The sequence below is a fragment of the Balaenoptera acutorostrata genome, chromosome 17 (assembly GCF_949987535.1).
Source record: "Balaenoptera acutorostrata chromosome 17, mBalAcu1.1, whole genome shotgun sequence".
Classification (NCBI taxonomy): Eukaryota; Metazoa; Chordata; class Mammalia; order Artiodactyla; family Balaenopteridae; genus Balaenoptera; species Balaenoptera acutorostrata.
This window is the reverse complement of record NC_080080.1, coordinates 21,933,737-22,005,825: the sequence shown is the minus strand read 5'-3', so window position 1 is coordinate 22,005,825 and position 72,089 is coordinate 21,933,737. Positions and strand designations below refer to the sequence as shown.

Sequence of the window (72,089 nt, the reverse complement as noted above, 5' to 3'; positions counted from 1 at the left end):
CATGAGGGGGTGGGGTGCAAGGGACTAGGATCTGGCACTAACAACCCCACCAGAACCATCAACAGGCAGAAGAGTGGTTCTTGAAAGGATGCTAGGATGATAAAAACAGTGTATAAGCACTGAAGAATAAAAACAAAAAAATTTTTTTCCTGCATAATTACACAAGGACGAAATCTCTTCCTCTGTAGTTACCCTTACAGTTAAAAAATTAACTTTGAAGAGAAGAATTATAGTATTATAGTACAGGGGTTCCCAACTACAAGTTTGTTCATTTATTTTTTTTCCCTAAAACAACACCATGTTAGATTTTTTTTTAAAAAGTCTGATATAATCTCCCTCTCTCAATCCACACTAGTTGAGTAGTCCTCTCCCACACTGACTCTGGGCTTGGCGGTTTGACTTGTTTGGGCCAGTGGGACAATAATACACATGCTACAAAACAGAAGCTTGAAATGTGGGCGTTGGGGCATGCCCTCACCTGCTGCTCTTGAGAACCCTGTTAAGCCTGGGTTAGCCAGCTAGACTATGAATAGCACATGGCCTAGTTATACCCATCATTCCTACCAACAGACAACCAAATACTAGACATGGACCACCAGCTCACCGCAAAAACATGAGTGAGCAAAGATGACACCACATGGAGTAGAAGTGAGCCATCCTAACTGAATCAAGCCCAAATTTCTGAGGAAGGTGAGGGAGCGAACCATGTGGACATCTAAGGGAAGACCATTCCAGACAAAGGAAGTTACCAGTATAATAATCCTGAAGTATGATGGGCCTAGCTTGTTCCAGGCATAGCAAGGAAGCCAGTGCAATGAGCAAGGGGAAAAGAAGTAAAAAGAAGTAGGAAATGTGATCAAAGAGGTAGTGGAGGAGAGTGAATTTGCCCGGGGCCAATGCCATTGAAATGACTGGTGTTTACTCTGAGTGAGATGGGAAGCCTTTGGAAGATATTGAACAGAGGAGTCATGTGATCTGACAAAGGTTTGAACGTGATCACTCTGGCTTCTGTGTTGGGGAGAGTTTGAAGGAGGGAGTTGGCTAAAGTGAAAGGGAAACCAGTTGAGAGGCAGTGATCCAGGGAAAGAGATGATGGTAACTTGGATGGTACCAATAAAGGTAGTAAAAAGTGGTTGAATTCTGGCTATATTTTGAAGACAAAGCAGCAGGATTTGTTGGAGGGTATGAAGTAGGGTGTGTGAGAGAAATTGAGTCAAGGAGGGACTCCAAGGTTGTGGGTTTGAGGAAATGGTAGTTTCATTGACTATGATGGTGAAGTTACAGGAGGAGCTTGCTTGTAGGTGAAGATCAGGAGGTCAGCTCTGGACATGTTAAATTTGAGATGTTCAATACATATCCCAGGGGAGAGATCAAGCCGGCAACCAGAGTTCAAGATTAAAGTCAGCTGGAGGTATAGAGTTGAGTTATCAGCATGTGGATGCTATTTAAAGCCATGAGACTGGAAGAAATTACCAAGGGCATGTGCACATAGAAAAAAAACTTTCAAGCACTGAGCCTTGGGGCATTCCAATGTTAAGGATAGGGAGATGAGGAATCAACAAAGAAATCTGAGAATGAGCTGGTAGTGAGGTGGGAAAAACAAACAGCCGAGAGAGCAAATGTGAAATATACCAGAAGCCAGGTCAAGAATGTATTTCAAGGATGAACCCAGTGATCAAATGAGAGAAAGCACTAATTAGGACAACAAAATCATTATTGATCATGTGATAACCATGTTTGTGAGAACAAAATGACAAATTGGATTTCTGGTTTAAGTCTTCTGTGAGTTGGATACTCCAAGTTGGACTCAGAGCAGTGAATCTGCTTTGGGTCTGCTGACCAAATTGGGTAAGACTGAGGGCCAGGCCTTGGACTATAGTAAATTCATGTGACCTTGCGAGGTGATTTGGCAATCCCTCTGCTTGTATCTGCTTTTAGTGACTTTTTAGCTTTGTCACGTGCAGGGTCTGCCTGCGAATTCTGTCCTCACATCTGCCTCTAACCAGCCTGCCCTGTCAGAGCTACTCTATTAGCTGTCTTTAAGAGATGTCCCATATGGGCTGGGTCTTTCATGGATAGGTTTTTGGAGTCATTGCCACACACATGGTGAATGGTGCAGTAGAAACTATGGCCCTTATCTCAGTCAGAGTGGAATTTGTGCAGGAGAAAGACTTGCCTGGAAACCAGAAAATTTTGGTTCCAGTTCTAACTTAATCACTTAATTAGATCTATTATTTAAGGTAAGTTACTAAACTTCTTAGGGCCTCAGTGTACTATCAGGATAGGTTAGATTATGCAGGCGTTAATAAATTAACTTTGAAGTCTCAGTGGCTTAACACAACAAAGGCTTATGCCTTGCTCCTGGTATACGTTTATCCCAAGTTTATGAGCAGGCTCTGCTCCCCTTCGTTACTCAGGGACCAGCCTGATGGAGCTGATGGAGATCTACCAGCTAGGAGCTTCTGTGGCACTCCCACCCTCCTTAATCCCTGAGCTTGGGGGAAGAGAGGAAAGGGGAGAAAAGTTCGTATGGGCTTTTCACTGCCTCAGTTCTGAAGAACTGTGTTTTGTTTCTGCTTAGAGCCCGTTGGTCACAGCTAGTTACATGACCTCACCTAACGACCATCGGAGCCGTGAAATGTAGAGAAACAAATGAAATCTTCACTGACCATTGTAGTCTAGGTCACACTCATTTTCTACATCTGTTGATAAGGTTAATAATAATACTATTATTATTATCATAGAGATACTATTATTTATCTCATCATAATAATACTATTATTTATCTCACAGAGATGTTAGGAGGATTAAATGAGGTAATACAGGTGACATGCTTAATGTAGAGCCTGACTCCTAGCAAATGGTGGACAAATTCTAGCCATGATAAATGTATTATTATTATTATTAAGTGGGCAACAAATTGTACTATTATTATTATTATCATCGTCATTTTATGATTCTCCTAAAAGCAAAAGTGATTTTGCCGTAGCTCTTAACCATTTGTCACCTTTGGGCCATTACAAAGTCATTCTGCCCTGAACTTTGGCTCAGGATCAAGACAAGAGCCACTGACAAAAAAATGTCCAGGAAAACTGGAATTTGAGGAGGCTTCTCTTTACCCTCTACCCCTGGCCTACCCCTTTTGCCAATACTCCTGGCCACGAATGCCTCTGTCAGCAACCCAGGAAGAAGTCTGAAGACATTGGAAGCTTTCAGCTCTTTCTCCTCCTAAATGATTTTCCAGGGCCCAGAGTGATTCCTACACATCCAGGCTCTAAGAGTGTGAGACACGGGCGGCTGCTGGGACAGCTCAGTTTTCCTGGCAGTAAGGCTCCCATGTAAACAGTGGAACCAGAAGGACTTATAAAAATGGTCATACTCAACAAGCAGACTTGCTCTTGTCTGGAAATGTTTTTCAGCTTTCTATTCTCTATCTGGTTTGTCAAGGTATGAAGATCCTACGTGACCTGATTAAAAGCAGAAAGGTCTGTGGAGAGGCCCTATTTGTTGGTAAATATAGGAATGCGGATTAGGAAGGAAAAATGCCAGGTGATCCTTCAGCCTAAACTCTCTAGAAAGTCCAGCAAGACTGCTTAGCCTGAGAGTTAATCCTGTCCACTGCCTGCTACCTTGGCTTTGCTTCCTTACATTTGGCTCCCAGATCAACCCTGCTCCTTTTTACCTCCATGCCTTTGCCTGTGCTGTTCTTTCTTCCTGGAACACCCTGCCCTTCTAGCCTCTGTATTCCACCTGCCAAATGAAATCACACTCATTCTTCAAGGTCTGGTTCAAATGCCACTCACTACTTCCTTGACGTCTTTGAAGATGTAATTGCAAGGATTATGTTTTTATATGCTATTAGCAGTGTCTGATGTTCAATAAATGTGTCAAGTTGAAAATCTCCCTCTTCATTAATTTTATCCTTTAATGTATGTTTTTTTGAAGCCAGTGACTGTGTCAAAGTTTCAAAAAGTTTGTGGAAAGTTGTTTCTTCCCCAGAGTCTCATCAGGAAAAGCATTAAGTGCTGAAATTCCTCCGAACTATTACGTTTATAAAACTTGAAATAGTTGCCCAAGAACTCAACCTTAACTATGTGGTATCCTCTTACCTTCTGTGAAATTGACTTGTACATTAAGACCTAACCTTATCTTCACCTAATATGCTCTCTCTTCTTCCTGAGGAAGCTGTGTTATTATTTTAACTACGTTTGTGGAGCTCTCCAGATAGCAAAGTCTGTGCACATACGTAACCTCATTTAGTGCCCATCATGATGAGGGGGCTTGGTAAAGTAGGGGATAACATTTCATATGCAGCTTTTATAATCAAGCAAATATGGCCATCTCTGTTATTTCAGCAGAGTCAATCTAAACACATTTGGGATTGCTTGGGTAAGAAACTCAGGATTTACGACCTGCTATTGCATTTCAAACAGCATGTGAAGGAAGTGACACTGTTGTTTCCTGGAAAGCAAAGCTTCTTTTGTTTTTTTCATTACACAGCATCTTTATTTATGATGCAAAAAATATATATAAATCACTTTGTGGACTGTTTTGATGTCTGTAAAACAACTTGTAAAAAATGGAGTCAGTCTTTTTCAAGAAGTCTTTGTGTGTGCTGACCTCCTGGGCACCCATCTGCATGGCCCAAGGTGCTGGGAGTCTATGTGTGTCAAGAAGAAAGCCTCTCTCTGACACCCTGATGGCTGTCACTGTGACCCGGGGTTGGCAAGACTATGTAGGCATTAGAGGTCTGGTCTACTCAGTGGGGGGCCTGGGAAACATTGTTCTGGAAGCGGGCAAGGCTGATTCCTTGTTCATCTTGCCACCCCTCTTCTGGTTGAGCACCGGAATTGCTGTGTTTTCCCATCCAGTGTACTTAGCACATTTGTCCCCCCCAAAAAATTATTGTGGGGATTTAGAATCCCAAGTCAAGTATTCTTCTGTATCTGCCCACTTATTTAAACTCTGAAGGGCTCTCTTCTAAACTAGTAAAAGTATTACCTGAATCTAGGGCCTTTGGCTGTTTGCTGTGATCCAGCTACCTCTGCTAGGTGGGCTTTGCACCAACCTTACAGGCGCAAACCCTACCAGAGCCTCCAGCCTCCTGCCTTGGGGCTTTTTCCAGAAGGGGTGGGTAGTTAATGTCCCATGGAGCAAACCGTTGCCCACTGGGAGATGGAAGCTGGCAGATAAATTATTCTTCCCTCCTGTTAGTTTTTCTTCTTTCCTTACTTTTTAAGGCAAGATTATGAGCCTTTAAAAACCATAAGAATTCATATTCTGCTCTTAAGACCGATATCTACAGACATTGGCTTGATGAGTTACTTTATTTTCATCCTTTGCCACTGGTGATGCTGAATACAATAAAAACGATCACACCCCACTCAGAGTCCCTCACTGGGCTAGGGAGTTCTGCGATTACAGACAAGTCCTCCGGAAGTTCATGTCAAGTAGTCAGAAGAAGGACAAGTAAGCAGGTAAATTACAGTATATTGTGATGTTTCATAAAAGAGGTATAGGGACTTCCCTGGTGGCGCAGTGGTTAAGACTCCATGCTCCCAGTGCAGGGGGCCTGGGTTTGATCCCTGGTCAGGGAACTAGATCCCACATGCATGCCAAAACTAAGAGCCCACCTGCTGCAACTAAGGAGCCCATGAGCTGCAACTGAGGAGCCCGCCTGCTGCAACTAAGACCCGGTGCAACGAAAAAAAAAAAAGGTATAAGTAAAATATAGTGGAAACAAAGAAGACAGGGGAAATAATTCCTTTGGGGGAATCAAAGAAGGATTTATTTCTTTGGAGAAGCTATCCTGATTCCCTTGAACTTACCAGAAACGTAGCTCTGTGAGGCCAGGAACCATGTTTATCTTGTTCATGTCAGTATACCAGGCAACTAGAATCATGCCTTGCTCAGAGTAAAGCACTCAAACATTTGTAGCCTGAACAACAGCTAATAGATAAAGAGCAGTGACCACAGGCCAAGCACTATGATAAGTGCTTTGTTTGCATTATATTATTTAATCCTAATGGGATCCTTATGAGCTTTTGCAGTAGAGAAGCAAGATGTAGAGAAGTTAAGGCAGTCCCCATGGTTTCTAGTTAGAGACAGAGCTGTTATTCAACCCACCTTCTGCTTATTCCAATCCCATGCCCTCAGCTAGGCCAAACTCAATAAAGAGAATCTATCAATTTTTAAAAAATTTTATTGGTGTATAGTTGATTTACAATGTTGTATTAATTTCAGGTGTACAGTAAAGTGATTCAGTTATACATATACATATATTCATTCTTTTTCAGATTCTTTTTCCATATAGGCTATTACAGAATATTGAGTAGAGTTCTCTGTGCTATATAGTAGGTCCTTGTTGGTTATCTATTTTATGTATAGTAGTGTGTATCTGTTCATCCCAAGCTCCTAATTTATCCTCCTCCCCTACGTTTCCCCTTTGGTAACCATAAGTTTATTTTTGAAATCTGTCAGTCTGTTTCTGTTTTGTAATTAAATTCATTTGAATCATTTTTAAAAATTAGATTCCATATATGAGTGATATCATATGATATTTGTCTTTCTCTGACTTCACTTAGTATACCTATCGATGTTTTGATGATTGCCCTTGACATGATTATTATCCATCCACTGGCCCTCTTACTCATTCTCCTAGCATGTAGGAGACTGCCAGCAGCTGGGATAATTAGAGAGGGACTTGAGAACCCCTTTGACCAGATGCCCTCTGGAAATAACACTGTATCAGTTTGCCCAACTTGGGGAGCTTCATTCCATCTTTGAAATGTATGGGAATTTCCCACTGAACAGCTGTTGGCCAATTGAGAGCTAATTAGTCCTAGAGCATAAATAATAACTGATCACGGAGGGCTCCTCCTCTCTCCAGTTGGGGCTCCAGATGCTGGCCAAGTGTTTGAAACGGCAACTCTGAGGATAAAGCTAAATTGTGGCCTCTAAAAATGTCATCTGGGAATTGCCTGCCTCAGAACCACAGGAATGCTTGTTAAAAATGCAGATACCTGGGCCAAATTTCAAGCCTGCAGATTCAGTCTCCCACACGACTCCTTCATTCGTAACATCTGAGAATCACTGCATCGTTGGGCTTTGGGAAATTTGACAGGATGAGACTTTTGTCCCTAGGTTTAATTTTTTTCTAGCCCTGCTTCTGAGAAGAGGTTTCCGTTAGGTTATATGCTCGTATAATGGTTATACAATGGTTATCACACAAGGCAGTAGCAGGCCATAAGTTGAAGCATAAAGTCAAGTAAGAATTCTCCCTCTGGGCCTAGAGAATCAAATAAAGGCCTTGGGAAAAATGAAGACAGTGTACTTTAAAGAAGCAGCAGCCAACCTGTGGTCTTTGAAGCTGTGACAGAGAAAAGAGCCCTGGAAGCTTTGCTTTAGTGGCTCAAAATTGCTTTCCTAACAGCCTTCACACTCAGCTCAACAGAAGCCACAAACCTGAGGGTAATGGGCTGGGTCTGCGTGAGGTTGAAAACAATTTTGGATAATATATCACATTTAAAAATCAGGAGTATTCACATAAGAATCTGGATTCCTGGCCTCTCTCGATAAACCCCCAAATGTGGCAATGCTGGGTCTTTTCTGAACCAGCAGTTGGTGAGATTTTAGCAGACACCGCCCACCCCTCCCACCTCTGTTTATCCAATCCACCACTGTCCTTCCCCTCCCTCTATTGCTGCACACCCGGCCACTTCACTCATTTCCATTCCCTGCAGAGGCTAAGCATTTGCACTCCTGACAGAAGCACGGCTGGGAGAGAAGCAGGAGGAATACTGAACGGGAAGCAGACGCTCCTGGAAGCGTGTTCTTGATATAAGAGCCTCCCTCTCCTCCCACCATTTTAAATTCCTATGTTGATTTACTAGTTGACAATAACGTAAGAATGTTTAGAGGAAACAGCATGAAAGCAAGACTATAAGGCAGGAACAGAGTGACATCACTTACACGTGGAATCTAAAAAAAAGGGTACAAATGAACTTAACTACAAAACAGAAATAGAGTCACAGACGTAGAAACAAACTTACGGTTACTAGGGGGGAAAGGGAAGGGGAGGGATAAATTGGGAGATTGGGATTGACATATACACACTACTATATATAAAATAGATAACTTTAATAAGAACCTGCTGTATAGCACAGGGAACTCAATACTCTGTAATGGCCTATATGGGAAAAGAATCTAAAAAAGAGTGGATATATGTATATGTGTAACTGATTCACTTTGCTGTACACCTGAAACTAAGACAACATTGTAAATCAACTATACTCCAATAAAATTTTTTTAAAAGATAATATATAAAAAAAGAAGGTAGTCAAAATAAGTGGCTCCAGTTACCTACTAATGCCCCCCAACTCCCAGGGCCCCCAACTCCACCTGGGAGGTCATGTCCAGGGATTGCTTCCTGTTTTTATGGAACAGAGCTATTTGTCTGTGTATGCCCTTAGCCTCCAGGTTTTATAAGCGATAAATTCTTAAATTACTTTTCTAGGAGAAACTTAGAGACTTGTAGAAATTAATTGCTTTTTGTGATAATGTGTGTATAGTGACAAAAGAAAGAAATGGTTAGATGGGTGTAGCTACATACTTCCTGATACTTTCTAGGTACCAGCCTGGCTTGATGCCTGTTGCATTCATAGAGTATTTCATTTGATCCTCACAAACCCCATGAGGTAGATCTTGCTACCCAACCTTATGGATGAGGAAACTGAGGCTCAGGGAAGGGAAGAGCTTTGCCCAAGGCACACTAGTGGTAAGGGACAGAGCTGGGCTTTAAATCCAACTGGGCCTGATTGTGAAGTTAGCAAGTTTTCTACTAGGGGGTCTCACGTGATATTTTCTCTTTTTTAAAATATTTATTTATTTATTTATTTATTTTTGGCTGTGTTGGGTCTTCGTTTCTGTGCGAGGGCTTTCTCTAGTTGGGGCAAGCGGGGGCCACACTTCATCGCGGTGCGCGGGCCTCTCACTATCGCGGCCTCTCTTGTTGCGGAGCACAGGCTCCAGACGCGCAGGCTCAGCAGTTGTGGTTCACGGGCCCAGTTGCTCCGCGGCATGTGGGATCTTCCCAGACCAGGGTTCGAACCCGTGTCCCCTGCATTGGCAGGCAGATTCTCAACCACTGCGCCACCAGGGAAGCCCCTTTTCTCATTTTTTTACATGGTTTCAAGAGACATGTTATGACAGGAGACATATATAATGGTACTTATTGGATTGTATTTTACTAACCAGTAGGTCATGCCACCTTAGAAATTTAACAGCATTTTTCTAAATGGTGTGGGTGTTTATCTGCCTTTGGATTAGGACTATCACAGGTGACCCCTTCTGACTTCTAAAAAATTGTGATTATTTTTCAATTATTTAGCACTATATAGTTTAATTTTTTTGGAGAAAGATCCTTAAAAGAATGTATATTAAAGCCTGTAATTTCTTTAGAGGAAAGAGGGAAAGTTTTGCCAATTAACTATAACAATCATTCATTCCTTTCACTTCATTCATTTTTAGTTTTATTTTCCCCTAGCTTTATTGAGATAATATTGACATATAACATTGTATAATTTAAAGTGCACAGCACGTTGATTTGATACACTTATCTAGTACACAATTATTACGACCATAGTGTTAGCTAACACCTCCATCTCTTCACATAATTACCATTTCTTTTTTGTGGGGAGAACTTTTAATATCTATACTCAGCAACTTTCAAGAATATAATAAAATATTATTAACAATAACCACCATAGTATACATTAGATTCCCAGATTCATCTCATAACTGAAAGTTTATACTCTGACCAACATCTCCCCTTTTCCCCCACCTCTCAGCCCCTGGTCCTACCAGTCTACTCCCTGCTTCTGTGAGTTCACCTCTTTTAGATTCCACAGGTAAGTGATATCATACAGTATTTGTCTTTCTCTGACTTATTTCACTTAGTATAATGCCCTCAAGGTCCATCCACGTTATGGCAAACAGCAGGATTTCCTCCTTCTCATGACTGAATAATATTCCACTGTGTGTGTTGTGTATTTACCACATTTTCTTTACCCATTTATTTATTGATAAACACTTAAGTTGTTTTCATATCTTGGCTTATTCTTTGATGATAGCCATTCTAGCTGGTGTGAGGTGATATCTCGTCGTGGTTTTTTTTTTTTTTTTTTTTTTTCGTCGTGGTTTTGATTTACATTTCCCTGATAGTTATAGATGCTGAACACCTTTTTATGTACCTTTGGCCATTTGTATGTCTTTTTTGAAAAAAATTTCTATCCAGTTCCTCTGTCCTTTTTAAAACAATTTTTTTTTTGCCCTTGAGTTGTATGAGTGCTTTGTATAATTTGAATATTAACCTCTTATCAAATAGATGATTTACAAATATTTTCTCCCATTCTGTAGGTTGCCTTTTCATTTTTTTGAGGTTTCCTTTGTGCAGAAGGTTTTTTCTTTGATGTAGTCTCACTTACTTATTTTTGCTTTTGTTGCCTTTGCTTTTGGTGTCAAATCCAAAAAATCATTTCCAAGACCAGTGTCGAGGAGTTTATACTCTATGTTTTCTTCTAGGAGTTTTACAGTTTGAGGTCTTATATTCAAGTCTTTAATCCATTTTGAGTTAATTTTTGTGTATGGTAAAAGATAGGGGTCCATTTTCATTCTTTTGCAGGTGCTACCCAGTTATCCCAATGCCATTTATTGAGACTATCCTTTCCCTATTGAGTATTCTTGGCTCCTTTGTTGTAAATCAAATGATTGTATATGAGTGGGTTTATCTCTGAGCTCCCTATTCTAGTTCATTGATCTGTGTGTCTGTTTTCATGCCAACCCTGTGCTGTTTTAATTACTAGAGCTCTGTAATATAGTTTGAAATCAGGAAGTGTGATGCCTCCAGCTTTGCTCTTTCTCAAAACTGCTTTGGCTATTCAGGGTCTTTTGTCATTCCATACAAATTTTAGGACTGTTTTATTTCTGTTGGAATTTTGATAAGGATTACATTGAATCTGTATTTTGCATTGGGTAGTATGGATACTTAACAATATTAATTCTTCTAATTCATAAGCTCAGAGTATCTTTCCATTTTTCATGTCTTCTTCAATTTCTTTCATCAATATTGTATAGTTATCAATGTATAGGTCTTTCACCTCCTTGGTAAAATTTATTCCTAGGTATTTTATTCTTTTTGATGTAATTGTAAATCAGATTGTTTTCTTAATTTCTCATTCCAATAGTTCATTGTTAGTGTGTTGAAACACAGCTGATTTTGTATCCTGCAACTTTACTAAATTTGTTTATTCTAACAATTTTTTGGGGGGAGAATCTTTAGGGTTTTCTATATATAATATCATGTCACCTGTAAATAGATAAAACTTTACTTCTTATTTTCTGATTTGGATGCCTTTTCTTTCTTTTTCTTGCCTAAATGCCCTGGGTAGGACTTCTAGTACTATTTTTTTTTTACTTACTTAATTAATTAATTATTTTTGGCTGTGTTGGGTCTTCGTTTCTGTGCGAGGGCTTTCTCTAGTTGTGGCAAGTGGGGGCCACTCTTCATCACGGTGCGTGGGCCTCTCACTGTCATGGCTTCTCTTGTTGCAGAGCACAGGCTCCAGGCGCGCAGGCTCAGTAGTTGTGGCTCACGGGCCTAGTTGCTCCACGGCATGTAGGATCCTCCCAGACCAGGGCTCAAACCCACGTCCCCCACATTAGCAGGCAAACTCTCAACCACTGCACCACCAGGGAAGCCCTCTAGTACTATTTTTAATAAAAGTTTAAAGAGGGCTTCCCTGGGCTTCCCTCGTGGCACAGTGGTTAAGAATCCGCCTGCCAATGCGGGAGACACAGGTTCAAGCCCTGGTCCGGGAAGATCCCACATGCTGTGGAGCAACTAAGCCCATGCACCACAACTACTGAACCTGTGCTCTAGAGCCCGTGAGCCACAACTACTGAAGCCCGCATGCCACAACTACTGAAGCCCATGTGCCTAGAGCCCGTGCTCTGCAACAAGAGAAGCCACTGCAATGAGAAGCCTGGCCACTGCAACGAAGAGTAGCCCCTGCTCACCGCAACTAGAGAAAGCCCATGCATGGTAATGAAGACCCAATGCAGGAAGGAAGGAAGAAAGGAAGGAAGGAAGGGAGGGAGGGAGGGAGGGAAGGAGGGAGGAAGGAAGGAAGGAAAAAGGAAGGAAGGAAGGAAAAAGGAAGGAAGGGAAGTAAGTAAAGGAAGGAAGGAAAGAAGTAAAGTAAGTAAGTAAGCAAAGTAAGTAAGTAAAGTAAGTAAGTAAAGTAAGTAAGTCAGTCAAGTAAGTAAGTAAGTAAGTAAAGTAAGTAAGTAAAGTAAGTCAGTCAGTCAAGTAAGTAAGTAAGTAAGCAAAGTAAGTAAGTAAAATAAGTAAGTTAAGTAAGTAAAGTAAGTAAGTAATTAAAGTAAGGGCATTCTTGCCTTGTTCCTGATCTTAGAGAAAAAAATTTTCAGCCTTTCACCATTTAGTATGATGTTAGCTGTGGGCTTGTCATATATGGCCTTTATTATGTTGAGGTACATTGCCTCTATACCCATTTTGTTGAGAGTTTTTGTAATGAAAGATGTTGAATTTTGTCAAATGTTTTCTCTGCATCTATTGATTTTTATCCTTTTGTTAATGAAGTGTATCACATTCATTGATTTGCAGATGTGGATCCATCCTTACGTCCCTGGAATAAATCTCACTTGATTATGGCATATGATCCTTTTAATATGCTGTTATAATCAGTTTGCTAATATTTTATTGAGGATTTTTGTGTTTATGTTCCTCAGGGTTATTGGTCTATAATTTTCTTGTAGTATCCTTGTCTGTTTTTGGTATCAGGGTAATGCTGGCCTGGTAAGATGAATTTGCACGTGTTCCCTCCTCTTCTATTTTTTGGAAGGGTTGAGAAAGATTGGTTTTAATTCCTCTTCAGATGTTTGGTGGAATTCACCAGTGAATCCATTTGCTCCTGGTCTTTTTTTTGTTATTGGATGGTTTTTGATTACTGACTCAATCTTACCACTCATGATTTTTCTGTTCAGATTTTCTATTTATTCATAATTCAGTCTTGGTAGGTTGTAGAAATTTATCCACTATTCTAAGTTGGCATGTGTTTATTATTCATAATATTCTCTTATAATACTTTGTATTTCTGTGTTATCAATTGTAATATCTCCCCTTTCATTTCTAATATTATTTATATTATTTCTAATAAGTTCTTCTTTATGAGTTAGCCTACCTAAAGGTTTGTCTATTTTATTTATCTTTTCAAAAAAGCAGCTCTTAGGTTCATTGATTTTTTTCCTAATGTCTTTTTTAGTCTCTATTTCATTGATTTCCACTTGAAATTGTTATTTCCTTCCTTCTACTAACCTTAGACTTAGGTTTTTCTTTTTTATAGTTCCTTAACATGTAAAGTTAGGTTGGCTATTTGAGATCTTTCTTTTTTCTTTTTTTAATTAATTTATTTGTTTGTTTTTATTTTTGGCTGCATTGGGTCTTCGTTGCTGTGCGCAGGCTTTCTCTAGTTGCAGCGAGTGGAGGCTACTCTTTGTTGCGGTGCGTGGGATTCGCATTGTCGTGGCTTCTCTTGGTGCAGAGCATGGGCTCTAGGCACCTGGGCTTCAGTAGTTGTGGCACATGGGCTCAGTAGTTGTGGCGCACAGGCTTAGTTGCTCCGCAGCATGTGGGATCTTCCCGGGCCAGGGATCTAACCCGTGTCCCCTGCATTGGCAGGCAGATTCTCAACCACTGCGCCACCAGTGAAGCCCTTTCTTTTTTCTTTATGTAAGTGTTTACTGCTATAAACTTCCCTCTTATAACTGCTTCTGCTGCATCCCATAAGTTTTGGTATGTTGTATTTCCAATTTTTATTTGCCCCAGGATATTTTTGATTTCTCTTTCAATTTCTTTTTCAACCCATTGATCGCTTAGGAGCATTTTGTTTTATCTCCATGTATTTGTGCATATTGTAGTTTTCCTCTTGTAATGGATTTCTAGTTTCATACCACTGTGGTCAGAAAAGATGATTGATATGATTTCAGTCTTCTTATATTTATTGACTTAATGGCCTAATATATAGCTATCCTTGAAGAATGTTCCATGTGTATTTGAGAAGAATGTGTATTCTGCTGCTTTTGGATGGAATGTTCTGTAAATGTCTAAGTCCATCTGGTCTAATGTATAGCTTAAGTCTAATGTTTCATTTTTGAATTTTGGTCTAGATGATCTATCCAATGTTGAATGTGGGGTACTAAAGCTCCCTACTATTACTGTCTCTTTCTCCCTTCAGAGATGTTTATATTTGCTATATAGCAATATATATATTTGGGTGCTTTGATGTTGGGTATATGTGTATTTATGATTGCTATATCTTCTTGATGAATCAAGCCCCTTTATCCTTACATATTGACCTTCTTTGTCTCTTATTAATGTTTTCGGCTTAAAGTCTACTGTGTTTGATACAAGTGTAGCTACCTCCACATACTTTTTGTTTCCACTGGCAAGGAACATATTTTTCCATCCCTTCACTCTGAGCCTATGTGTGTCCTTAAACCTGAAATGAGTCTCTTGTAGGCAGCATATAGTTGGGTCTTGATTTTAATCCATCCAGCCATTCTGGGTCTTTTCATTGGTGAATTCAACCCACACATATTTAGAGTTATTACTGATATGTAAGGACTTAACTAATGCAATCTTATTAATAGTTCTCTGTTTGTTTTATATTTCCATTGTTTATTTTTAACCTCTGTTTCTGGCTACCTTTGTAAATTGGTGATTTTTTATGATAGTATATTCTGTTTCCCCTTTATCTTTTGTGCTTTTACTATAGGTTTTTGCCTTGTGGTTATTATGATGCTTACATAAGACATCTGATAGATAAAACAGTCTATTTTAAGCTGATAGCAACTTCAGTTTTCTACAAGAGCTTCACCCTTTTACTTTCCCTCTTTTAAGTTTTTGATGCATTATTTACTTTTTATATTGTGTATTCATTAACAAATTATAGTAGCTATAATTATTTTTAATACTCTTTTCTTTTGATGTTTATACTGTAGTTAAGTGGTTAACACACCATCCTACTACAGAATTAGTTTTTTAAGTTTGACTGAATATTTACTTTTACCCATATGCTGTATACTTTTGTACGCTTTCATGTTACTAATTGGCATCTTTAAATTTCAGCTTGAAAAACCCCTTTTAGCATGTCTTGCAAAGCAGGTCTAGTGGTGATGAACTCCTTCAGATTTTTTTTTCTGCTCTAGGAAAATCTTTATGTCTCCTTCATATCTGAAGGATAGCTTTCCTGGATGGAATATTTTGGGCTGGCAATTTTTTTCTTTCAACACTTTGAATATATCATTGCTTCTCTCCTGACCTAGAGTTTTAGCTGAGAAATCTGCTGAGAGCAGGCCTAATGGGACTTTCTTTATAGGTTACTATCTTTTTTTCCTTGGCTGCTGTTAGGATTATCTCTTTATTTTTGATTTTTGACAGGTTCATTATAATGTGTCTTGGATAAGGTTTTATTTGCACTGAGATAATAGTGTTATATTAGCTTTGTGAACTTGGATGTATAATTCTCTCCCCAGGTTTGGAAAGTTCTCAGCTATTATTTCCTTATTTTAAATTGAGGTATAATTGACATATATCATTGTATTAGTTTCAGGTGTACAACATAATGATTTGATATTTGTATATATTGCAAAATGATCACCACAAGTTAACATCCATCACCATATGCAGTTACAAAGTTTTTTCTTGTGATGAGAACTTTTAAGATATACTCTCTTAGCAACTTTCAATTATGCGATACAGTATTAACAACTATAGTCACCGTGACTTACGTATTTTATAAATAAAATAAATACATCCCCACGACTTATTTATTTTATAACTCAAAGTTTGTACATTTTGACCTCCTTCACCCATTTTACCAACCCCTCCCCCCCCCACCTACCCCTGGCAACCACTAATCTGTTCCCTATATCTGTGACTTTGGGAGTTTTTGTTTGCTTATCTGTTTAGATTTCACATATAAGTGATGTCACATGGTATTTGATTTTCTCTGACTTATTTCATTTAGCATAATGTCCTCGAGTTCCAACCGTGTTTTCACAAATGGCGAGATTTCATGTCATTTCTTTTTTTATGGCAGAATAATATTCCATTGTGTGTGTTTGTGTATAAAATATACACATACACACCATATCTTCTTTATTCATCCATCATAGACACTTAGGTTGTTTCCATATGTTGGCTATTGTAAATAATGCTGCAATGAATTTGGACGTGTGTGTATCTTCTTGAGTTAATGTTTTTGATTTCTTCACATAAATAAATACCCAGAGGCAGACTTGTTGGATCGTATGGAAACTCTATTTTTAATCTTCTTAGGAACCTCCATACTGTTTTTCATAGTGGCTGCACCAATTCACATTCTCACTAACAGTGTACAAAGTATTCCCTTTTCTCCACATCTTTGCCAACATTTGTTATTTCTTGTCTTTTTGATAATAGCCATTCTGACAGGTGTGAGGTGGTACCTCATTGTGGTTTTGATTTTCATTTCCCTGATCATTAGTGATGATGAGCATCTTTTCATGCACCTGTTGGCCATCTGTATTTCTTTTTTGGAAAAATGTTTATTCAGACACTTTGCCCATTTTTAAATTAGATTGTTTGTTTTGATATTCAGTTGTATGATTTCTTCATGTTTCAGATATTAATCCCTTATCAGATATATAATTTGCAAATATTTTCTCCCATTCTTTTTCTTTTCATTTTGTTGATGGTTTCCTTTGCTGTGCAGAAGGCTTTTGATTTGATGTAGTCCTCCTTGTTAGTATTATTTGTTGCCTTTGCTTTTAAGGTCAGATCTAAAAAATCTTAGCCAAGACTGATGTCAAGGAGCTTATCACCTATGTTTTCTTCCAGGAGTTTTATGGTTTCAGGTCTTACACTCAAACTTTAACCTATTTATAGTTAATTATCATGTAATTTCCAGCTTCATTCTTTTGCATGTGGTTGTCCAGTTTTCCCAATACCATTTTTTTTTTATAGTAATCTTTTATTTATTTATTTATTTATTTATTTATATTCATTTTTGGCTGTGTTGGGTCTTCGTTTCTGTGCAAGGGCTTTCTCTAGTTGTGGCAAGCGGGGGCCACTCTTCATTGCAGTGCGCGGGGCTCTCACCATCGCGGCCTCTCTCGTTGCGGAGCACAGGCTCCAGACGCGCAGGCTCAGCAGCCGTGGCTCACGGGCCCAGTTGCTCCGCGGCATGTGGGTTCTTCCCAGACCAGGGCTCGAACCCGTGTCCCCTGCATTAGCAGGCAGATTCTCAACCACTGCGCCACCAGGGAAGCCCCCAATACCACTTTTGAAGACACTGTCCTTTCCCAATTGTATATTCTTGGCTCCTTTGTCATAAGTTAATTGGCCATATATGCATGGGTTTAATTTTGGGCTCTCTATCCTGTTCCATTGATCTATGTGTCTGTTGCTATGACAGTACCATACTGCTTTGATTACTATAGCTTTGTTATATAGTTTGAAATCACGGCGTGTGATGCCTCCAGCTTTATTCTTTATCAAGATTGCTTTGGCTCTTCAGGGTTTTCATGGTTCCATGCAAATTTTAGGATTGTTTGTTCTATTTCTGTTAAAAAAAAAAAAGGCAGAATTTTGATAGGGATTGCATTGAATCTGTAGATTGCTTTGGGTAGTATGGACATTTTAACAGTATTAATTATTCCAATCCACGAGCGTGAAATATCTTTCCATTTATTTATGCAAGTGGGGTATTAAAGTCCCTCCCTTTATTGTTTTGCTGTCTATTTCTCCTTTTAGTTCAATTAATTTGTCTTATATATTTAGGTACTCCTATCTTGGGTGCATAAATATTTACAAATGTTTTGTCTTCTTGTTGGATTGACCTCTATCATTATGTAATGTCCTTTTTGTCTCTTAATGAAGTGTTTATTTTAAAGTCTATTTTGTCTGATATAAAGTATAGCTATCTCAGCTTTCTTCTGGTTTCCATTTGCATGGAATATCTTTTCCCATCCTTTTACTTTTAGTCTGTGTGTGTCCTTATATCCGGAGTCTCCTATAGGCACTATAGAGATAGGGTGCCTGAATGGATTAAAAAAAAAAAAGAGAGACCTATTTCTTTTTACTGGAGAATTTAGTCCATTTACATTTGAAGAAATTATTGATATGTGTGTGTTTATTGTGTGGTAATTGTTTTCTGGCTGTTTTGTAGTTCCTCTGTTCCTTTCTTTTTCTCTTGTTCTCTTCCTTTGTGGTTTGACTTTCTTTAATAGTATGCTTCAATTCCTTTCTCTTTATCTTTTGTGTATCTGCTATAGACTTTTGCTTTGTGGTTACCATGAGCCTTGCATATAACACCTTATATCTACAGCAGTCTATTTTAATTTGATAACAAGTTTGAGTGCATTCTAAAGCTCTACATTTTTATTCTCTACCCCACCTCCAAATTTTATATTTTTGATGTTACATTTTACAACTTTTTATCTTTTGTATCCCTTAATTATTGTAGTTATAATTGTTTTTTACTAAAACTTTTGTCTTTTAACCTTCACTAGTAGGTTAGGAAATTTTTCAGCCATTACTTCTCCAAATACATTTTCTGCCACTTTTTCTTTCTCTTCCCTTCTGAGACCTCTATAATACAAACGTTGGTCTGCTTGATGTTGTCCCATAAGTCCCTTAAACTATCTTCATTTTTTTTTTTCTCTTTTTGTTTTCCTGCTCTGATGGGGTGAGTTTTTGTGCTTCATATAGTCTGCTGTTAAACCTCTCTAGTACATTTTTTCCAGTTCAGTTATTGTATTCTTCATTAATATGACTTATGTTTGGTACTTTCTTATACAGCATTTTCTGTCTTTTTTTGAAGTTCTCACTGGGTTCATCCATTCTTCTCCCAAGTTCAGTGAGCTCCTTTATGACCATTACTTTAAACTCTTTATCAGATAAATCACTTATTTTCATCTCATTAAGGACTTTTTCCTGAGATTTTATCTTGTTCTTTCATTTGGAACATAGTTCTCTTTTTCTTCATTTTCCTTGACTTTCTGTGTTGGTTTTTGTGCATTAGGTAAGAGTCACTTCTCCTAGTCTTGAAGGAGTGGCCTCATGTAGGACAGGAACCTTATCGTTTAACCCTGTCTAGCTCTTTATTGTCTTTCAAACTTTTTGTGATTGTCCAAGATTTATTTTTAGTGGCTCCCAGTAGTTGAGAGTGTGCCAAGACCTGTAAGTGTCCCAAAGAGGAGAATCTCAGTCAGCTTCTGGATTTAGGCTGACTGGAAGCCAGAAACTCAGGCAGCAGCTTTTAAAGTATTCAAATGTATACAGTCCAGTGGGACCAGGTTAGGGAAGTTTTCAGCCATGACTTCTTTGAACAAGCTTTCTGCCTCTTTCTCTCTCTCTTCTTTTTTTGGGACTCCTATAATATGTATATTGATCCTCTTAATGATTTCCCATAAGTCCCTTACACTATTGTCTCTCTTTCTCTTTCTGTTCCCCAGCCCCACCCCAGATGAATTCTACTCCCTGGATTTGAGTTTGCTGATTCTTCCTTCTGCTTGACTAGTCTGCTGTTGAACCCCTCTATTGAATTTTTCAGTATAGTTATTGTATTCTTACACTCTGTGATTTCTATTTGGTACTTTAAAATATTTTTTCTCTTTATGGAAATTCTCACTTTGTTCATGCAATGTTTTCCTGACTTCAGTGAACATCTATATATTATTTTGAAATGTCTATTGGGTAATCACTTATATCTGTTTCATTAAGATCTGTTTCTGGATATTTGTCTTGTTCTTTTGTTTGTAACATATTTCTCTGTTTCTTCATTTTCTTTGACTGTGTTGGTTTCTGTGTTTAGACAAAACAGTCACCTCTCCCAGTCTTGACAAAGTGTTCTTGTGTTAAGAGATGAACCTCATCAATAAGCCTGGCCCATGCTCCTAGTTGTCTCTCAAGCCTTTGTGATGGTCCAAGCTGCTTTCTTTGTTCTTATTGGCTCTCAGTGGTTGAGGGTGTACCCAGATATGACAGTGTCCCAAAGGGGAGGACTGCGACCAACACATAGATACAGGCTGGTTGGAAGCTGGACCTTTAGGCAGCAGCTGGTGCAGTTTGTATTTAGACCTTCCAGGTGGGCGTTTTGCCTGCTCCCTCTGATTTGGGCCTGGGTCTATGGCAGTTGGTGGTGGGTGTGTGTGTGTGTGTGCATGTGCACGTGCTCCTGAGTCTAAGAACTCCTTTGTTGTTTGCTGCAGTCCTGTGGGACTTGTGAATGTCAACTTGTGAACCCTGTTGGCTATCAGTCAGGTGATCCAGGGGTCTTTCCCTCAGGCAGCAGCCGTAAAAGCTGGGGCATAAGACACTTGTAAAAGCTCCTTTCAGGGATATACTGGTGACTTGAAGCCAGCTAGAGGGAGAGAGCAGGGGAGTGTCTGCTGGTTTCCCTAGTCTGAGGAGGACTGCAGTCAGCCCCCGTAAGTGTGCTCAGTTAGAAACCTGACTCTTAGGAATCAGCTTTTAAAGTACACAATTAAGAGCCTGTCTTTGCTCCCTTTGCATTGAACCCTGGGAGGATAGCTGTGGCGAGTGCTCGCACACCTGTTACAAATGTTTGCTAGTCTTGTGGGTCTCCCGGATGCAAGCCCCACTGGCTTTTAGAATTACGTATTTTGGGGGCCTGTCCCTTGGGTGGGGTCTTAAAAGTTGTGGTGGTGAATGTGGGGTCCAAGTCCTCCACTCTTCAGGGAGAAGTTGGAAGTTGGAGTTCTCTCCTGATTATATATTGCTGTGCCGGGGCTGAGGTTTATGTCAAGCATGTCTCAGCCTTTCCTACCCACTTTGACGTGGGTATGTTCTGGTTTCACCCAATGTATAGGAGTCGCTTAGGGTTTCTGGATTTCTTTCCAAGAAAATTGCTCCATGTGCAGCTGTACATTTGGTATGTCCATGGGAGGAGGGGAGTTCAGGAGCCTCCTATGTCCCCATCTTTGCAGCCAGGATTGCTCATCTCATAGGGCACTGAAGGCAGAAGGAAGGTAATGTGCTGCAAGGGAGGGAATGTTCAGAGAGAGACCATCTTCTAGGTTCCTTCTGGCATCTTACTCAGATTCCCTAGTGTTTACAAAGACCTTTAGTCTCCTCATAATCCTATTTTGCATCCCACTCTATCAGATTCATATCCTGAAAACTCCATTTTCTAATATGAATCCCTTGCTTTAAACATTTTTACAATAGCCACCATTTATTGAGTGCCCACTTTTAGGGACCCTTCACAAACACTCTGCAAGTTCTGTACCAACCACCCAGATTGATAGTTGAGTAAATGGAGTCTCAAGGCAACCCTGGGCTATTTAACTGTAAATACCAGTATACTTTTCACTTGACTGATTTTTCTCAAATTCTGGGACTGGTGGCAGCATGTCAGGCATTACTCCAAACCACACAGTAAATAAGATATGCCTTGCAGGAGCACTAATGTTTACTCGAAGATTGTTGTGGGAGATCTATTATTTTATTTCCTTCCACCCATTCAGTTATTTTGTATTCAGTGGGCATCAGCAATCCAGAAAAACATTCTGCAGGAAATAGGACCCAGACATCCAGTATTTTTTAAAGCTCCTCAGGTGACCACAAAGGGCAGCAAGGTTGAGAACCTCTGCTGTATACGATCTGGCCCAGATAGAGAATAAAGCTTCTTAAGCTTTAGGCTCCATAATCAAATTAAGATTTTGAAGCTGAGTTTCTACACCCCTGGCCCATTGCTCTACTGCACTGCCCACCCCCCCTTTTAAAATTAATTAATTTATTTTTGGCTGTGTTGGGTCTTCGTTGCTGCACGCGGGCTTTCTCTAGTTGCGGCGAGCGGGGGCTACTCTTCGTTGTGGTGCGTGTGCTTCTCATTGCGGTGGTTTCTCTTGTTGCGGAGCATGGGCTCTAGGCACGCGGGCTTCAGTAGTTGTGGCACACGGGCTTAGTAGCTCTGCGGCATGCGGGATCTTCCCGGAGCAGGGCTTGAACCTGTGTCCCCTCCATCAGCAGGTGAACCACCGTGCCACCAGGAAAGCCCTACTGCACCCTTTTGTTAGCTCTAAGTTGAGGAAGTAAGTCAAGGGGCAGGATTCCACTCTCACATCTCTACCTAGGCTTTTCAGTCCCAAGTTGAATACTCATGGTTCTGCTATACCTGAAATAAAACCATTACCACACTGAGTTATCTTTCAAATCTTAGCAAAAGCTTTTTCTCGTTGCACTACCTGCAGGTACTTTGGCATGCTGTATTCTAGGCTCCCATTACTTTCATATTACACTGTAATTCTTTACTAGGCTGTCTTTACCACAGGTGGTGAGCCCCATATTAAAGCATCTTCGGGTTTGAGGCTAATTGGTGTTTAGTAAACATTGGTTTTTCTATTATAAACAGTATTAAACTATGTATGCGGAAGATACAGCAGGGCTTACTTAAACCATAAAGTCTTCAATGTCTTAAAGCTCACAGCTGGTGGCAGGACAAGTCAGATGCTTGAATGCAAAGGTGGATACATTCCAAGTTACCTACCGAAAGCCCTGGCTAAAGCAGGCTTCTCAGATGGACCCAGAACATCTGCAGGACATTGCTCATGGGCTACAATTGTTTAGGGCCCCAAGAACCCATGGGCATGTCATGGCACTTAGCAGTTTCAGGGCTGTATCTCTGCCCCAAAGATTCCTCAGCACCAGCCACTGACTGGGCTCATTTGCATCTTAATACATTGTCAAGATTTATTTTTTACTCTAAGACCTCTTGAAAAGTTCACTTACTATTTGTATGGATAATTATTCAAGATGAGGCAAAAAAGATGAAGCAATGTTTTCTTGGGGAGTGCCACCAACTGAATACCAATACTCCAACATTTACAGCTTATAACACAACTTTTATTAGAAAAGTTATACATAACATAGCATCAACTATTTTCAAGAACAATATTAAACCTGATAAGCAACAAAAACCAGACTAACGAGATGTGTAACAAGAAACTAATGACCTTTCTATAATCAAACATTCAATTATCTACAATGTCTTTATACAAAGGGGGGAAACCCATGGTTTACACGCACATCATAGTGAAAATAAAGCGGCAACAGCAATTTTATACAATTACCATTCTCAAGAACCTGAATCACCAGAACAGTAATTACGAGTTCACAAATTTAAAACATCTCACATAATTTAAAATTACTGGGTATACACTGAAGTCTGAGTGATTTTTGTTTTCCACAAAAGTGCCAACACTTAAAAGCTAGAACTTTCAGTGTGTAATTTTGCCCTAAAATGTTAAGACATGTATTGATAATCATATAACAGTCACATAATTTCTGGTGCTATCTGATGTGTTAATATTAAAGCCTTTATTTGGATGTGTTTTTCTTCACTTAAATTATAGGAAACCGGATACTGGATTTCTGTTGCAAAGCTATTAGAGTTCCAAACACAGGAGTGTGCAAGCACTGGAAAAACTGATCAGTACTAAAACATAATAAATATCAGAGAAGCCATTAGTTTTTACAGCACTGTCTGCTTAAAGGTTAAGTCAACCAGTTGTACGATTTCCCATCAGTCTGTCCTTTCAGTTGGCATAGCAATTTATATTTTCATGATCTGAATACTCAAATATATCCAAACATCTTTTTAAAACTTTGATTTATAGCTCCTGGAAAGTTATAAATGCTTTTTATCTTCATTCTACTCTAAAAAGTCTATTTCTGCTCATTTTAGAGCCTCACTAAAACAAAAGATTTCAGGATAGTAAGATTCATTAAAAAGTTTCAAATGGAATGATTTACAAAATAGGGCACTTTAAACCAAGCCCTATTTTTTTGTAGCTGAAAGGGATTAGTTACAGTACAATTTCACACAACCCCATGATCAAGTGTGGAATTATACTTTAAAACTTAAGAGGACAATCTCTGCTTTGGGCACCATCCCTAAAGCACAATGGTTACGAAGAAGACTGCCAGGTGCTGATGGGAAAAGACGATTCACACTATAGTTATTAACTGTCAGGCATTTTTTCCTGAAAAGGTCTCCTTTACAATGCAATAATCGAGAACTAAGATAAAAACCCTGACTTTCCACTGCTACTCAACATTATTATATGCGCCAATATTGCACAAATCTGTTCTGGACTGTTAAAATAAACTTGGGGTACTTGTTTTCTCCATCAGAACACAAACACCATACAAGCAGTTTCCCTTAAAGATGAAATTGACAAATTAAAAATACCGGAAAACATGAAGAAAGAGGCAGGGACTTTGTACACACAAAAATCTAAATTTTCTTGAAGGGTTCTGTGTGCCCTACACATGGGGGCAATTTGTACACACTAGTGAAATGAACACTAGCTATAATGCTTCTAGCTGCTCAAATAATGTGGAACCTTGGTCCAGGTGTTGCAATGATATCACTGTATGGTTCTTCCTGTGTCAGCTCAATAGCTTGCTGCTTTTTAAGAACCAAGAAGCTGTAGAACTTTGCTGCAGCTTGCTTTCTGTTCGTGTTTCGACACAACTCAAGCAAACTGATAGATTCAGCTCCAGTTTTAGCGAGAGCTCGCTGAAATAAAAGAAAGAATTAAATGAAAATAATCGTCTACACAATAAAGTAGTAATTTTAAAAGGATACTACTTTTGGATACTGAGAAAAGTATTACTGTATATATTCTGTTGGGGGCTAGGAGTAGATTTTTGAATGGTACGAGAGTGTTTCTCACATTAAAAAAGGCAAGGGGACAAAGTTAACATTTTTGGGACAACCTAATATAGACGACTCATTTTTTCTAATTAATAAAATCTAATCAATTCACCTATCAATTTCATCTAATTGATAAAATAGTAAAATCTAGCACACAGTTCTGAAAACTGTCAACTTAACTATCCTTTGAATTTATTTTAGGAGACCTGAGCACCTTGCCTGGTATTTCATAAACACTCAAGATATCTCCTCTGTATCTGACACATTAAGGCCCAAGGATAAATGACACTGTACAATGATTTGACAAATTTAATGATTCAACCCATTAAATTTGCTCAACCAAAAGTAAGAAAATGTACACACACAAAGGAGTTCTGCTTTGCAGGGAAAGTGTTCACCTGGATGCCTTCCAGGCTTACTCTTAGCCCAACAGCTTGTGTATTAAAATAGTTTAAGGTGTGCGGTTTTGGAAAAAGTTTCACAAAAGGTAGACTTTCTGGTTATAGCATGTAACTTTTTTTTTTTAAGGAAACACTGCCAAAAGCCTTTGATGAAATTTTTTCTCTAGGACTTTGCAGGCATACCTGAAGACCATGAAGCATCTGCTGAGTCCTTTTGTTCCATCTTCTTTCCTCTTGATCCTGATCACCCCCTGAGGCATCTTCATCCTGAGTGAAAAGGACCCCCGTGCAAAAACAAAACACTGACAAAACTGCTACAAAATGAAGCATTTCCGTATCTCCTGAAAGCTCTATATTGTGTATTTTGACTAAGGGAAAAATCACTTAGCATCTAGTTCGACATCCCTTCTTAAATTACAAAAGAAAATCCTCTGTACCTGCAAGCATTTAGCTGAATATATGACTCTGTACTGGTATGTAAGTGTGTGATCTACACAGTCTGGTCCACGGACTGTTGCTGGTTGGTGAGCTATGCATTACTGGCCCTTGCTAAGGTAAGAAACTGAAGCAAGGAAATAAACCAACTACGTCACTAAGCATACTGTTTATTTTAACTGAATATATATTTATGTATTTTTTTGGTAGCATGATTTTCTGGACAATGGTATTCCAGAAAATTCCTAATCTCACTGTGGACCACTACCAAAGAGCCTGCAGACTAGCAAAGATGAGTAAGTAATACTGTTCCATACAGTGTTTTAAAAGAAATGGGCTATAATTTATAATATATATTTAACTGGAGGGGCCTGGCTGCCAGTCACCTGCCACCTACAAGACTGTCTGTCTTAAGCCGGCACGGGGCAACAGCCGAGATGCTTCCAGGCTGTGCTGCAACTAGCTTAAATGCTAATTGAACACTAAGGCTGAGATACTCTAGCACACAGGCTGGAAGAGCTTTGGGGCTACATTCTGACTTTAAAACAAAAACAGTGTGTAAGGCTCACGTTAAGCACTAACTGGTTATGAAATCTATGCTGGCATAAATTACAAACACGAACAGATGGTAATGAAAATTGGAAGAAACTTTAAACATAAAGGTTTAAATAAAATATCTGACAGAACATCAAATAGAAGAATACAACATCAAATAGAAGAATACATATTCTAATATACAACCTTAAAGATCCAGGGAAAGAAAAAACTTGAACAGCCAAAGCATGCCCCAGGAAAAGGAAAATCCATTCCCAAAGTCAAAAATAAAAATCACTCTATTAGCCAAGTCACAAACCACTCCAGTCTAATGAAAAAGCAAAATCCACACAAATAGATTATATTAGAGGCAGATGCTAATAGCTGACCAATGACCACAAGATAACAAAAGCAGCTTACAAACAATTTAGAAGTCAAGGAATCAGTGAAAGGGCAAGTCCCATGTCCTTGAAAAGCCCCCAAGGGACCAAATGAGAGATAACATCTGAAGTTCTTAATGATGGTGTAGATCACTAAGAATTTGGCTAAGTTTTGCTTATATTCAAACATTTTTCATCACTCTGAACTCAGCTCCAAAATGAAAAATAATAAGAGCTGGTTGAAGATTTTCACTAAAGCTAGAATGGGAATTTATTCATCAGATCTTTTTTTACAACGTTTCCTTACCTCCTCCTCTTCATCATCTTCTTTCTCCTTCTCTTTCTCCTTTTCTTTTTCTGGTAAAAGTTCTAACTCTGGAATTAACTGACAAATATTTGGAGGCTCTTCTGGGGGCAGCTCTACAGGAGGTATTTCCATCTGCTCTACCTGCTGAGGCTTAAAGCAATAAAGATAAGGCAATTTAAGATGCACATTTTAAGGGTAGCTTCTCTTAACTATGCAACCATGTAGTTGCTGCAGTTTTCAAAATGAAAAGAAATACTTTTCACACTTCCTCATAATCAAAACCTGATTACACATCTTGTTCTTTTACTGTAAAGCCACAACATTAAAGTACTTTACAAAGGAAATTAATCCATTCATTATCTTATTACCCTAGAACGAAAGTGTTTTGTTTTTATACTTACTTTTTAGAAGTCAAATACTTAAAGTCTATGTGAGGAATTTGCAAACAAGAAAAAACCCTCAACACTTTCTGTATTAGCATTTTAGGACTAAACAGAACCCACTGACGACTCCTGGGCAATGCAAAAAGGCTCTAACATTAATTAGCCTGGTACTGTCGACCACTGCTGTATAAGGCTACTGCAACTCAGCTTGAGCTCTAAAGAGCCTTTGTGCTCTTCCAGCAGCAAATATTAGGAATGAGGAGACTATTTTTCTGGGTCCATTTCTTGAATTTCTTTCTTCTCTGACTTAATACAAACACATGAGAACATTAAAAGAGTGACAAGGGAACAATTACCTGGAGAGTGGTTGGTACTAGAGTAACCCACTAATTACTTGTTCCCGTTCCTGAACTCAAAAACGCTTTTTTTTTTTTTTTTTTACAACTCCTTACCATCAGAGGGCATAGAGAACTAGTTGTTAAAATTGGCAAAGAATATTCTTTTGCCAATGTCTTGATGATAGAGGGAGGCTGAACCAAAAGAGCCTAAGGTACCAAAAAGCCTCCCTTTGCCCAGAATTAATTTATTCTATAGACTTACTTAAGCTTGGGAAGCCTTAAACCAGACCACCTCCTTCCTTTACACTCAGGATAGGAACACTAAGTGAACTTAATGGTAGCCAGTCTAAATGAAGTAGCAAGACGTCGCTTTACCTTTTTTCAGCAACTGGACGAGCATATTCTGATTTCTTAATAAGAGAGCCTAAAACTGCTTAGTATTAAAGATATACAGGAATATTTATAAAGAATAAACCAGAACCCGGAAGAGAATAGAGAGTCTAGGAATAAACTTACGCATATATGGTCAATTAATTTAGCACAAAGCAGCATACAATGAGGAAAGGACAATCTCTTCAATAAATGGTGTTGGGAAAACTGGACAGACACATGCAAAAGACTGAAATGCATTAAAGACTTGAATCTAAGACCTGAAACCATAAAACTCCTAGAAGAAAACATTGGTGATAAGCTCATTGGTCCTGACGACTTTTTGGATTTGACACCAAAAGCAAAAATAAACAAGTAGGACTTCATCAAACTAATATATCTGCAAATCATTTATAAGAGATTAATATCCAAAATATATAAAGAACGCAACACAATTCAAGAGCAAAACAAACTGATTAAAAGGGGCAGAGGATCTGAATAGACATTTTCCCGAAGACAGCAATACTGATGGCCAACAGGTACACGAAAAGGTGCTCAACATCTCTAATCAAGGGCATGTAAATAAAAACCACAATAAAGCATCACCCAAAAAACAAGAGATAACAAGTGTTGGCAAGGATGAGGAGAAAAGGGGAACCCTCTTGCACTGTTGGTGGGAATGGAAATTGGTGCAGCCACTATTTATCCAAAGGAAATTAAATTACTATCTGGAAAAGATACCTGCACTTCCATGTTCACTGCAGCATTATTTATAATAGCTAAGCTATGGAAACAACCTAAGTATCCATCAACACATAAATGGATAAAGAAAATATGATACACATGCACAATGAAATATTATTCACCATAAGAAGGAAATTCTGCCTTTTGTGACAACATGGATGGACCTTGAGGGCATTACGCTAAGTGAAATAAATCAGAGAAAGCTGAATCCTGTATGATAGATATATCAATCACTTACATGTGGAATCAAGTATCTTAAAAAGCTCACACTCACAGAAGCAGAGAGTAGAATGGTGGTTACTAGGGGATGGGGGAAATGAGTAGATGTTGGTCAGTCAGTTTTGGGGATCTAGTACACAGTATGATGATTACAATTAACAATACAGCTGTCCCTCAGTATCTGCAGGGGATTGGTTTCAGGATCCCCTCTGAATACTAAAATTTACAGATGCTCAAGTCTCTTACATAAGACAATGTACTGCAGACAGCCCTCAGTATACATCCTTGGATAAGGAGGTTCAACTATATACTATGCACTTGAAAGGTGCTAAGAGTAGATCTTAAAAGTTCTCCTCACAAGAAAAAAATCTAATCCTGCAAGGTGATGGGTGTTAACTTACCATGGTGATCATTTCACAATGTACACATCTAGCAAATCATTATATATTGTACACCCGAAACTAATTCAATTTATATATGTCAATTATATTTCAATAAAACCGGAGGAAAAATGTTCCATCTTGCTGACAAAGTTATTTATTAGCAGGCAGTTTGTTTCATTTTACTCACAATGTACTTAACAGGTTCCATATGCTGCTTTTCTTATTCTACCTAGAACTGTCAGATTCACCATGGGCTAACGTTTGAGAAGTGAAATAAAAACCAGAACCAAGTTCAGAGTCAAGGATTCCACAGTAGCCAAGGATGCTCACTTTAGGCCACTGTGAAGCAAGACTCTATCCAAGAGTCAGAAAAACCAAAAACTCCTAAGAATGCCTCCCACTCACGGCACACTGTGTTGTGATCCTCAGCTGCCATTCTTTGTGGACCCATTCCTTACTACTTTCTGCCCAAAGCAAGATACTTCAAAAGGTCTCCTTAAACAACACTTGCTATTACTAGGGATCTAAAACATTGCCCGAACACCCACACCCCAAACACCTTGGAGAGCTGTGCTTACAGGGATCATGGGTTCTGGGTCCATCTGTCCCACTTTTCGCTTAACTCCCTGAGGTGGTGGTGGAGGCATGGCTGACTCATCCAGGTTTGTTCTGCTGGTCTCCATTGACTCTTGGAGGCGGCTTGGCTCTTCCAAAATGGGCTCATCTGCAATTGATCATACGAAGAGGGGATTACGGTCATACAGTCCTCAACAAGATTTTAGAACCATTTAATACTAATATGCTAAGACTTTCCCTAATGAAGAAGGCTGAATAAAACTTTACCTCCACAAAGGTTACTAAATTTATAATACATTTCAAGGTGGGAAGAGGTTTTTAAAAGGACATGTCCCACCTCCAGTCCAAGGCAGGACAATCCTTTAGCAGACTATCACTCGGCCAAGTCCTAAACCTCAGACCTTTCTGAAAACAGAAAACTTCCCATCTAACAAAGGAATCAGAGACTATAAGGCATGTATTTCCCTGTCTAAAAATCTGAGAACACGTCTTTGTTCCTGACTTCTTTCACTTTGGCGATATACAGGTAAATTTTAGCCAAGTGTTCACTTAGATTTGCTCAGGGAGCTCTTGCAACGGGACAGACCGATAACATCGCGCTGCCGCTGCTGCTGGGGCTGCTCCTCTCTGGGAACCTCCGGGTTTTCGAATTCTTTGAGGAATTCATCCAAATTATCAGCCTCTCCTCCTTTCCTCCTTTTTCTAAGATCTTCTGGTACTAGTGGTGTAAGACAGCGTGTAAACAGCTATTAAAAAAAAAAAAATCAATTATAAAATCTCTACTATAAATCACATGAACCGAAAACCTACCAATGGCATTACTATTTTCCATAAGTATGCTTTAACAATCAGTGTATATATAATTTAGCATGATTTCTACTTAATGTTATATCATATTCATGCTTCATTCTACTTTATAATTTGAAATCCTCTATGTAAAAATTTTCACTGCAGCAATTTTAGAAAAGTTAAGAATGAAATTTTTAACCATTGTCTCATGACTTGGATATAACACTAAAGTTCTAAATTTATTTACCTGCAGTTTATTTTCATATTCATACACTTAAAACAATCTAACAAATCATACCCAACAGCTTTGCATAGTGCCCTTGTCACTTAATATTGTATGGCAATTTCATTAACTGTCATTTCTAGTATTTTTAATGACTGAATATTCCACTGAGTGGAAGTAAATATATATGTGCGTGTATATATGCCACACCTGAATGATTCTTCAATATTTTAAGTTTCTTTTAAAAAATTTAACTAAATAATAATTAATGAACATCTTTATAGAAGTGGCTTTTTGAATTACCTCCTTAAGAAAAATTCCTAACAATGAGACCACTGAGTCAAAAAAAAAAAACACTTAAAGACCTTCTTCCAAATGATTATATACGATTGTGCTTCCAATATACAGCAGTTTTACCAAAGCCTTGCTGCTTTAAACACTTTATAGTAAAAATCAATTGGTTCTATGACACCTCAGAACTTTGCTTTAGAATAGTCTGGAACCTAAAGTGAGCAGAAAGGGCCTGTAAGTGAAAAAAAATTCTCATAAAGCCAGATTTCTGTACTGTGGGAAAAGTAGAACCACCCCTTGTTTTAGCCAGAAAGCAACATCTGAAGATTGTAGACTGGAACCACAGAACACACTAAGGCAACAGAACTTGTAATATATCACAGCAAGTTGAGGAGCAAGAACTATTATTAAAAACATCAGTGTCTTCTTAGAATAGGGAAGATTCATTCTACATCTTTTAGAAATACAGGTGTCACTTATCTTGATCTTTCAGATCAGGTTTATGTTCAGTATACTGTGGTTTAAGGGAGGAAAAAAAAGACAAGATGCTATATCACTGAAAAATACCTGATCAAAAATGATTCAAACAAGTTTTTAAAGTTTATTTTAAAAAATGGTCCAAATCTATATGAAATTTAAAATTCTGCAAACTATATTACCTTCAGTAGCCTGTTATTCCACAAAGGCTGAGCAGGTAAAGAGAAAAGTTTTTCCACTCCCCCGGTCTCTTTCCACATCATCAATTTCTTGGTGGGTGGCGCCAGATCCAAAGTAGTAACAATGTCAGAGTAATCACTAAGCTGGGCTCTAATTGTCTTGCTGTCCAACTCTTTGACACTGTCAACAATTAGCTTCCTCTTCCTCTTGGCTTTTGTTTCTTTGACTGGCATGATAAAAGAAAATAAGGTCATCTTTTCTGAGGCCAGCATGAAACATACAACTACCAGATTTGGTCTCATTATATTCCTGCTTTTCTAAACACCTAGAAGAGAAGTTAAGCTTTCATGAGGGTAGAATCTGTTTTAAGTCGTGTTTCCCAAGTACCATATAGAGGCTAGCATACAATAGATGTTCAATAAAAATTTGCTGAACGAATGAATATTGACTTTTAGCACAAAATGAGCAAAATAATGGCAAGAGCCAATTCATTTTTGCCCATGTAGCTTTATATTGTAAACACATCACACTTGATTCAGCGTTGGGCTCAAGTCCTAGGTTCTGCCACTTATTAAGTTAGTGACCGTTAAGAAAAGTTAACTTCATTTTGCTAACCTCTTCATTTTCTCATTTGAAATATGGCCAACCACGTATAGGGGATTGTAAAATATTTAGTATGATGTCTGACATAGATTAAGGACTCCCTAAATGGTTGCAACTATGGATTTTTATTGGAAGAGTTACAATTCATATATGGCAGCTGCACAAGCAGCTTGATAAAGTGAAACAAGCGCAAACCCAGTCAGATGAACCCTGAACTCCATCCTATACACTTTTTGTATCCTCATTTCTAATCCTTACTAAACTCTTACAAAGAGGCAACATTATCTCAATTTCTTAAGATACAGAAAAGCTCATGGTATTAAATAAATTCCTCAAGATTTCATTGTCATACATGTTATATACCCCATAGGTTTTTATAGATAAAATACTCGTGTGGTTCAAAATTCAAGATTCAAAAAGATGTTATACAGTGACAGCCTCTGTCCAGGCCCTGTCCTCCAGCTACTGAGTTCCCTTCCTTGAAATTAAAAAGTTCAAGTTTTTGTTAACAGCTGGCTAAGCTCAATTATCCTATTTTAAACACTGCAGTATACGTCCCTCTTACCTTGTTTATAGATCTCTGTAATATCTGTCAATAATATAGTATATAATTTACTTAATTACCCATGTTCCCCTATTATTTAAGTTCCACGAGGATAAAGACTTGTTCATTTTTATATTTTTAGTTCCTAAATATAGCTACACAGTAAGTACTCTTTTTAAACCAGAAGCCCAAATCAGAATTTTTGGTGATCAGATTCTAAGTAGGAAACCCAAAAAGTTAATCTTGTTTTACTTAGAAGTCATAACAGTATCTTGAATTATACTGTAAATGACTTAAGGTATTCTACCCCATTGTACCCATACACCATCTAGAAATTTTAAAGTTTCACATCCAGATTACATACTGCCTCTTTTACTCAGAAGCAGCACCCCCAATTAAATATGCTTTGCTGTGTTTCTTAATAAGCAGCATAAGAAAAATACTGATTTTAGAACCTTTGATATTTCCAGTTAAAAATAAAAGTATTTTTAGATTTTCCCAGATTGTAGCCCAAAGCATACACAGAATCTAGAATGTTGGAAGATAACGGATTAGTCAATCTTGTACTTTACTGAAAAATGCCTTGCAATGCTTTCTGTTACACATGTGGCCTGTTAGCATTTTTGTAACCCCCAAAGACTAAGATATTTATTAGCAGAAAGCTTGTTCCATACTTTTATTTCACAGCAACTTGTAAAGATACTCTGTAAGATATTCGAATTATAAGTGAATTAAAGTTTCTATAATAGATGACTAACAAAGGAGAAAAGAAGTTTAGTTATATTGAAAATGAGCAGCAGATTAGTGGACATGAGCCAGAACTAGAAAAAGTTCTAAGTCAAAAAGTTTGTTTGCTCACCAGTGATATCAATAGGTTCCAAAGCAAACGCTTCTTCCTCATTTGGAACAAGTGTTGTTTGATCAGTCATAGTTGGCATCGGTTCGACAGGATCCACTGAATCAGGACTATCAGGCCCACCCACTATAAAAGCAGAAATCTGGTCACAAAAGGCTTGGGTATTTAACATATATCCAGCAAATGAGGGAAAAAAATCCCTTTGAGTAACTGAAAGAAACCCACTGGCTCCAAAGAAAAAACACTTTTCTAGTTATAAGGAGGTCTCTCCAGTTGACCTATTGCCCAAAAAAGGGGAAGGAGCACAGGGTTGAAGAGAATCAATCATAAGCACTGCTTTTAAGGAGATTTACAGTTCATCAAAAGCTGAAACGTTTAGCTTTTGGTCTTCTACAGTGAGTATCTTTTTGGATGCCACACATCATGCCCAGGATCACTGAACGTGACATGCTTACTTGATACGTTATCATCCTCATCCATATCATCATGCGCAGGCTGTTCTGGCAACATCACCCCCGCCTCAGACAGGGCAGGGGGGTCGTCAAAGATACCGCCGTCATTATTACTAATAAGTTTGTCATCTGAAATAGGGAATGTAATTTAGTTACAATTTAAAAAAGAAATGCTAAAAGAACAATAGCCAATCACTGGAAAAATAATGTTAAAATGGATTAAATTAAAAAATTTAAATCTGTATTCAATATGCATCTGTTCTCTTCAAGGTAGTATACAGAAGTATAAAACACTTAACATATGAAAAAAATCTCAATTTTAAAACATGTATTTACTTAAACACAAATAGAGCACTTCGAAGAATTAGTAAAACTTAAAACTCCAAGACAAGCAGTTTTAAACAAAATTAGGTATTGTTAAAACATTTTTAGGCTACAGGTTTACAGAAAACTTTTACTGAACCAACTGGTGACAATTCACACATATATACCTAGAGAGATGCTCAAGACTAAGAATTAGCAACTGCTCTAAAACCCCACAACTAAATAAAGAAATTGTTAGAATAATCACCTTGTTGTGACTTACCTAATATACCACCATCATTTCCTTCTCCAAAATTGTCATCCTTATATTGGTCTTCATATTCTAAATGGTTAATTTTCTCATTCAGATTGCTGGTGCTCTGTTCAGGCTCTAATAGGAGGTTAGAAGCACCAGTGCTCACTAACATGTCATCATCCTCGAAAGCGCTACCTTCTCTCATTATTTCACGATCATCCATTCCAAAGTCACCTAAACACATTTTAGTTGGTCATTAGTTGAGAAAAGTTAGAAGCATCACCGAATCAAAAGAAAATGGCTAATGATTTATTTTAATTATAATGTCACATTTGCTTACTGAAGTCTTATTTATCTTTGAATATTAAAACATCTAGTTTAAACTTTAAATCTTTAGCATCTATTATATTTCATAAACTGATTCTGGGGCGTAATGAGAAAATTCAAATATAAGATCCAAATTTAGGTTACCCTAAATATATTGAGTAACGTAATTTTAACATTATAGCTAATGGCTAATGATTTGTTTCTCTATTACCAAAATCATTTTCTTGTAGAATACTGATGTTTCCAACTTCTTCTCTCATGGTTATCTCTTCCACTCTACTCTGGTTCAGGCTGAACTGCTGGGCCACATCGATGTCACTTTAAAAGAATTTCAAATACATTGTAGTCTCAAGTCTCATTGTAATGTATTTGTAAGAGAAAACATCTCAATTCTTTATATAAGCAAGAAAAAACACCATACATACAACCTATGGAGCCTAAATATTTAATACTAAATAAATACAATCCAAGAATCTAAATGATGTGGAAGTTAATTTAATTTGTATTTAAATTTTAAAACTGTTAATGACCAGCGAGCAAAATATAATATGCTGAAATCACTACATAAGGCAACATGGTATACAGAGCAAAAACTGAGAGATGCATGGGCTAGACAGGCCTGGGTTTTCATCAGAGCCCTGCAACGTACAGGCTGTGTGAACACTGAAGTTAACTGGCTTTTCTGAGTCTTTGTTTAGTACAAATGTGGAATACCATCGACCAAATTCAGAATGTAAATACTTCCAAACAAATCACCAGGTTTGTTCAGCAAATAAATGGCAAGGACAAACATACAAAAAACATGTAGCTCTGTTACAGGTTCTAAAGAGAGACTTATGATACATATCAACCAAATGCAGTCTGGAAACTCTGTACAGACCGTGGCTGAAACAAAGCATGGCGGGGGGGGCCTATGTGTCAACTGGGGACATTTGACTGCTGACTGTGCATTATATTAAGGAATTATTGTAATTTTTTGAAAACTGTGATATTATTATGGCTTTGTTTTAAAAATTCCTTGCCTCTAAAGAGATACATTCCGAGGTATTTACAGATGAAATAAAATATTTGTTATTTGCTTTAAAATAATCCATTGTTAGAAGGTCAATTGGGGGAATACAGCTGAAACCTAGAGCAACATGGGATTTAGGGGCACCTACCCACCTCTCCCCCTGAAGTCAAAAATCCACATATAACTTTACAGTCAGCCCTCTGTGGTTCTGCATCCACTAATTCAACCAACCTCAGATTGTGTAGTACTGTAGCATGTATTTAGTGAAAAAAAATCTGCACGTAAGTAGACCCTCCCAGGTGAAACCTGTGTTAAGGGTCAACTGTACACATGAAATAAAACTGGCAATACATTGATAATGAAAGAAGCTGGATGATCAGCACCTGGGGTTCATAATATTTACTAATCTCTCTACTGTTTAGCTATGTTAAAAAATTCCACCATAAAAATTTTTTAAAAATAAAACAAGTATAAAGAAAGGGAGGAAAAAGTAAAGCAGCCAAATAGTGCCTAGCACTAATTAACACAATAAATTCAAAATAAATCATAAACTTACTCCTATAATTAAAAGTCAAAGATCATTTTTTAAAAAAGCAAACAAATTTGTCAAAAAATAAATGGGGATTGGTGTAGAGGGTTTCTCGGATAACTAATCGTGCTACTCAATCGCTTGGAAAGTGACAGTGACATTCCCTGTCATGGTAATAACAGCTGAATTCTGAAGACTTGAGAAGAGGGAAACAACATACCACAGTATTCTGCTGTAATGGCCATCTCTGTACAACTTTCTCTTCTTAAATGTTGTGTGACAATGACCCTTTCTTGCTCTTTATAGAAAGTTATCTCATATGTTTATTAATAAAAGAAAAGAACAAAAATTGTGGCTGAGTATAGCTTGGCCAAGATGATAAACTGGTAGATGACTTTAGTATATACCTCTGAAAAAAATCATGAAGCAACAGTTCAAGTTTACTGATATCATTATGTAAAGCAAACAGCTAGACTGCTGTTCAGTTTACACAATTGCCTAAGCAAATCAGAATTCTCTTAGCTGTTTTAAAGCTGGCATCTTCTACATGATCTTATAGAAGAAACACTTCTAGGTTATGTTTCATATTTATATACTACCCTAAATGAAAGCACATGCATTCTAGCTACATGTTAACGCAATGTCAAAACATCCCAAGAAAACTATGCATTTGTAAGCCAATAATGTTTTTTGTACACCAAGTCAATAATTAAAAAAAAAAAAAAAAAGAAGAAGAAAAAGAGAGAGAGAGAGAGACATACTCTAAGTCAGGCAGTGGCTGATCAAAATCATGAAATTCTTCAGGTAAAGTAATAGCATTGTAAGCAGCTTCTCGATTTTCCTCAGGCAGGTCAACAACACCTGGAAAAGAAACGGTAAGCTTGAAGACCTGGCTACACCAAAGATTATCAAGGGATCAAGGAAGGTAAAAAGTCAGTGTAGGGAGGGAGGGAGACACAAAAGGGAAGAGATATGGGGACATGTGTATATGTATAACTAATTCACTTTGTTATAAAGCAGAAACTAACACACCATTGTAAAGCAACTATACTCCAATAAAGATGTTAAAAAAAAAAAAAGTCAGTATAATTTCCTAAGGTTATATTCCAGAAGGGTTGATAATATTTGCAAAGTACCACTGAAGCTCAAGTACTTTTGTTTTTTTAATAATCATTAGCCACACTACTTGTGTTACAAGAGGTCAAAGCACTAATTATGCATTAAACTGAGAAGTCTTTAAAAGGACGTATCAACAAATAAATATTAATAACAGTTTTCTAAATAAGCATGAAATTTATTAGGAAAAGGAATGACTGCAAAAGAATACCTCAAATGTTAAGAGGAACTGGTTATTTTAGGAAAGTGGGATTAAATTATTTTAATTTTCTTTACATTTTCCCCTATATTTTTCAAGTGGTCTATAATAAAAATGCATTGCTTCAAAAGATAAAAAGAAACAAAACATGTTATTTAAGCAAAATACACTTAGTAGCCACATATGAGAAATCATCGGCCTCTGCCTAAAGTGTCATGGCCCCCACCTAAATATTTTACTTTTAACCAAATCTTAGATCTCAAAGATTTCACTATTTATATATTAAAATAAATGGAAGCATAAGAATATAACAACAGTAGAAATTACGATATAAGGCATCTCTCCTACACATTGAGATTATTTTAATCAGAATAAAATTTTGTCAATGCTTTAAAAAATTATACAATAGTAATTATCTATGCAGATGGAAATTTGGTTGCTAGAGTCTAATTTCAGAATCAACTATTACCTAAAACAAAACAACAATGAGGAACTATAGAGAACATTTAATAAAGTCTCAACAACTTAAGCTAAAAGTGAATTTGATTTTAAGACTACACTAAAATTATTCGGGAAAAAATTAAAATTCTAAGATTTTCTTTCCTGAGCTTTATTTTTAAAAATCATAGAACAATTAGTTTTCCACACTTCAACCTCTGATGATTGCTGAAAAAGGGGTTAAAAAAAAGGCAGCTCCAAAGGAATAACGAAAAAGGTGTAACTGTCATAATTCCATACGTAGAACAAAAATAAAATCGGTTTTTTCCCTTGAAACACTGCCTCTCTAAGTTCTGCCCCGTTTTTAAAGGGTTCCCTGTAGTGCAATTAAAACAAAACAAACTACGCTCATCTAGCATATTTGCTTAGCAGTTTTTAAACTAAACACGATTAACTCCAAAGTTAAAAACAAAACAAAAAAGTCAACAATACCTGGCCGAAAAGCCATCTTTATCTTAATGAACGCTTCATTGCAATCTGCCAGGAGATATTTGGCTTTTCTGTGATAGATTCGAACCACTCCCAGTAAGAGGTGTCCTGACGTTCGGAGTGCCATCTTCACCTGTGAATTAACATTACTCTATTTTATAAAGTTAATTTTCTGGATTTAGAGACTACTTCAAAGCTTGTATGTTGTGCAATTCATATCTCTCCATACTTTTAACCATTTATTTGAAGCTACCTCACAATCGTGTATATTTTATTTCTCACTGCCTTTACCTGTAAATTTCCTGAGTATACCCGAAGAATAGACTGGCAGAAATTCATGAATTAATATAGATGTGAAGGTAGCTATGAAGCAAGTATTAAGGCAATCCATGAATTGTTGTCATTAGCACATTAAGAAGTATGTGGCACTTCTGGTTGCCAATCTAGTCATTGCTCCTTGCTGGCTAACTGAACTCTGATTTTATTTGGGAAGTGCATGTCCCCAGTCTTGAAGGATGACTGTCTCATTCTCCTCTGCTGGCGCTTGTTTTTGAGTGGGCATGTAACCCAGTTCAGCCAACGAGAAGGGTCAAGAAGGTCAGAGAATTTCTGAGAAAGATTTTCCCAATTAAAACAAAACACAACACAACGAACACCCCTCTCTTCCTTCTCCCCTTCCTGCACTGTGAGTAGGTGGGGCTTGGAGCTGCCGGCAGTCCCCCCGTAACTGCGAGGCGGCCGTACGCATGAGGACCAGAAGCCAATAAACGAAGAAAGGTGAGTCCTTTGCTGAACCAATCCTAGATCTTCCTATTTCTAAACTTCTAGTTAAATAAGACTGTTAATGTCCTTATTGTTTAAGCCACTTTTCCCTGAGCTTTTATTACCTGACTGGAAAGCATACTAACTGATAAAGGATAACGGCATCCATCTTCCTTCACAAGAAAACACATTCCTCAGCCTGTATTTTAACAAGGTAGATCTTGATCAGTGCTTACGGGGGATCCAGTATGTGGGATGAGACAGAGTAGTTGCGAAAAGAATGAGAGAAGTAAATACCCAATCTAAATAGAATGATTCAAAATTCCTCTGGTTATAATAAGAATTTTTTTTTTTTTAAAGAACAAGAAAACATGAGCTCAACTTTACCAGACTGTTTTCCAGATCACACCATAAAAACATCAAATTTTTAAGTAGCAAAGAAAGCTGTTAAATATTTGCTTAAAGTTTAAATTATGCTTAGTACACTATGTTACTTATAACTTACAAATACAATGTGTTGTTTTATTTAATATGGGTACTCTCTATAGCAGTCTAGAATCCTATTTACAATAACTCTCAGGCTCTATATTTATGGTTACATCTCATAACAGCATAAATTATGAAGTTTAGTGTTATAAATTCTTAAGTATCTAAAACTGTAATAAATTTATAACTAAATCTAGGACTTATCTGATGATAAATCCCTGATATGAAAAATAATACCCAATTAAAATACTGCTCCTAATGGAAAATGAGAATCTCCCTTTATGGTGTAGTCTTAGGAAATTTAAAATTACTACTGACTGCACCTTCACCTAAGAAAAAAGGAGGGAAAAAACCCCCAATCTTGGCATGCCATTATCTTGTCCAGAATTAGCAACTTTTAAAAGGTGGTGCTTAAACAAAAACATGGAAGTACAGAGGAGAGTAGTGGTTACCTTAGGAGAAGGGGACGGGGGAAAAGGCAAAATGGCTAAAGGGGATCAACTGTATGGTAATGGATGGAAACTGAATTTTTGGTGGTGAGCACACTGTGGGGTATACAGAAGTAGAAACATAAAACCTATATAATGTTATAAATGAACGTATTACCTCAAAGTAAATTCCTTAAAAATGCAGATAATAAAGTAGTCACCTCATTAAAAAAAAAAAAGGTGGTTGTTTGGGCAGTCTTTCTTTCTGGATTAGTTTGGTTCAGAGTTTAGTCCAGGAACAGGTAAAATGAGGTGTGGCATTTTTGCTGTTGAGCTAGCTCATGTGAAGAGTGTAGGTATAATCAAGAACACAGGCTATACATCCAAGGAAAACTCTGCAGGGATTAAGAGGGGCTGTTCCAACTAGAGACGGAGGGGAAGCGGGGAGAGATAATGCATGCAGCTGCAAGGAGCAATTTGTCTGACACTTGTTCTAAACGACTAAACCAACATTTCACCACAAGAACTGCACAACAAGAGCAGACATTAGAAATTTTCAGGTCACTTCACCCTGTGGAGATATCTATTGTGATATATTCTATCACAATAAAACAAAATCAACCAATCAAAGAAAAACACACTTAGAAATGGTTTTTAAAGTTGCAGTGTCCCTAATGGGGTGCAAAGTACTCTGCACATATTATGAAAAAGTTTGTTATCCTTTTAAGCCAAATCACCCTCAATACTTGCTTATGGATGTTAAAGATTAGCCACACATATCAATTTCAAGAAAAGAGTTCAATTTCTCCTTTCTCCATTCACCTAACTCAGTAAGCATACCTATAAAAAGAAAATATCATCTTCTCAAACAATTCGACCAGCAGTGCACACTGGTACAATTTCCCCACAGAGCGAATTGTTAATGCACATCAGAAATCTTAAAGTAAGTATACCACCTGCTCCAATAATTATATTCCTAAACATCAACATTAAGGAAAGACACAGAACAAAAGATTTTACAAGTAACAGTTACTAAACGGCTGTTTTTTAAAAAGAGGAAAACAAAAACTTGTAATCCTACCACGTAGAGAAACCTTTAGTAATATTTTAATATGCCTTCTAGGCTTTTATATATACATAAACACAATTTTTCTTTTTGTGTGCATGTGTACACAAAAAACTGTATTATACTGTTTTGTAATGAGCCTGCATCCAGGAAAAGCTCTGTTCATAGCATTATCATAATTTTTAATGGTTGCATTATACAGACTAGAGGAATTAAATTCAAAAAATTTGGAAAAAATATGATTATTTCCCTTCCTCCCAAAAGAAGCTGGTAAAATAAATCATACACAATCAAAATGATAAATTTCAGGTCCATAATCCTTTATTGAAGTCCTAGGGGCCAAATGTGTTTTGGAATTCAGAGCTTTTTGAATATTATAAAGGTAATGCAGTACACATGCCGTTTATTAAAACATTCCCAGGAGTGTCTGCAGCAGCTCCCCATAACCATACACATTAGTATTTCTACAGTGAATTTATGAAAACACAAATGACCTCACTTCAATTTTGGTCAAGTGTGTTTCTGGGTTTTTTTGTGTATTTAAGTTCTGTGGATAAGAAACTATGACAATGTACAATGCAACCATTAAAAATGATGGCAGAGTTATGAACAGAGCTTTTCCTGAATGCAGTCCTGTTACAAAACTTACAATGCAGTTTTTTTTAATACGTGCATAGAAAAGGAGAAAAATTACGTGTATAACACATGCACCCATAAAAGTCTAGAAGACATACCAAAATACTAAAGGTTTCTCTAGGTGGTAGAACTACAGGTCACTTATTTTCCCCTGTTTGTAAAGTTTTCTAATTAGTATTGTCTTAGAAATAATGTAATAGAAACATCTTTAACACCAATAAATTCTACACTATAACTCTAAGACCAGTTGAATTTCCATATACAGATAGAAACTTTATAATTTACTCTAATTCCAAATACAAACTTCCACTTCTCTCCTGTAAGACATTTATTTTCCCAGATAACTTTTCTGAACAAGTCTCCGCTACATCCCAGCTTTATTCCTGGGATCCCCTTGCTCTTTCAGCAATAAAGAACTACTCTTATTTAACACACTATACCAGCATTGTCCAAACTGTTAATTCTAAGAGTAGCTCCCAATGCTGATCCAGAGAGCTGCAATCTGGAATGCTTTCAAAATAGGAAAATTGGTACATGTATGTGTGTATGCATATGCATAAATACAAAGCCCAGGAAAGGACATTTAAAACACAGATGTGATATGTATATATATGTGTGTATGTGTGTGTGTGTGTATATATATAAAAATTATATTCAAGGACTATACCTTTATTTTGAGATTAGCCCTTCATACATTTTTAAAGTCAACCTGTCTGTTCCTCAATGAAATGCTCATGATGTTAGCAGCTATAATTGTGTCTGTTTGTTTGAATGGTCTTTCCTTGGCAACACAAAAAGCACATATTAACTCATTCAATTTGTGAAATCCAAGGGTGGAAACCACTGCTTCAGAAGTTTCAGAGGATATCAATAAAACCTCCTCTAGAAACAGAGTAGTAAGCAAGGCAGATAAGGTAAGGACATTCATGAGGCTGCCATTCTAGGGGAACACAGTAATTAAATATTTAGGGAAAGTGCATGGCCAAGTACAAAAGTTCTACGACGGGAAAAAGTTCTGGAAACGGCAAGTAGGCCTGTGAAGCTGAGGTGGAGCAAGTGTCCTGGATACTATTTGCTACGTGGATAAAGTATCAATAGTCAGATCTGGCCCCTGCAACATCTTCTAATTAATGGGTCCTTATTTTGAAAAGTCTGTAAATTCCTCAATCAGGAACACCTATACACATATTTAATATAAAAACATCTAGAAAGTTAAATATAAAATATTTGGGTACTGCCCAGCCATGCTTATCTGCCATTAAAAGAGGCAAATGAAGATATCTGTGTACTCAACAGAATTTTTAAAAAGAAGAGAGTATCAAATTGAAACTCTGGCTAATCTATGGATTTTCTTTACCTCCAATATACATAGGTGCCTACCTAAGAAGCTGTTTTTATAGAATTCTATTTCACACATCAATGAACAATCAACAAAGTGAATAAAAATATCAACATCAAACATACCTTCGGTGAGATGATACTCTCCACACTGCTCTCTAAATTACACTCAAACACATGGGCTTTGGTTAGCTTCTTATCCCAGTGGGCCGCTAGCCAAATTTTGGCCAGAGGCCCTCTTTTACTGAGGACAAAATGTGCGTAGAACATTGTTCTGGTTGACTATGAAACAGGAGGAAACCTGAAGGGGACAAAAAATTAATGCAAACACCATATGAGAACTGAATTATTTATCAAGACATACAAGAAACCTGAAAATAAAAGTCTCCTATTCTTCTAAATATGAAAACTATGAAAGGCTTGAGTGAAGTATAGTATGCATATAAAAAACAATCTATTGTTTAATTTTGAGAGGGTAAGAAAAGATCCCCCCAAACACTAAGCTGAAAGGAAAGGGGACAAGTCAAGTCACTTCCATGCCCTATTGTCATCTTAAAATAAAAGTGCTAGTTTGTTTTTTTTCCTTTAAGTAAAAACTGTCTTCAGAAAACTCTTATTCTTTTTGAAGTTCCATCAAGTGTTAATTCCATTCCTATCCTGATTACTAACTGTAAAAATAAGTCTGCTTCTGGCCAAAAGCCAGAAAATATATTCTTCATGACAAGAAAAGAATGTCGAAGAAGAAAAACACTCAGGCACAGATATTAATCAATGAGGAAATTTCCATGTTTAGAACCCCATTAAAAACTGAGATTCTTAGCTAAATGCATTATATAATAATTGCTACCTCATGACAAGCATTTCATATTTCACCAAGCAGATAAGTAAGTGGGTGGGCCCCATTTTACAGGTAAGTAGTTTAGAAACGTTGAGCCTTAAAAAGATGAAGCATTGTATAGTTTTCTCAACTCAGGAATCTGAAAAGCACTTGATTACTAAATTCAGGACAATGATACAGTATATAATTTATCTCATGACTGAAATAGTCTTAGTAGAAACACAAGTATATTATTCTTTTATTTTCCTTTTAGCAAGCTAATGTATTAATACCTAAGAAAAAAAAAAGCAGCCTGAAAAACTCCAGCTTGGAGAGCATGTGAAGGTGTAAAAAGATAATTTCCCTTATATCATGTATTTTCCCTTTTCCACAGAAAATTTTAGAAAATCTATTTTGCCAAGTGAACTTTTTCTAAAATGTCTGTAACACTTAAAAAAGGTAAGTCATGCTTTTACAGAAAGAAACTCAAGCACACCCAAAACACATGAAAACTAATTAAAATTTAAAAACTTTTAAAACTTATATCACACCTATCCCTTGCTCCCTACCATTCCTAAGTCCTGGCAACCACCACTCTGTTCTTTACTCAGATTTTATCATTTTGAGAATGTTATATAAACGGAATCATACAGTATGTGACTTTTTGGAATAGCTTCTTGGACTCAGCATCATGCTACAGATTCATCCAGGTGTTTGTTGCATGTCTTAACAGCATGTTCCCTTTCATTGCTGAGTAGCATTCCATGGGGGTGGTTATAGTACCACAATTTGCTTAGCCAGTTACCTACTGAAGGACATTTAGTTGTTTCCAGTTTTTGGCTATTTCAAATAAAGCTGCTATAATAGTGTATACAGACTTCTGGTGAATGTTAATTTTTCATTTTTCCAAGACAAATGTTCTGCGGTGTTACTGGACAGCATGATAAGTGTTCCTTTAGCTTTTAAAGAAACTTTAACACTGCTCCTATCAAAACTCTAATGAGGTTTTTTAATACCTACTGACAAGATTTTTCTAAAACTCATAAGGTAAGGCAAAAGACCTAGAATAGCTAAAAGTATTTTGAAAAAGAAAAATAAAGTGGGAAGAATCAGTCTACCCAATTTTAAGACTTATTATATAGCTAGAACAGTCAATACTGTGCGAAGAGAAAGACACACAGATCAATCACAGATCAATGGAACAGAGTAGAGAACCCAGAAATAGATCCACACAATTAAGTCCAACTGATTTTTCACAAAGATGCAGAAGCAATTCAAAGGAGGAAGGTAGTCTTTTAGTCTTTGACAAATGGCGCTTGAGCGATCAGACATCACCCATAGGCCAAAAAAAAAAAAAAAAAAAAGACCTCAACCCAAACCTCACACATTATATAAAAATTAAGTCAAAATAAACCACAGACTTAAATGTAAAACTATAAAATTTTAAGGAAAAAACCACAAGGGAACACCTTTGATACCTAAAGCTTGGTAAGAATTTTTAGACATTGTACCAAAAACATGTCCTATAAAGGAAAAGAACCTAATATGAAGGAACCCATTGAGGATGCAAAGACAAGATAGAAGATGGGAAAAAATATTTGCAAACCACATATCTGAAAAGGACCTGGATCCAGAACATATAAAGAACTCTCAAAACTAAAGAGTTAAAAAAAAAAAAATCCAACTAGAAATGGGCAAAAAAAAAAAGGACATTTCAAGGAAGAGAATATACCGATGGCAAATTAAAAACAAGAAAGATGCTCAGCATCACTAGTCATTAGAAAAATGCAAATTAAGACCCAATAAGATATCACTGCACACCTCTTATAGGAGCTAAAATAAAAAATAACGGCAACAGGAAGCAAATGCTGGTGGGGATACAGAGACGCTGCATTTCTCATACACGGCTATTGGGAATGCAAAATTTCTTTTGAATTAGCTTAAGAAAAAAGATCCAGAGTAAGTTAACTCGAATTTTCATGTTTTTACAAAGAGACTGTAAATTTTAAACAAGAAGTTTGCTTACTGTACTTTCAATTAAAAACTATGCTCATTCTTTCCAATAAGGTACAGAAAATACATACATATTAGTTAATGTATCCCAGGCAAGAGATTTTATGCCTGTCAAAAATGTTTGGGAGGGTGGTGGTGCAAGAGTAATTCAGTCAGGTCTGCCTCATCTCCAGTTTCCATCACTTAATGGAATTTTCAATCTCTGAACCAGATGCTTCCAGGGGATCATTCATTCACACTAGGAAAATTTTCTCTAAAGACAAAAATAAAATAGGCTTCATCAACTGCCTAATGATGTGAACTTTTTCTCTCAAATGTGGAGTTAAGAAAAGAACTAAGGAATACTAAACTAGGAAGAATTCGGATCAAATGCTCTAAGGTAAAAGCATTAAACAACACCACCTCAAGTGCACCTTCTATTCCACTTAGCAGATCAAAATTTGCTTCCCAAAATCAAAGAGAGCCTCCTATGTTGCAGTGCTTCTACTTCAAGCCTTAAAGTTTGTTAGCATAAAAATTAAGCTGCCTCTACAGCATTATAAATACAATCTACAGGATTTTGTAGAAATCCAATATAGCTGTGTGTTCTCAGAAATACAATCAGTGTCATACACAATAAGCTCCAAGTATCACTATAGAAGATAGTCATGTTCCAAATAAGTAAAAAAACTCTTACTATTTAGCTCCTAGAATACTCCCAGCTGCGTGTCAACTACTAAATAAGTGCTTAATGAATAAGGAAATGAAATACACCAAGTGATCTCATAATTGATACATGTAAAAAATTCTGGAAATTTTAGAAATTGAAACTGGCACGTCTCAACAGGTGTCAGCAGTTCATGGCCAGCACTTCAGCTGCTAGTCAAGAGTACCATGCCTAAAATATCCCAGCTATGCCCAGGCAGAGATTCCTAAACAGATGCTTTCTTGGCATTGGATGGGGAGTAACTAAAGCAGAGTGGTGCTAAAATTAATCTGGGAACCAATTAGCAAGAGGAAATCACCTTAATAACTAAAGGAAGCCTGATGTACAGCAGGGGATCAACTATTGGCTTATACCTAAATAAGAGTAAAGTGTAATCATGGTTGCCTTTTAAACCATTTTTTTTCCCTTAGTAATACCAAACCTTTAACCCATCTCAAAAGAAGATTGGTTGAAAGTTTTAAAGATTCTAAATTTTGCTAATCCTTTACAAAAGATCTTAGCAGAAAGCCTGCATTTGGTCAAAAAGCGTAGCTTACCAATTTCATGACTGCTCAATTTTTTTCTAAAGCAGCAAACAACTTTTAAAAATTGATCCTAAAAAGTAATTTAAATCTGATGTGAAATGACAGACTGATAATTTAGAACATATTCAGGAACGCAAAAACGGCAATTTCTTTAAGATGTTTCTAAAAAAACGAAGTCAAATTACAGCTCACGTTTCTACAATGATGTTAACTCATTATAATATTTCACTCATCTGTTAAAAAGCAGGGCAGGATACATAAATTGTATAATTTATACAACCTACTTGTAAAAAGCAGGTTGCATAAATTGGTATGACCTCTTTGAAGGGCAATGTGGCAACATCTCATACTCTCCAGCAAGAAACTGCACTTCCAGTAATAAACCAAAAGTATACTTGAGGATGTATAATAATAACAATTCAAAAAAAAAAACCCCAAAACTTACTAAGCTCTAAGTATTTTATGTGTCCATCCTCTTCGTGACAGTCTTAAAAGATAAATACTGGCCCATTTTACAGACCAGGGAAAAGAGACAAGGAAAGGATAAGGAATGTGGCAAAGGTCACCAGTATTTAATGCAAGTGGAACTTGAACTTCAGAGCCCACAAGTCTAACTAAACACTATGTTGCCTTGCCAGCATGACTTTTAACAGCAAAGTACTAGAAATAACCTAGCTAGCCCTTAATAAGTGACTTTTAGCAAATTAATACAATCATACAATAGAATTCCCATGCACTCTTAAACAATGATAAAAGAGAGCTCTCTCTATACATGTATACAAACATGCACTTGCATAAGCAAAAAATATCTATGGAGTGCAAATAAAACTGATGACACCGGTCACCTTTGGAACCTGGGTCCAGGGAGAAAGTGAGGACTACCCCTGTGTACTGTTGGACTTTTTTTTTTTTTTTTTTTTAACTTATAGCATACACGAACGTCATCTATTCAAAGTAAAAACAATTATTTTGGGAGTGCTTTGCCAGTAACTAGCATGTTAAGCTGCTTAATCTGTGTAGTTCACTTTTCCTAACTATAAAAAACTGGAAGGTGGAAATTCAGTGATTACTAACCTTAGAAAACATCAACATCGAACTCAGATAAGAATGGACCCATCTCTTTGGGGGTGCTAGGGGAGTGTCTCAGGGGCAGAAGGTATTTCCAACCCTGCACCCTAGAGCTCCCCTCCCCCTTTTGATACTAATGTTCTTTGAAGGAGAGTTTTACAATCACAGTCCTAGGTTCAAACTCAGCTCCCTCCACAGTTGTTTTGTAAGGGTTAAAAGTGAATTAACATCTGAGTCTTAGCCTTCTCATCTATAAAATGGGGATGTTTCCCGAACAGTATTATGAAAATTAAACAGAACATCATATCATACCCAACACAATGCCACTACAGACGCAAATAGTTACTTTGGAAAAAAAACTCCCACAGAGCACATACCAGCTATCGTGACCATGCCTAACAATTCTGACATCACAACATTTAAACAAAAAACACAAAATCTTCATTTCTGATATTAGAAATTTCCCTTCTGTACCAAACTATAAAAGATAAAACTCTCAGAATCTTTATGTTCCAATAAATAGGACCTCACCAGGAAAGACATTCTCATCCTTAAGAAAAGTTAATCCTAGATTGTACTAATGTGTTGCCTCTATAAACACAAGAAAGGTAAAAGCTATGCTCTATCAATGTAATTCTGACTTGTATATAAAAAGGCACTATGTCCACTGAGTTATGCACTGCTGTCACCTCATCTACAAACTGGTAATAATTTAATCACTGGGTATGGCATACGTCCTCATCAATGCCTTTTTAAAAGTAATTGATTAGTAGCTCCCAACATGAAACAAAGAAATTTAATGACTCTACAACTTAGGAAAGCTTCTCCAGCCTGTCTTCAACATTCTCCACAACCACACAGCTCCCTAGCATTTACATTCGTTGTAAGAAAACGGCAATTTGTTTCTGGAATTCAATGATCATTCTAAACAATATACGGAGAGCAGATGTTAACTTTCGCTTGCAAAGGGAAGCCGATGAACAGTAGCCTTTACCAGAAACCCTTAAAAACTCAAGCGCGTTTTCGAACACTGAAAGCCTAACAAATCGTAAGGTGGCCAAACCCTCCAGCGTTTCCCTCTTTCAAATTTGAAGAAGGCCGCTAAGTCTGGCAGCAGCACAGCTCGACAGTGTCACCCCACACTATCACAGATCATTCTCAAAGCCTTTCTCAGCGAAGAAAGAGACACCAGGCTATTTGTCAGAAACGCCCCCCCCCGCCCCCGCCCAAATACAACACTCAATATCCTCAATCGCTAGGAAAGCCAGGGAGGAAAACCAATTATGCTAATTTCCTAAGAATCAGAGGCAACTTCCCTCGGTCGCGTCTTCTATGGGTCTGGCCAGTATTTGATATCCCCATCGTAACCATCTTCCTTTATAAAAAAATAAAGGGGAAGGGGGAGCAACAGCGGTCCCTAGCCAGGGGCCCGCCCCGTCCTCCGGCCCCACCGTGGCCGCGATGGCAGGGCCCGCGTGTCTCCTACCCCCGCACCCACGCTCGGCGGACGGCTGCGGCCCCTCGGAGCTGGCGTCACGGGCGGCCAGCCCGCCGCCGCCGCCTCCCGCCCCGAATCCCGCGTCTTCCCAGACAGCCATTTTCGCCCGAAGAGTAGGCGGCCCTGTGCCCAGAGCGCGCTCGTTCAAACCTCCTCCTCGCCCTCCGCGGCCCGGGGTTCCTTCTGCCTCCTCGGGGAGCCGCGTCTCCCCGAGAGACCGACCGAGTAACTGCTTCTTTGGCCTTGAAATAGACCTGAACCATTTGTTACCCAATAGACGATGATGCGGGCCCAGGCTGCGCGGGTCCCGGCCGAGGGCGGGCACCTGGGCAAGGGGCCTGGGCGGGCGGCGCTGCGGTTCGGGAGCTCGAAGGGTGGCAGCACTGCCCCGACCCGGGGCGCAGGCAGTGCCGACATCTCCCTCGCCCTCCCGCGCCCCCCCCCCCACCCCGGAGTCCCGCTCCCCGACGGCAAGACGGCGGGGAACGGGTGGGGGGAAGAGAGCCGGAGGAAAAGAAGGGGTCGGCCGACTATCTTACCTTGTTCTCCGCCGGGAGTTGGGCGGGCTGGGTGGCCTGGGGAGGGGAAAAGGGTCGGGGGAGGGGGCGGGGAAAGGGGGGAGCCCTTGTGAGGTGTAGCTTCGGAGCAGCTCCCGCCGCCGCCACGGCCGCCGCCTCCTTCCCGATTCACTCAAACAAACAAGATGGCTGCCGTTACGCCGCGGCTCTTCCTGCCGCCCAAATCCTCGGTTCAAATCGGCAGGATGTTTACGGTCAAAATGGTACCTGTGCGCCTGCGCAGCCAGCCTAAGCCCCAGAAGGAGCGACGCAGGCTCAGCGACCATTTCCTTCTCTTTGGCACCCGCCCTCTGGTTGAGCAGCCCCGAACTGAGCAAGCGCAAAGGTGATTCTCTTGCTAGAGGGTCTTCGAGCATCGCGGAACTGGCAAGCGGCGCGCGCGCAGTGCTTGCCAAGGAAGCGCTGATTGGCTGTAGCTTTATCCTTGGGCTTGTTTTAAAGGAAAAAAACCTGTCTTTGTGTAGTTTTGTGTGCCCCTTACATAAAAATTCATTTAAATGGTTCTGTAGCAACGAATGTAACATAAAGCCCTTGAATAAGTTCTCTAAAATGTAGCGGTTCATTCATTCAGTCAACCTATATTTATAGACGGTCTTCTCTGAACCACATACTATGATTGCTAGGGTCTGGGATATAATGACGATATAGTGAGATAGTATCTGCCTATGTGCTATTACCCAAAGTACTTAAGATGATACAACGATCCAGCCCCTGCCTCCTGCTCCCTCTCTTGCCCCTCTCTTCCTCACTGTGCTCCAGTCATCAAACGCACCAAGAGAGCTCAAGAGTTTTGCACTCACTGTTCTCTGTGCTTAGAATAGTCTTGCATTTCCATCCCCTCTCCTTTTGTCTAATTCTTAATCTTACACTCTTAGCTCAAAAGTCACTCCCACAAGAGAGTCTTCCCTGATCCTCTGTATTATTGATATTTAGGATAACACTACTACTGTAAAAAAAAAAAAAAAAAAAAAAAAAAAAGGTCCCCATCCCGCCCCAAACTTAAGGGCTTTACAAAACGGCCCTGCCAATTTCTACCTGTATGACCATGAGTAACAGCCTCTCTGTGCTTTCGGTTTCTCACCTGAGGATTGTTGCGAGGATTGATGAATTAATACATGTAGAAGCATTTGGAATGGTGCATGGCATGTTACAAGTAATCTAAGTTATTTTTATTACTATCTTCATTGTCGCTATCACAATTATGCTCCCCTATAAATTTTGTTTTTTCCCTAAAGAATGGCACCCCGAGCTAGACAAAATGCTCCTAGCCAGAGTAGAGGATAAGATTACCATCGTTTGATGTGGACACCTAGCAGTTTTAATCCAGCCCAGTTGTATGCTAGTTTTTCAACTGCCCTGGACCCTTCGAGGGTTTTAACACTATACAACACAACTCACTTTTAACCTTCCTATGTTGTAGCAACAGGTGGATAAGAAAGTGGGCAGCCTTGTGCTTCACTTATCCTGGGTCACCTGATTTTTGCTTGGGGCGGGGTTCAACTCACAGGCTGGAGTCCATTAGCCAAGTGGTCATGGCAGCTGGAACTCAAAGCTTCATCAAGTGACTATCCTATTTTAGTTGGGCAATTTTTTGTTTATTTGCTCTTTTCTTTGTTTATTTAATGGGGACTTTAAAGGCTGCCATTAAGGATAGTTGTTGAAATCCCAAGCTAAGTAGGGAAGGGGTGCAAGCACTTTTATTATTTTCATTGTGATTTCCCTCAACCAATACAGATTAAATGTTTAAAACATTTAAATCCTTCCTGCTGGTGTGGCTTTTCATAAACTCAACTCCGGCAATTGTGTCATCATCTCCAAAAAAACCACAAAAACCCAACCAAACAAACAAACAAAAACACACACTCGTTCATTAACAAACTCTTTACAATAGAAAAATTCAATTTCTGCCAGTGAACGATTTAATTCAACACTTCGAAATAATTTAAGCGTATCAGCTACAAAATGATCTAAAACTAATCGTCTGGGAAGAGTCTTGAGTCAGGTTAAGGATTACATGGATAAGAGTACATTGCATGGTGAATCCTTCTTCATTGTTAATATTAAATTTCAGTGTAAATCTGTCTCCATTTCAAAATATGGTCAGATGAATATGCATTGCCACTACCTGTCTTTCTTATATTACATTAGTTTTTAGAGTTTTTGTCAGTGGGACCACATACATTTCCTCTTAATTTGAATAAAAACAATTCTGTTTTACTAATTTCTAATAACAAATCTAACATTTAAATCAACAGCTTACTTTTTTATCGAAGACTTTTTTCCCTCTATCTTTGAAGGATGGTTATGAATATGGGCTTTGGGTTCAAATCCATCTCTTCTACCTCCCAGCTGTTTTACCATATGCAATTTATTATACTTAACTTCTCTGGGTTTTGATTTCTTTATCTACAAAAATGGAGGCCATACTCTTTATGACTGATGAAAGAATTAAATAAGATCATATATATGAAATACTTAGCATAGTGGCTGAAACTGAGTAATTACTCAATAAATTGTGACTATTACTCTTGAACCTTCTAGCTTCTGAGTAATGAAATAGCTGGCAAGGTATGGCAAATATTTATCAAACATTCAGCTTTTAAGAACAGCAGTAAATACCTGCATATTCTAAATGTCCCTCTTAACTATTCTTTGCTCTATGCCCATTTTGTAATCCTTATTTGATTACAATTGTAATCTCTCTCTCTCCAGTACTGAACTCCCAAAGTACTATCACTTCTTTTCTCTTGAACCATTTATTCTTACCCAGTAGCTCTCCACTGGAGCCCACTTTCCCTTTCATGGATTTCTTTAATATTTTCTTCACATACAACCCTAATTCCCTAAATCTGCGGATTTGATTCTTTTGAACAAGGTATATATTCTGTTCTGGCTTGAAGTCCCATCCTATCAACATGTTCATTCATTTCCTTATACACAACGTTGAGCTAGTTAATTTTTCTTGCTACAGAAGTTAGCTGCAGTTAATATCTCCTTTACCTGGAAATACTTATTTGGTGAGTGTGCAATTTTGCAATGTAAAATTTGCAATTTTAATAGTTGTGAATTCGTTTGACTAAAACCGTGGTAGGACAGATTTGAATTGCAGAGCTAATCTTCCTCCAGTTGGAATACTCTGCTTTTCTTTTCTGCTTCCTCAGTTGATGACTTGTATGATTTGGGATAATCTCTGTCTGAAGAACTGGATGCTGCCTGTGTCTTAAGCATGTTTATAAAGCAGCTGTGTTCTTTCTATGTCTTATTATTTCAGGAACACACGCACACATTCACACAACTGAGACTTTTCATGAGATAAAAACTGTTACAGAAATCGATGATCAACACATAGTAACAGAGTTGTTTAAGATTTAAACACAATTTCATAGATTTGTTTCTCTGAATTGCTAAACTTTCAAAACATAATGCTCTATGACATAAAAAATATATTTTAAGTAGGAGGGGTTAGATTAAGAGAGGAATAAGACAAATGGATAGATTTTCAGGAGTATTTCAACATTAATAATGGATGAGTATTAAGTATGTTGCACCAGAATTTAAAAATTATTTAAATAAAGAAAAATCAAAGTATAAAATATTTGTTGCACGTGGTTTCTAAAGTTCACTAAAGAAAAGTCCAGAAAGAGTGACTAGCCCCTTTAAGATTTTGGGCTAAATAGAGAAAAATGGACAGAAAATGACTGAAAAAAATTGTAGATTCTTGCTTTTCTTCTACTGTCAACAATATTTTTTTTATCCCTAAAAAGGATGGTAATATTTTGATCAAAAAGGGAACACATTTTAAGGACAACAGTCATAGTCAAAAATGTTATAATCAGATGCATTATATTTAAGAAGCGGCGGGATTAAGGACAAAACATTGGTATTCAATTCTTAATATTCTAGATATTAAATAAGTTAGTGATAACTGCATGTGTGAGAGAGGGTTTTATAAATCATAGAAATGGTAGATTTCATTCATAGTCACATGCTCAGCTTCAGGCATGTCATTTTGAATCAGGATTCTGCTCTGGAGAGGGGCTGCAAACATCCCAGTCAAGGCTGCACTTAAGGTCTGTTCAGACAGGTAGATGTCAGCAAAGAAAAATCACTAGGGGCCAGGAGTGGCCTCAGGGAGGCGGCAGGTCTCTGGGCCTGATGGGAATGTGAATTTGTCAACCACTGAGGTTGAGGCCAGTGGAAGCTGCAGAGGCAGAAGCTGGGTCAGGGTCTATGATAATCACTTTGACTTTTCTCAGAAAATTTCATTATGCTAACAACATTTCCATGCTGGGAGCACTTTTAACTCCTTATCTGGATGTTTTTGTCATTGACTATTTTGATGCATTTCCTCTACTTTCAAGCCCATGATCTCTTCTGTAATAATGAGGCATCTTTGACAATAATGGGTGCTTACCCAACAGCAGATGGATAGTGTTTCCTCTGAACTCCTCCAGCCATTCCAGAATGCAGGTGTTTTTGTTATAACGTAATATACATTGTTCTTTTCATCCTGCAAATTGCTTACTAAAAATAGTAGGGCAAACTGCAGGAAAATAGGGTTGGGGTAGAGCTCTTAAAAACCAATGCAGAGAACAAAAATGGTAACATCTTAATAAAAAATCCTTGCAAACTTCAAAGATGTTAAATTACCACTAATCAAGGAAGTAATATAGCAGATACAGTACTTAAAAAGTAGGTGAAAGTAGCTTGATGGAAAAGGTGTAAAGAAAGATAGACGCTGCTAGGTTATGAGATAAGGGAAACTCCTGCAGTAAGCACTGGAAAGACACAGTGCGGGGCTCAACGGAGCCAAGAGCCGAGTGGAAGGAAATGGGCATCATGTACAGTCCTGTGTTAATGGGCTTTGCATTAACTTGATGGGGGCAAAAAATGTGTTAGGGAAAAAAGAAATCACATCTGAACTAATGTAACTTCCATGTCATTTGGAAATCATTCCCCTATCTGCTAATTGTAAGTGAGGAATTAATATTATTATAGAAACTCACACTGTAACAAAATAGATCAAAATTCTTTCCCTAAGACTAGAGTTGATGTTTTATTATCAGTGAGGCCTGGTATATTCATAGTAGGGTGGAAGAGAGTGATTTTCCAATTTTAATGGGTTTAAAACTCATCTCGGTATTCTGTTAAGTTGCAGATTTGCATTCAGCTGCTTGGGATGGGGCCCAAGATTTTGCTCTTTTTTTTTTTTTTCCTTCCTTTAGCAAGCTTCCAGGTAATTCAGAAGCTGTTGGTACGTGGACCACATCAAGGGGAAAGGATTTTTAGAGGACAGACTTTGGAACCAGGTAGACCTGGGTTTGCATCATGGCTCTTCCCATTTAGTAGCTGTGTGACCTTGAGCAAGTTGCTTAACTTCTCTGAGGCTCACTTTTTTCATTTGTAAAATCAGGCTACTTATATCTACACCTTCGCAGCTGTGGTGTTCATTACATGAGATGACTTATCTAGAGCATCTAGAATGGTGCTTGGCACATTGTTTGAGCTCAGTAAATAGTAGTTATTCTTTTAATATTATTGTAGTTACTATTAGTGATATTTGGATATCTAATGACATACTTATTTTCCTCAACACATTCACCATTCATTTCTCCTGAGATCTGCTGATTTTCTCCTTCACTGTTGATCTTTATTGTATATTGAGTTCCATGACAAAAACTGCGTATTACTTCCCAATATCTTTCCCTTTTTCTTTAGATTGGCATACGGCACCCAGTTAAAAGATTACATTTACCAACCTCCTATGCATCTAGGTGTGGCCAGGTTAATATGTCTTGCTCAGTGTTATGTGGGCATTCCTAGATTTCTTAAAAAGAGCAGCGTTTTCCAACTGGACAAACTCTTTATCCACTAGCTAATGGAAGGTAGGGTTCAAAAAGATGATACCAAGGAATTGTTTATTTTAGGTGTGAAATGGTATTGTGGTTATATTTTAAGAGAGTGCCATTATCCTTTAGAGATTCATACTAAAATATTCACAGGTTAAATCATAAGATGTTTGGGATGTATTATAAAATAATCCTCAAGAAGTGGAAAGAGGAGTGGGTGAGGGGATAGAAACAGGATTAGCAGTGAGTTGACAATTGTTGAAGGTGGGTGAAGTGTACATGAGGAAATCACTCTCTCTACCTCTGCATATGTTTGAAATTTTCCAAAACAAAACATTTAAAATTTTTTTTAAATGAAATCAAGACATGAAGAATAATTTTAATCTTAAGCAAATTTCCAAAGATTCACAGAACGTTTTTTAACCAGCATTTATTCTAGAACATTTGGAATTTATAAAGTATATTTATATGTAACCATCCAATTCTCCAAGTTATTCATCTATTCTATTTGGCAATGATTAATCAATTGGAAATGGGATTTCTCATTCATACATCTTACTGGTAGCACAAAATCAGTGAGCTTTATCCACTATCTCACTTTGGAAAGACAAACTGAGGTGAAATCTAATTAATATTTTAAGCAACACATCAGTTAGTCTCTATGGTCTTCCATATTTTATCTTGCTTCCCGACTGTCATCATTCATTTCTTTCGCACAGTGGGACCATGAGTATCAGAGGCAAAGGTGGGTCATGGTATCTTCTGTTTAGGATCTAACAGATCAATGGCTATTAATCCAATGCTGCCACCCTCTATGTCTGTCTGGTAACCATACACCACATTACCATTCAGCAAGTACCTATTTGATAATTATTATATAACACTATTTTCAATATTTTAAAAACTTTCCTTTCACTCTACATACCCTTCCAGCTACGGCACCATTTCTCAACTACCCTTTACAACAAAATTTCTTTAAAGAATTGTTCATGTTTTCTACCTCCAGTTCCTTTCCTTCCATAATCTTTTCATTGCAGTAAAATATATATAATACAGAATTCACCATTTTAACCACTTTAAAGTATACAGTTCAGTGGCATTTAGTATATTTACAATGTTGTGCAACTATCACTACTATCTAATTCTAGAACGTTCTTATCACCCAAAAAGGAAAACTTATACCCATTCAGCTATCTCTCCCTATTCCATCCTCCCTCCAGCCCCTGGACACCACTAATCTCTGGATTTTCCTGTTCTGGATATTTTATATAAATGGAATTATACAATATGTGACCTTTTGTCCCTAAATTCTTTAACTTAGCATAATGTTTTCTAGGTTCATCCACATTGTAGTGTATAGCTGTACTTCATTCCTTTTTATGGATATATAATATTCCATTGTATGGATATACCACATTTTGTTTAACCATTCATCAGTTGATGGACATTTGGGTTGTTTCCACCTTTTGGCTATTGTGAATAGTGTTGCTATGAACATTTGCATACAGGTATTTGTTTGAACACCTGTTTTCAATTCTTTGGGGTTTATACCTAGGAGTGGAATTACTGAGTCATATGGTAATTATTCAGTAATAGCCAAACTCTTCATCCAGTGTCTGTGCTATTTTGTATTCCTACCAGCAACGTATGAGGGTTTCAAGTTCTCTAGATCCTCATCACGACTAGTTATTTTCTGTTATTATTATTTCTTAATTCTATCCATCCAAGTGGGTGTGAAATGGTATCTTATTGTGGTTTTGATTTGTATTTCTTTAATGGCATTGAGCATTTTTTCATATGCTTGTTGGCCATTTATGTCTCCTCTTTGGAGAATGTCTATTCAAATACTTTGTCCACTTTTAATTGGGTTGTTTACCTTTTGTTGTTGAATTGTATGAATTCTTAATATATTATGGACACGACTCTTATCAGGTATATTATTTGTAAATATTTTCTCTACTTGGGTCATTCTTGACAAAGGATAGCACAGAACCTAAAAATCTCAAATGTTCTGATATTCAATTGTGTGGGTTGAAAGTACAGCTTTTTAAAAATTTAGTTTGCCTATAGGCTCATTATTAGTAGAGATAAAAAATTTCAAATCCTTGAATTGTAGGCAATACTAGAGTCCATTTCTAATACCCAAATACTTCCTTAAACATTGAAGTATTTACATGTGCAATTTTGTTCTCAGACTATTTGAAATATTACCTTGGAAACATAATTAAAATAAATGTTAATGGGTTTAAGGAAGGCTACCACAACAGAAATTCAATGTCTTTGAATCTTTCCTGATTCCTGGACCTTTGCAAAATAATATATATTATTTAATTTTAATGTACTGGATTACCAGGCTTGGAAACTTGGCCTTACATGTTTAACATTACAACTGACAGGTTGATTTATTTTGGAAGTCAGCAGACTCCTGACATTTTTGTAAAATAAAGATAGTCCATGCAGAATTCCTATGAATGACCTAAAGAAGATGTGTCAGTCAGGGTCTAGCCAGGAGACAGAAATCGCTCAGTAAATTGAGTGGAACATTTCAATATAAAGAATTATTTTCTAATAATGAACTAATAGCAGGGAGTAACTACTAAGGGATAAATAATTAATAGTTAACTAACTATCAAACTCTTAGAGGAAAACATAGGCAGAACACTCTATGACATACATCACAGCAAGATTCTTTTTGACCCAGCTCCCAGAGAAATGGAAATAAGAATACAAATAAACAAATGGGACCTAATGAAACTTAAAAGCTTTTGCACAGCAAAGGAAACCATAAACAAGACCAAAAGACAACCATCAGAATGGGAGAAAATATTTGCAAATGAAGCAACTGACAAAGGATTAATCTCCAAGATTTACAAGCAGCTCATGCAGCTCAATAACAAAAAAACGAACAACCCAATCCAAAAATGGGCAGAAGACCTAAATAGACATTTCTCCAAAGAAGATATACAGATTGCCAACAGACACATGAAAGAATGCTCAACATCATTAATCATTAGAGAAATGCAAATCAAAACTACAATGAGATATCATCTCACACCGCTCAGAATGGCCATCATCAAAAAATCTAGAAACAATAAATGCTGGAGAGGGTGTGGAGGAAAGGGAACACTCTTGCACTGTTGGTGGGAATGTAAATTGATACAGCCACTATGGAGAACAGTATGGAGGTTCCTTAAAAAACTACAAATAGAACTACCATACGACCCAGCAATCCCACTACTGGGCATATACCCTGAGAAAACCATAGTTCAAAAAGAGTCATGTACCAAAATGTTCATTGCAGCTCTATTTACAATAGCCAGGACATGGAAGCAACCTAAATGTCCATCGACAGATGAATGGATAAAGAAGATGTGGCACATATATACAATGGAATATTACTCAGCCATAAAAAGAAATGAAATGGAGGTATTTGTAATGAGGTGGATGGAGTTAGAGTCTGTCATACAGAGTGAAGTAAGTCAGAAAGAGAAAAACAAATACAGTATGCTAACACATATATACGGAATCTAAGGGAAAAAAAAAAAAAGGCCATGAAGAACCTAGTGGCAAGACGGGAATAAAGACACAGACCTACTAAAGAATGGACTTGAGGATATGGGGAGGGGGTGGGGTGAGATGTGACAGGGTGAGAGAGTGTCATGGACATATATACACTACCAAATGTAAAATAGATAGCTAGTGGGAAGCAGCCGCATAGCATAGGGAGATCAGCTCGGTGCTTTGTGACCACCTAGAGGGGTGGGATGGGGAGGGTGGGAGGGAGGGAGATGCAAGAGGGAAGATATATGGGAACATATGTATATGTATAACTGATTCACTTTTTTATAAAGCAGAAACTAATACACCATTGTAAAGCAATTATACTCCAATAAAGATGTTAAAAAAAAATAGTTAACTAAATAACAGGAGATTACAGCTTAGCAGTAAAGTAAACTCAACAGAACACAAGAATAGCAGAGGTAGGGAGGAGCTACTACTTCTACAGCTAAGTCTAAGACCCATGGAAGGAAAAGACTTGGAAGGAGGCCAACACTGACATCCAGACCCTGTTGGAGAGGGTGTGGCTGTGGCCTACTTAATAACAGAGAATTTGCTGAAGTGCCACCAGCCAGGTCTGGCTGGAAACCACCTGTTGGGGCCCTAGTAAAACAAGTTGGGAATCAGCCCTCTGGGATGCTCGTGAAGCTCACTGGGAAGTCACTTTCTGAGCTGCTAGTGAGATTCTGCATGGTGCTGGCTAAACTTGCTGGTGCATGAGTGCCACTGGGTGTCCCATATGCTGCTTTCTGTTCCACGCCCCCTGCCGACAAAGCCTAACATTGCACTAGCTGACAAGGGGAAATATTTGCATGGTCCAGCTCCTGTATCACAAAGCAAAACAAAGGTGAACTTGGAGCTCAGAGACAATAAATTGATAACTGGCACAGATGGTCATCTATGACTATTTGAGGGAAGAACCCAGGTTTATGGTTTATGAGGAAAAGTTTTAGAGGTGGTTATTTATGTAATACAAAGAAGCAGAGTGATTAGTTTGAGAACAAAAGCTTAGCAATGGCTGAACCAGGAAACCTGTAATAACTGAAAAATAGATATGTTGAGGGTTATCTGAATTTGCAAGCCCAGAAGTTCCTAAAACAGGAAATTCTTTCTTGGAGCAGACCCAAAGATAATGCCAAAAGCAGGTGCTATACAATTAAGCATGAGTCAATATCACATGTTCTAGATAAAGTGTTCTGTTGCATGAAGAATTGAAGAATTACAGACATCAGCAAACAGGTGATTTTGTTTGTTTGTTTGTTTGTTTATCTGGGGGTGCTGCTGTGAAATCAGACCAGGCCTATTTTTCAGGACCTGGAAAAAAGATACAGTCTTCCTTTTAGGGGTGTATCAATGAAGAATGCTTTTTTCTGCAAGTAATAAATAACCTTTTTTTTTTTCCTACAAGTAATAAATAACAGTGGTTTCAGGGACAAAGAATAAAACATTTATGTTGGATATTAATCCCTTATGGGTCATATCATTTGCAAATATTTTCTCCCATTCAGTAGTTTATCTTTTCATTTTGCCAATGGTTTCCTTTGTTGCATAAAAGCTTTTAAGTTTAATTAGGTCCCATTTGTTTATTTTTGTTTTTATTTCCTTTGCTTTAGGAGGTGGATCCAAAAAAATATTGCTACAATTTATGTCAAAGAGTGTTCTGCCTATGTTTTCCTCTAGGAGTTTTATAGTATCTGGTCTTACGTTTAGGTCTTTAATCCATTTTGAATTTATTTTTGTATATGGTGGTATAGAATGTTCTAATTTCATTCTTTTACATGTGGCTGTCCCATTTTCCCAGCATCACTTGTTGAAGAGACTGTCTTTTCTCCATTGTGTATTCTTGCCTCCTTTGTCATAGATTAATTGACCATAAGTGTGTGGGTTTATTTTTGGGGGCTCTCTATCCTGTTCCATTGATCTATGTGTTTGTTTTTGTTCCAGTACCATACTTTTTTGATTGCTGTAGTTTTGTAGTATAGTCTGAAGACAGGAAGTGTGATTTCTTCAGATCTGTTCTGCTTTCTCAAGATTGTTTTGGCTATTCAGGGTCTTTTGTGTTTCCATACAAATTTTAAAATTATTTGTTCTAGTTCTGTGAAAAATGCCATTGGTATTTTGATAGGGATTGCACTGAATCTGTAGATTGCCTTGGGTAGTATGGTCATTTGAATAATATTGATTCTTCCAGTGCAAAAGCATGGTATATCTTTCCATCTATTTGTATTGTCTTCAATTTCTTTCATCAGTGTCTTACAGTTTTCTGAGTACAGGTCTTTTACCTCCACAGCTCATACAGCTCAACATCAAAAAAACAAACAACCCAATTAAAAAATGGGCAGAAGAACTGAATAGATATTTTTCCAAAGAAGAAATGTAGATGGCTAACAGGCACATGAAAAGGTGCTCAACTTCGCTAATTAGCAGGGAAATGCAAATCAAAATCACAATGAGATATCAAATCATCCCTGTCAGAATGGCTATCATAAAAAAGTCTACAAATAACAAATGTTGGTGAGAATGTGGAGAAAAGGGAAAACTTGTATGATGTTGGTAGGAATGTAAATTGGTGCAGCCACTGTGAAAAACAGTATGGAGGCTTCTTAAAAGACTAAAAATAGAACTACCATATGACCCAGCAATTCCACTCCTGGGTATACATCCAAAAAAAACAAAAACACTATTTCAAAAAGATACATGGACCCCAATGTTCATAGCAGCACTATTTATAATTGCCAAGATATGGAAGCAACCTAAGTGTCATCAACAGATGAATGGATAAAAAAGATGTCATATACACATACACACACACAAACACACACACACACACATACACACACACACACAATGGAATACTACTCAGCCATAAAAAAGAATGTAATTTTGCCATTTGCAGCAACATGGATGGACTTTATGCTAAGTGAAATAACTCAGAGAAAGATAAATACTGTGTGATATCACTTATATGTGGAATCTAAAAAATACAACAAAATAGTGAATATAACAAAAAAGAAGCAGACTCACAAATATAGAGAACAAACTAGTGCTTACCTAGTTTACAAGTGCTTACCTGGGGAGAGGGAAGAGGGGAGGGGCAATATAGGGGTAGGGAATTAAGGGGCACAAACTGTTAGGTATAAAATAAGCTACAAGGATATATTGTACAACACGGGGAATAGAGTCAATATTTTATAATATATTATAAAACTATAATAACTATAAAGGAAGCATAACCCTTAAAATTTGTGAATCACTATATTGTACACCTGTAACATGTAATATTGTACAGAAACTATACTTCAATAAAAAAGAGGAAAAAAACCCCAAATATAAATTTGCACTCAAAAGCAAAAAAAAAAAGGGGGAATAAAACATTTAAGTACTCACATAACAAAACATCTGGAGGAAACAGTTCCTTGATAACCTCAAAGACCCACATTTTTTACATCTTCCTGCCCTATCATCCTTGGAATACTGGCTTCATGGCTGGAACATGATGCCTGTTGCTCTAGGTATCATTTCACCATTTAAGACAAGAAGAAGCAAGAAAGGAGTTGACATCTATGTACGTGCTCAACAGACATCATTGGTATCAAACTGCTTGACAAATATTTACTGAACCATCATGTGTGTGGCAATGTGTCAGGCTGTGGAATTTAACGATTAATAAAAAAAATGTATATTCCTGGCCCCTTAGCAAATCCTACAGACTCAAATATGAGACTTCTCCTTCCTAGGGTTTCCTTTTCCATAATGCTCATGCTTGACTCTGCACAAAGGAGAATCTTTCTCCAACCCCTGCACACTCACTGTAGTTCCTCTGCCCTGAGTCCACCTGGTACATTCTGGGAGTTACCCTATTTATTTATACTTACTATATCATATGTTTAGTATAATATTTTATCTAACAGTGTTTTGTGACAGAAGTCTCTAATATAAAACCTTTTTTAAAGATATAATTTTTATTGATGGTAGCCAAGGTATTTATTCTCTCTCTTTCCCTCTTTCTCTCTTCTTCTCTCTTTTAAACCTAATAAGCTATTATGTTAGATGCTATGAGACCGCCATTTTTAAGGAGCATTCTCTTTGTGGTAAAGGTCTGATTTCCATCTGAGTAGTGGGAAATGTACTGACTTTGACAACCAAGAGAGAAACTCTCTTTTTAAAAATAACTTTCAATAATATTGACAATTTCTCATGATCTAACTTACAACTTTGTAAGGGACAGTTCCTTCTGTACGTTTTGGGACCCAATTCTTTTTTTTTTTTTTTTTTTTGGCCACACCACGTGGCTTGTGGGTTCTTAGTTCCCCAACCAGGGATTGAACCTGGGCCCTTGGCAGTGAAAGCGCCGAGTCCTAACCACTGGACCACCCAGGAATTCCCTGGGAACCAATTCTTAAAAACTTATGGAGTAACTCTTTAAATAAATAGAAAAAAAAACACAGCATGTTAAAAGTGCAATATAATTAACTCACAGGTTATTTAATAACTTTGTATTACTAACTTTCATACCCCTGAAAATATGTTGGTCCTTTCCATCCTCTGATTCCTTCAGCTTCATCTGCTTTCTATATTATGGAATCTCCTCTTACCAGGTTTGTCTTTTCAGAGGAGTAGCCTGTCCTTGGCTTGCCTATATAATATTATACAAATAATGGAGAGGATTTTCCCTCTATGATGTTTTTCTGAGATGGTTTTCTCTTTGAAAAATGTTTTCAGTTTCAAAAACAAACTCCACAGATGCACACACACAAAAAAAACAACAAAAAAAACCCCAACTAGATACAGAGTTTAGCTGCTTCAACAGAATGTGCAAAAGACAGGAAGCAACAGCCAGATTCTCAGGCTCTGATTGTCCCAAATCACACAAGTCATCAACTGAGTAATCAGAAAAGGAAAACAAGCCATTTTTAGTTGAAAGAAGATTTGAATCCATAATATGCACTGTAAGCCCACAATGGATGGTTTATAACCAAACAGCCGATTTTTGTGACTTAATTTGAGTTACCCGGTACAACATATCTTGAAAATTGCACAAAAATATCATACAGAATATATTATGCAAAATGCTCAAATATTGAGATGCAAGATTTTTTTGCCCCTTGGGAGCAGTCTTAACAGTCATCCGTAGCAGGTGCAAACTATTCCAGGCAGAGGGTTGGGCTGGAAAGAATATATTTTTTCATCAGTTCCAGAAATCTATCTTTCTGAGGGATTAGGAGGAGAAATTTCTGGAACTGCGTGGGTGTTTCTGAGTCATTGGAAGAGGAATCTAGAATTGTTCATTTAGTTTGTGGGATCATATAAACTCAGGCTTGACTCATTGCTGTCATTTAGTGTTCCTGATGATCAGTTTTCTTGATGTAAAATGGGGGCATAGTCAGAGCTCAGTTGTAGATAATAGGAAACATTTGGGTAAACTAAGATGAATGAGATAGATTGTGAAGAAGAGCTGACTCTCTCTGGGTCTCCAGGAGAGACTCCCAGAATATCAACTGAGAGCCACCCTCTAAAGAAAGGGCTACCTCTGCAATTGTCAGGAAGCTGGGGAATCAGGAAGGCATTGTTGGTACACTTCGTTCCAGAATCACACTACCTTAGCTATGGACCGGTGTCAAAAGCTTCCACCAGCATTAGAGCTCCAGAGACAGACCATGCCTACTAAATCCACTCCAGCAAAACCATGTTATTGGCATCCCCACCTTTCCTTCCTTTTATTTACTAAATGAACACAACACATATTTGCTGAGTACTTATTACAACAAATGAGTAAAATATATAGTACATTAGAAGGTGACAACTGCCATGAAGAAAAATAGTGTAGGGGATGGGAGTAGAGAGTATTGAGGGGGTGAAGGAAGTCTCCCTGAGAAAATGATACTTATGTGAAGATCTGAAGGAAACCAGAAGATGAGCCCTGTGAGTCCCTAGGGAAGAAGTGTCGGAAGAGGGAATGGAAAGTACAAAGGCTCTGAGACAAGAGGTTCCCTGGAAGTTTCAAGGAAAAGAAAGGAGATCTGCTTGGCTGAAGTGGAGTCAGTTAGGGGATGAGCCCTCTATCAGAGATTACACTTATTCCAAAGTACAAAATTCTTAAGAGGTTTCTTAAGTAATTTATTGCTTGGTTTGCTATATACACCATGTATATATTTTGAACTAGGATATCGAAGACTTGAATAGAATTTAAACTAATACATGCTTCTTGAAATGAAAGAACAGATCTATTAATACTAATATATTTGAAGCTACTGCTTTCAAATAATATTCTGTGCTATTAAAGATGTCATATCTAGTTTGGCATTGTTTCTTTACATTTTTTAGATTTTTATCATCATACAAAATTTAAAAACACGTATCTGGCTTTGATGCAACATGTTTGTGTGAAGAATTAGTGAGCTACATGATTGAATTCTACATTTTGGAAGATTCTTACAATAGGCTTCATCTTTATTATAGTACAACTATGACATCCAAAAGAAAATCTGAGTATAAGTTGTCAGATGCATCACTGAAACACATCTTAAGGATGAAGAATAATGAGTAGGCTGGCTTTGACAAACACTTTTCAATGGAAGGCTAAAAGTGAACAAAATAAACTCATTTCTGTGGGAGATAGAAACTTACATTTACCTTCCTTTGACAAAATACTTTACCCTCACAAATAATTTGCATATTCTAAGAATACTGGTTTTTGTCTGAGACACAACTGATCTTATTGTAAAAACCATTGCACTGTCATTATAATCATGTGTTACCCTAGGGATGTAGAGGAACACATGGAAGGTGGGCTGAGGAGAAAACTACACAAAAGACGTCTAAGAGACAGAAGGTATTAGAGCACGGTTGCTCCAACCTGGTATAATTATCATTGTGCCATTTGTGGCAGCTGTCTGGTATCCAGGATATTCAGCAGCATCTCTGGCCTCTGTCTACTAGTAACATCTCCCTCCTCCTCCTCATGTGACAACCCAAAAAGTCTCCAGATTGAGGACCACTGACTTAGAATCAGAAGAGTGAAACAACTTAAAATACTGATCTGAGCTTGAAATCTGGAAGAGACAGCCCCACCTACGGATCTGGGAACAAAAGGACTCACTGAATGGAGACCTAAAGAATTTAAAATTAAATCTTAGAGGCAATTTTAGTATGATTTGCAACTCCAGTTAAATAATTATTGGTTATAATCATTAGTTTAATATGTGTACAAGTTTTTGTGTAGACATAAGTTTTTTAACTCTTGAGTAAATACCAGGGGAGTAGGATTTCTGGATCATATGGTAGAATGTGTTTAGTTTTGTAAGAAGTTGCCAAACCATCTTCCAAAGTGGGTGTACCATTTTGCATTCCTATCAGCAATGAAAGTTCCTGTTGCTCCACATCCGCACCAGCATTTGGTGAGGTCAATGTTGTAGATTTTGGCCATTCTAATAGGCGTGTAGTGGTGTCTCATTGGTGTTTTAATTTGCATTTTCCTGATGACATATGATGTGGAGCATTTTTTCATATGCTTATTTGCCATCTATATATCTTCTTTGGTGAGGTATCTGTTAAGGTCTTTGGCTCATTTTCTAATTGAGTAGTTTTCTTATTGTTGAGTTTAAAGTTCTTCGTATATTTTGGATAAAAGCCCTTTATCAGATATGTATTTTGCAAGCATTTTCTCCGAGTCTTTTTTATTTTCTTAATAATATCTTTTGCAGAGCAGAAATTTTTAATTTTAATGAAGTCCAGCTTATCGATTATTTCTTTCATGGATTGTGCTTTGTTGCTTTATCAAAAAAGTCATCACCAGGACTTCCCTGGTGGTCCAGTGGTGAAGAATCTGCCCTAGAATGCAGGGGACACGGGTTCAATCCCTGGTCAGGGAACTAAGATCCCACATGCTACGGGGCAACTAAGCCCGTGCGCCACAACTATTGAGCTCGTGCGCCTCAACTAGAACCCACGTGCCACAAACTACAGAGCCCACGCGCTCTGGAACCCGAGCGCCACAACTACAGAGCCCGTGCGCCCTGGCACCTGCGCGCCACAGATAGAGAAGAGAAAACCCACATGCCACAACTACAGAGAAGCCCGTGCACTGCAAAGAAAGATCCCACATGCCTCAACGAAGATCTGGCGTGCCACAACTAAGACCCGACGCAGCCAAAAATTTTAAAAATAAATAAATAAATAAATAAAATAATAAATAAATCTTTAAAAAGTCATCGCCAAACCTAAGGTCATTTAATTTTCTTCTATGTTATCTTCCAAGAGTTTCATAGCTTTGTGTGTTGCATTTAATTCTGTGATCCATTTTGAGTTAATTTTTGTGCAGAGTGTAAGGTCTGTGTCTAACTTCACTTTTTTTTTTTTTTTGGCATGTGGATACAGTATCCAGTTGTTCCAGCACCATTTGTTGAACGGTGAAAATTGACAGCAGAGAGGCTTAGTAATATCCCAGATCACTAGGAAAGGGTAGAATTTATATTTATTTATTTATATATATATATACTTATTTATTTATTTAAAAATTTTTATTTATTTATTCACTTGGCTGCTCCAGGTCTTGGTTGTAGCATGCGGGATCTTCGTTAACACATGCAGGATCTTCACTGCGGCATGTGGGCTCTTAGTTGTGGCATGGGGTATCTAGTTCCCTGACCAGGGATCGAACCTGGGCCCCCTGCATTGGGAGTGTGGAGTCTTAACCGCTGGACCTTCAGGGAAGTCCCAGAAGTTATACTTAAACCCTGAAAGTCTAGCTTTGAAGACTGTACTTTTTTTTTTTTGGCTGTGGTGGGTCTTTGTTGCTGCAGGTGGGCTTTCTCTAGTTGCGGCGAGCGGGGGCTACTCTTCGTTGTGGTGCGCGGGATTCCCATTGCGGTGGCTTCTCTTTGTTGAGGAGCACGGGCTCTAGGCGCGCGGGCTTCAGTAGTTGTGGCATGCGGGCTCTAGAGTGCAGGCTCGGTAGTTGTGGCACATGGGTTTAGTTGCTCCACAGCATGTGGGATCTTCCTGGACCAGGGATTGAACCTGTGTCCCCTGCACTGGCAGGTGGCTTCTTAACCACTGCAGCACCAGGGAAGTCCCATGTAGACTGTACTTTTAACTGTTGGGCTAATGTTGGTAATTCTTGACAATAATTATAATAATGATATTGATAATCAATGCTATTTCTTGAGCATTTGCTATATTAAAGGCATTTTGATAGGTGGTGAGTGAAACTAGACATGGTACCATTTAGTTTCTAGAATTAAATATTATATTATCTTTGCATATATATTATTTATTATGCTATAGGTAATATATTTTATCCCATTTCACAGATGGAGAAACTAAGACTTAGGGAGGTTTAGTATCTGCTAGTAAGTGGCAGACGCACTCTTTGAACAGAGGTCTGTCTGACTCCCTAGCCCATGGGTTCAACTGTCAGCTAATAACTTACTTAACTTTTGGAAATTAGGTTTTGCCAGTGGTCTCTGCTGCATCCTGCAGGTCCTTACTAAGAAAGGGAAATAAAACAACTCTTTGCCTGGGTCCAAAGAGAGGATCAAAATCCCAACGTCTCCTTTAAATTGTTCAACCCATCACAGATTGCATTCATTACTGTTGTTTTAAATACAGGCCACAGAGACCAAGTAGTCTGCTTCATGAAATACGGGATAGCAGCAGGAGACTTTCGGCTTTCTAACGGGGAAGTGGAGGATGCCAGCAATAACTTCCCATGTTTCCATGAAGATGTATTATTGGTGCTTGCATTCATAGAGTTGAATCCATAAATTTATAGAAAATTATACTCATTTCCTTCATCTCAGAAATCAAAAGTTTCCAAGCAGGAAAGCAAATTGACTTTCACATAATTTTCTTAGCTCATTTCAGTTGAGGAGCCTTTTACTATCTGAGGTTTTCTGAGTGTAGCTCAGGGGCAAATGAATCTTTCACTTTAAATAGCATGAAACATCTGGGAGTTAGTTCTTATCTGTTAAATTAATAGTTCATGGAATTCCATGCACTGTAGAGTTTGTCCTGAATTCACGGTAGAATGAAAGTCCTTCTCTCTGATGGAAAAACTTTCACTGCTGTGCTGAGATTGGTTTTGCTCAAGACTGCATTTTGCACATTGATTTAATTAGGTGACTCTCATTCTGTTTTACTTTAAGATGATGTCTCTATGGGATGAAGTGAATGTTTTTTAACAGAGATATGATGCAGACAGGAATTAGTTATTAGCTAATATCAGAGATTGTTGATCCAGTCATTAGACTGCCAGGCTGAAGTGACCAAGATTAAGAGGTACTTTTCAAGAGCACTCCTCAGATGGTAAAAATTGAACAATGTTCCATATGAGTTCTTCCTTTTATATTACAATTTCACATTTTAGAATTCAAAACAAATGGTAAATGTGAAATTCTCTATTAAAAACTTTCTATAATATATACTCTGTTAAAAATTTTCTGTGGAAAATTTATTTCACTAAAAACTTGCAAGCCCAAACGTGCAACTCCAACATACAAAACTGTTCCCTTTTGTTCTAAACATAGCACTGTTCTCCAGATGGGGTCCAACCTTCACAGAATAAACCTTATTGATCCCCTCTCTCATTATAAACCTTTAATGATGACATGGAAGACCCAACCATAGTGAAAAATAAGAACTGACTGAATGTTAATTGCATTTGAAAATAGGTTGTGTTCATATTAGTTTTTTGGACCACTTTTAACCCACACTAAGCTTACTGTCAATAAAAGCCCTCCTGATTTTAAAAAATTTATTATTATACCTGCTGCTGCTAAGTCACATCTTCCTATATTTGTGCAATTGTTTCTTACATTTATCCTTAGTTAATTTCTTATTGGTGTATTTTTGGTTCATCTTAGTACATGGAGATATTTTTTAGTTTTGATTTTGTCAACAGTGTCATCTGGAAATTTTTTGGGTATACCTTTATCCAAGTCATTAACAATAAACAATGAAGCATATAAATATTAACCAGCCAGCACCAAGGACAGAGTCAATATATAGTTAGAGCAGTTGGATTGATTCTGTTACCATGTGTATATTTACATGGACTCAACTTTAGCATTCATGTACACTTTTCTAACAAAAGACTAATTCATACCCCAGAAGGCCAATGGATTGATTTGTAACAGGAGATTTAACTGCTGTGACTAATGTTATCCTCATACCCACCAGCTGAAATTCTTCTTCCTATTGTCAAGATATCTGGGACTCCAACTCAATAATCAGAAAAAAGCTTTCTGAGAATGATCTTGCAGAGCTAAATCAAGCTGAACTTACCTAAGAATTATTTCATCTTTTTGTATTCACCCACATAGATTATCAAGAAATCTTGATTTACCAATTGGTTGTGTATCATATGTCAATTTGGGATTTTTTTTGGTTAGAATTTGTAACCTATTTTCCCCTAGTAATGATATTACCACGGTGATTAAATTCCCAGCTATTCCAATAAAACGTATTTGAGCTGTAATGTGGATAAAACAATGTACTTTTAGCAAAAACAGATAGGAAATGGTAGCTGTCTTAAAACTAATAATTAAACAAAATAAACACATTGAATGAAAACTTGTTCATAAAATATTCACAAAAATTCTCCTACCTTCAATTTCTCTTGTGGTAAGCTGGTCCCAGTCTGCTTTCAACAGTTTTGTTCCATCCTCACGGCATGCTGGGTATACCTACGAAGTGAAATTTATTACACTGCACTGTAATTATCAACTTATTTTGCTCTCTTCCTTACTAGAAGAATCTTCTGTAAACTCTGACTTGCTAATGGAGGTTTAGAGACATTAAAAAA

The 72,089-nt window shown here is 37.7% G+C and overlaps 1 protein-coding gene across 1 annotated transcript; it reads right to left on the bottom strand.

Annotated features, from left to right (window-relative positions):
- Window positions 1-22,968: 22,968 nt before the first annotated feature.
- On the bottom strand, window positions 22,969-51,052 carry RAD21 (RAD21 cohesin complex component). Its single transcript, XM_057532083.1, has 14 exons — window positions 50,841-51,052; window positions 43,802-43,976; window positions 38,963-39,092; window positions 37,479-37,578; window positions 35,388-35,494; window positions 34,877-35,083; window positions 34,294-34,419; window positions 33,842-33,964; window positions 31,838-32,061; window positions 30,462-30,621; window positions 29,878-30,023; window positions 26,864-27,013; window positions 25,391-25,474; window positions 22,969-24,668 (listed from the first exon to the last, which is right to left on the bottom strand). The coding sequence occupies exons 2-14, from the start codon at window positions 43,943-43,945 to the stop codon at window positions 24,477-24,479; spliced, it is 1,893 nt and encodes a 630-aa protein (XP_057388066.1). The 5' UTR covers window positions 43,946-43,976; window positions 50,841-51,052; the 3' UTR covers window positions 22,969-24,476.
- Between the last annotated feature and the right edge of the window lie 21,037 nt (window positions 51,053-72,089).

Excerpts from the sequence above, each read along its gene's own strand:
- RAD21 (XM_057532083.1), bottom strand. The coding sequence starts at position 43,945 with ATGTTCTACGCACATTTTGTCCTCAGTAAAAGAGGGCCTCTGGCCAAA. Across the intron at positions 30,024-30,461 it reads GCGGCAGCGCGATGTTATCG|ATGAGCCCATTTTGGAAGAG; the intron begins GTCTGTCCCGTT and ends GATCAATTGCAG. Across the intron at positions 24,669-25,390 it reads AGATGCTTCATGGTCTTCAG|CGAGCTCTCGCTAAAACTGG; the intron begins GTATGCCTGCAA and ends CTTTTATTTCAG.